Consider the following 61,919-nt stretch of genomic DNA (forward strand, 5'->3'; position numbering starts at 1 on the left):
CTCCAAGGAAGGTGAATCAACCACCTCCCTGGGCAGCCTCTGCCAGAGCCCAATGACCCTTATTGTGAAATTGTGAAAGGAGATGGAGCTGTTGGGATGGGTCCAGAGGAGGCTACAAGGATGATCCGAGGGCTGGAGCACCTTCTATATGAGGACAGACTGAGAGAGTTGGGGTTGTTCAGCCTGGAGAAGAGGCAGCTTTGAGGAGAACTTAAAGTGACCTTCCAGAACCTGAAGGGGCTACAAGCAACCAGGGGAGGGACTTTCTACGAAGGCTTATAGTGATAGGATGAGGGTGAATGGGTATAAACTGGAGAGGGGCGGATTTAGACTGGAAATAAGGCGGAATTGCTTCATGATGAGGGGTGAGGCGCTGAACAGGTTGCCCAGGGAAGTTGTGGCTGCCCCATCCCTGGAGGTGTTCCAGGCCAGGTTGGATGGGGCTTGGAGCAACCTGATCCAGCGGGAGGTGTCGCTGCCCATGGCGGGGGGGTGGGACTGGGTGGGCTTTGAGGTCCCTTCCAACCCAACCCATTCCCCGATTCCATAACCCCCCCTCACCCCGGGCCGCTCCCTGCACCGCGCGGCGCTGCCGGCAGGGGGCGCTGGGGGGTGGGGGGGGGGCGTCTCCCAGCCCGGCCCCTCCCGCGCCGGATGTGATTGGGGGTATCGGGACGGGGGGGAGGAGAGCGGGGCAGGCAGGGCCGGAGCAGCCCCCGCCGCCCTTCAGCGTCCCCCCCCAGCCCCGCTCCCACCCCTCCGTGCACCCCCACCTCCCTGTGCAACCCCCGGCTCCGCCCTAACCCAGCTCTCACCCTTCCGTGCGCCCCCCACGGTTCTCCGAGCGCTCCCACCCCTCCGTGCGCCGCCCCCCAGCTCCCCCTGCAACCCTCCCAGCTCCCCCCCCAGCTCCCCGTGCCCGCCCCTTCCCCCCCGGCCCGCTGCCGGTGTGTCCCCCCCCCCGGCTCCCCCCGCCGTGCCCCGGGTGCCGTAGCGGGCGGGGAGCGGCCCCGATGCGGAGCAGCCGCCGCCGCTGGGCGCCATGCAGCCGCCGCCGCCGCCCTACGAGTTCTTCGGCGAGGAGAACGGACCGAAATGGCGGGGGCTCTTCGTGCCCGCCCTGCGCAAGGTCAGTGGCCGCCGGGGAACGGGGAGGGGGGGGCGGCACCTGCCCCGCGGGGACCGGGGGCTGCGGCGGGACACCCGCCCTCCTACCCCCTCCTGCCTTCCCCCTTTCCCCCCTCCTGCCTTCCCCCTTTCCCCCCTCCTGCCTTCCCCCTTTCTCCCCTCCTGCCTTCCCCCTTTCCCCCTCCTTTCCTCCTCCTGTCACCCGCTTTTCCTCCCCCTTTCCCCCCTCCTGTGCTCTTCAGTCCCTCACTTGTCTTCCTCCTCTCTCCCTTGTCTTCTTCCTTTCCCTTCTTTCTTCCTCCTTTCCCCTTCTTGTCCCCTCCTCTCTCCTCTGTCTCCCCTCATACTCATCTTGTCCCCCACCCCGTTCCCTCCTATCTCCTGTCCCCCTCCTTTCCATCTCTTGTCCCCTCCAGTCTCTTTCTTGTCCTCCTCTTTTTCCCCCCTTGTCCTCCTCTCTTCCCCTTCTTGTCCCCTCCGATCTCCGTCTCCCCTTGTCCCCATCTTGTGCTCCCTATTCCCTCCTATCTTCTCCTGTCCCCCACCTTTCCACCTCTTGTTCCCATCCCTCTCTTGTTCCCCCATCCCCTCTTGTCCCCGCCTTTCCCTCCTATCTCCTCCTGTCTTCCTTCTTGTACCACTTCTGTCCCCATCTCTTTTCTCCTAGTCTGCTCTGGTTCACTCCGGTCCACCTTCAGTTCCCCTCCTTGTCCCCTCCTTGTCCCCTCCAGTCCCCCTGCCCAGGTGTGAGGTGTCCCCTGCCACCCCCCAGCTCCAGCAGTGGCACCACAGGACCTGAGAGCAGCGTGGGGCACGGGCCTGGCTGTGGGTCCCCCTGTCTCAGGGGCCACTGGCCACAGGGGCTGGTGGCCCCCCTGTCTCGGGGGCGGCTGGTGGCCCTCTTGTCGTAGGGGCTGCTGAGATTCGTGTCCTGGTGTCTGCTGGCCCTCATGTTCAGGGACTGCTTCTCCCACTTCCCTCTCCCACGAGCGCTTGCCAGAAGTCCCATCCCTGTCGTCTTCATCAGCTTCTGGCTCTGCGGCTGCTGATACCGTTACTGCTTCTGTCTGAGGGAAGCTGTGGAAGGGCATCCTCTCATCCCTTCCTTGCAGCATCTCCCTAGATGTCTCCTCCGGGTCCTGTCCTGAGCCAGACTCCAGCTAACTGCCCAGTGAGGAGCTCCAGCCACTCTGGCTGTGGTGACACCCGGCATCTGTGAAAGGGTGAATAGCTCTGGTGTGGGGCAGAGTCACCCTGTGTTCTTCAAAAAGCCAGAGGAGCAACTGCCTGCTGCATAACTGAGATAAAATTGGTGGGAAACCGCTTAGCTTGTCATGAGGGAAGAATTTATCTTTTTGCAATGCGTTTGGCATAGCAGGGTGGTCCCTAACCCATCACCCGTGGGTCGGACCCCCCAATAGCGGAGTGTGGGTTAAAATAGAGAGCGGTGGGGTGCGGTGTGCTGGGCTTTGTTGCCCTTCCTGGTGGATTAGCACAGGTTGAGGACTATTATATAGTTCTTCAAGTACTACCTGGCTGATCCGGATCGGGGATGCTGGTCAGTGCTGTGGCACAAGTAACACAGGCGCTCACGTGAGTGGTGGTTTGCCTTTTGTTCCAAGAATAGATTTAGTGATGGTATAGGGTAATGATTCTCTTTTTTTCTTATTATTATTTAAAAAAAAAAAATCTGCATTTGTCTTGGGTCTCTGTGTCATGTGTATTAAAAGCCACCAAAGGCAGCTAAGTGGTCTTGTGGCTGGCATAAAAACCACTAATCGCCTGTCTGAAGAGTCCTGGATTTTCTACTCCTTACCCTTCAATCTCCTTCTCCTCATCGTGTTGTTTTCCACTGTGTCTGGGGAAGCTCAGAGGATGCCGTGCTGCTCTTCTGGACTCTGGATCTTGGCACGTACCAGCCCCTAACACCAACCAGCATCTCCCCAGACATGAGGTGGAGATGTGCCGCTCTGACCCAAAGCGTTCCTGTAAAACCTTAACAGTGTTTTCATCATTCTCAATACAAATAGTGCAAGGGGGCGTGGGTTAATGCTGCCGTTGCCAAGTGCAGAATCTTGGAACGGTTTGGGTTGGAAGGGATCTCAAAGCCCATCCAGTTCCATCCCTGCCATGGGCAGGGACACCTCCCACTGGATGAGGTGGCTCCAAGCCCCATCCAACCTGGCCTTGAACACCTCCAGGGATGAGGCAGCCTCCCCACCCTCACAGGAAGACATTTTTTCCTAATGTCTGATCTAAATCCCCCCTCTTTCAGCTTAAAACCACCAGTTCTTACTGTTTGTGCATTTGGTTTCAGTGAAAAGAAATAGTGCAGGGACTTTGGCTTTCTAAACCAGAGGAAATCGAGTCTTGGTACCAGTGACTGCTTGTTAGTTGCTTATAGCCAAGTTTTTCTTTACTGGGAAAGTTTCTTGCCTGCAGTACCCGCCCTGTAGCTTGAAGTGACCCCTCTGTAACCTGCTTTTCTGTTACGAATATGTGATATCAGGGCATCAAAACAAAACTGTACCTATGTCCCAGTCACCACAGCCAGGCTCTTAGAATCGTAGAATTGTTTGGTTGGAAAAGATCTTTGAGATCATCGAGTCCAACCATCCCTGTCCACTACTAAACCAGATCCCTGTGCACCTTGTCTACCTGTCCTTTAAACATCTCAAGGGATGGGGACTCCACCACCTCCCTGGGCAGCCTCTGCCAGTGCTGAGAACCCTTTCAGTAAAGACATTTTTCCTGATGTCCAATCTGAACCTGCCCTGGTGCAGTTTTATACCATCTCCTCTTGTCCTATCACCTGTCACTTGGGAGAAGATGTCTTGGGGAGACGCTCTCAGTTTTAGTGTGTTCATCAAAAGATCAAATGCCCTCATATGAGCAGAGGAGATTTTTGAGCCAGAGAAAAAAGACTTGTGGTGTTTACATCACCAGGATGATGAGGTGAGTGCGCTTCTGTTATTTACAGGAGAGCTGGCAAGCGTGGCAGTGCAGCCCAGGCTGCCAGCGCATCAGGTTTGATCTTCCTTTTGGAATTCATAGAACGTCGCCACAGCTGTCAGACGGTTTGCCATTTCTCTCTCAACAGGCTTAAAAACCAGCTCGCCGTCCCGTTCAGATCCAATCTTTCCAGGTAGGAGGCTTGTGTGATGGAAGTTTTTGGGACAGTGTGAGCTTCAGGAACTCTTGTAAACGTTGAGAATAGCAGTTGTTGAACTGAGCTTTTTGGGTTTTTTTGCAGCAGCCTGTGCTGCAAGCGCAGAAAGTTTTTTGTTCCCCTTTCCTGAAAGCATTTCAATTTAATGAATGCTTCTTCAAGTAGAGAAAGTGGTGGTGGGGTTTTTGGGGTTTCCTTGTGCATGTTAAGGTGTGAGAAATCTTAATTCTAAACCACAGACAGAAGTGGAGCTGGATAAGAAGCCAGTGCAGTTCTCTGACAGCAGGGAGTGTTTCCTTGCTGCTTCAACTGCTTTGAAGAGCTCCAGGCTCTTTCATTGTGCATTCAGCAAGTTTAGGGTCATGTTTTTTAATCAAAACACTTCTAAACCCTTGTGTTTACTTGAATTCTTTGCAGTTGGCACTTGACAAATCCTGAGGGGGAACAAAAGATAAAATACATCAGTTCTTACTTTAATATGTAAGAAAAGGGTGGGAATCTGTCTTTGGAACAATATTCTGTGTGCATTTGGAATCATAGAATGGTTTGGGTTGGAAGAGACCTCAAAGCCCATCCAGTTCCACCCCCTGCCATGGGCAGGGTCACCTTCCGCTGGATCAGGTTGCTCCAAGTCCCATCCAACATGGTCTTGAAGCATTGTACATCCTTAGATTAGTAAAGAGTGCTAAATCCTAACATTGTCTGTCTTTTCTGGGGAAAAAACAAAGCTAAACTAAGATTAATGCAGATTTTTTTTCAAACAGTTCTTTCTAATATTTAAATCACCATCTCCTTACCTTTGGCACCTTGGGATCATGTATACTGAAGATTTTTAAAGTAGTTTCATGTGTTACCCCTCTTCCAGCTGGTAGATAGACTGGCACGTCCTGACTCTGGAACATGGTGTTTCTCCTGTTGTTGTGCTGGAATCCTGCTAAATAGGTAGTGAACAGAATGGAACTCCTTATAAAGTCCTGTCAAAGAAAATGAGTTGGAAGACAGCAGTGTTTTTATCTGGTCAGTGGGTTATGGTTACTCGAGCTGCTCTTTGCTGTGAGTAAACTGCTTCAAACAGCCTACGACCTAAGCCTTGTACAGACATTTAATCCGGGCACTGACTTCAGTTCCTAGTGGTTCACCTTGTCTCCCTGAATAACCCTCGCAGCACACGGGCAGCTGTTCCAGCAGGGATCACATGCATTTTGCACGCCCTGCTGGCGGGGCTGGGTAGGCTGAGTCCTCGGGATCTTTCCTGGATGCAGGTCTGCTCCCTGCCACGGCCAGCCGAGCCTTTGCCGACGGAACCAGGACCCTCTGTCTTTGCTGGGTTGGAAGGTGCTGCTGGGAGCCCGCTCTCTCCTCTCTTTCCATTTCTCTGGGTGTCTACTGTTTGGATTTGTTTGGATTTTAGCTGTTCCTGGCCCACTGGCCTTTGAGGGGAAAGGTGGAATTAGGAAAGCTGTTTCTAAAGCTGGCATCTCGGTTTTGTAACCGAGTTTCCTCACACAGGTCTGGTGCCAAAGCTTATTCTTGCTGACTGTCAGCTTTCTTCCCAATGAGACTTTCCAGGGCTGGATTGATTTTACACGTTGATATTGGTGCTCTGATGTCGTGTCTGTTAATCTTAGGCTGGGATCACAGCGGGGCCCAAGGGAATTGTGTATGGATCTTGGTGGCACCAGGCAGGTGTCGCTCCCACCAAAGGTTCTAGGTCTTACGTACCAGGCATATGCAGTGCAAAAGTTTTTTCAGATTTATAACTGAAAGCATTACTAATGCCAGACGTCTTCCACTGCTGCCTGGAATAAGCCTCTATCCCAGTGATTGGGAACAGATTTCCAAAATGAAACGGGTGGCTGCGCAGAACTAGTCTGTGATTCTGAAACTGAAACTGGTATGTAATGGGTTGTTGGGCATGTATATATGGATTTGTTAAGCACTGGAACAGGCTGCGCGGGGAGGTGATTGAGTCACCGTCCCTGGAGAGGTTTAAAAGACAGGTAGATATCTTACCTGGGGACATGGTCTGGTGGTGGACTTAGCAGGGCAGAATTGATGGTTGGACTCAATGATCTCAAAGGTCTTTTCAACCAAAACCATTCTGTGATTCTATTAATTGTCCTAAAATATGCTTTTGTGTTCTTAGCACGTGTAACAGTTTGTGTATGCTCTTACGAGTGCACTGGCAAATTAAAAATGTATTTCTGTAGACGAGAGCTGTGTATTCCATTGCTTTATTGTTTGATTGTTCCAAATTAAATTCCTAAGCATCTCCCAGATATTCTTGTTTGGATTTTCCTCATTTTTTACAGACAGGTGCTGTCAGACAGGTAACACTGACAACTCCTGTAGGTACTACATGTCAGTGTCATCACGGCTCTGTACACTGTTTGCATTCCCTAAACCAATTCTACCATGCTCTGGCCACTCATCGGATTTCTAGAGCATGACTAAAGGGCTTATTCATAGAAAATGTTGCTTACAGAAATATAAAGGACCATTCTGAGGATGTTTTTGAAGTTTAAGTTAATTCCGTGCTTCTCTATAATTTACAACATGTATAGTGATGCAGGTCTTGAGTAAGGTGGTGGTGGGTCCTGGTGGATAGAGGGGTTAGTGCAGGTGCTGTCCCACTCTCCTCACTGCTCTGCCAAGGGCAGATACATGGCAGGATCAGGCCCCTCGGGTCAGAATGATTTGATGCCTTACAGTGTCATTAGTATTTAATGCGTTCTAATTTCATTAGCATACATTATCATTGAATGCATTATAATTCCAACTCTAAAGATGCTCGTTTTGATGGTTTAAAATAGCAGTGATACTTAATTTTGAAATCTGTTAGGTGATTTAGCTTCGAATAGATATGTTTATTTGAGCTCTGAAGCCAGAACCCTTGCAGATTTGCAGTTGCTGGAAGTCCGAATGTCCCTCTGCAGTTCGGCTTGGGAGATGAGGGGTCAGGGAAGTGCTGGTGAACCATTGTTACCTCTGAAGTACTCAGACCATACAAATTTGAAGCTCCAGTGGCTGCATCGCAAAGCCATGCTCACGATGAAGAGATGGCTGAAGGTGTTAAAGTGGAAGATGGACATGAGGGGTTGCCTTGGCTTAAAGATTTGGCAGGCTGACCGGTTGAGGGAGGAGACCCAGTGACCCGCTGGCTGCGGTGGCTCCCCTCGCTCCAGTGCCGGTGGTCATTATGCCTCTTGCTCCTACGGAGAGCCTGGCACCACGTCCCTCGGTTTCCTTCTCTCCTCTCCATCACATTTCTCTGTGCCATGGCGTTTGGCCTCCCTCCGCCTCTTTGCACAGTGCAGCATGATCAGATTTCCTTGGGAGAAGTTATCCAGTCTGTTATTTGCTTTTATAATTACCTCATAGAATGATGGAATGGTTTGGATTGGAAGGGACCTTAAAGCCTGTCCAGATGAGATGTCTGCTGCCATTCCTTGCGTTCAGCACATCAGTCGTGTCAGAAAACATACAGAGGGCATCTTTCTCCCACATACAGCTTCTTCATTCTCCTGATTCTTCCCCCGATTCTTTAATGCAGCTTTCGCCTGAATTAGTGGTTCCTCTTAGGAAAGGTGTGATGTGAAAATTGGGAGAGGAGCCCGCGGGCACCGGGTCTGGAGCCCAGAGGACCCCTTGGCTCTGGGAAACAATGTCTTGAAGAGCTGAGGAAGAAGTGGAAGCTGTCACATTAAAGTGAGATGTGTGCACAGTCATCAAGGCACTGGCCATGGTGTTTTCCTTCCGTATCGCAGGGCAGAGGCTGTGCCTGGCTCGTTCAGGGTTTATCTCGGCTTAAACAGCAATTTATATGGATGGATGAAATCCAAATATGTAATTTTCCACCCATTTTTAAGATTAAAGTACGTGTGTTTCTGTACATATAAACACACGCGCGCTTTGGTTTCTCCTTGACTCTCTCCAAGGCCACAGTCAGCTGGAGGAAGGAGATGTTGTATGTTTGGGTGGAAAAGCAGAGACCATGAAGATGTTGAGAGAAATAAAATCCGCAACATAGATGAGAGCAGGCAGGGAAGTGAGGCAGGGCAGGGAGGGGCCGACGGGAAATGCTGCGGGCAGGCGGCTCTTGGGGAAGCCCATCGGTCCCACCATGGGTAGCAGCCCGATGTGACCCCCCATCCCTTGCACCACCTGCCAGCATGGTGTTGCCTACAGCTTAGCGTGGAAAGAGATGGAAAGGATGGTTCTCTGCCTTTCATTTACAATGTGCATTGTCTCTTGTGCCGTTATCAGTGTGCGTTTTCTGGCTAAGTCAAGGACACTTGCCAGCAGACCTCAGGACTGACACTGTTTCAGAATACAGTTCCCTATCTGCACCACCCATCATCTTTCTCCTTTAATTCGCCCTCCCTCAACTGAAAAATACTAGAGAACAGTAGTCAAATAGCTAGAGATGGAGAAGGCTCCTGAGGAGGAGCTCTGTGTCAAGGAGTGCAGGGGTAGGATGTGGGGGATCAATTTTAAACTGCAAAAGGGGAGATTGAGATGAGATCTTAGGAAGAAATGTTTTCCTGTGAGGGTGGGGAGGCCCTGGCCCAGGTTGCCCAGCGAACTGGTGGCTGCCCCATCCCTGGAGGGGTTCCAGGCCGGGTTGGATGGGGCTTGGAGCAACCTGATCCAGTGGGAAAAGAGGAATGAGAAGTTGCTCTTACCAGCAGTTTAGAAATTTAGCATGCAATTTCTTAAGCCATCCTGTTCCCATTGGAAGCTTTGAAGTGTTACGTTATCATTCTAACAGATTTTCATAGAATCACAGAATGGTTTGGGTTGGAAGGGACCTTAAAGCCCATCCAGTTCCATATGGCAGGGACACCTCCCACTGGGTCAGGTTGCTCCAAGCCCCATCCAGCCTGGCCTTGGACACCTCCAGGGATGGGACATCCACGACTTCCCTGGGCAACCTTGGCCAGGGCCTCACCACCCTCAGTATAAACAATTTTGTCCTTATATCCAGCCCAAATCTCCCCTCCCTTAGTTTAAAATTGTTACTCCTTGTCCTGTTACAACAGGCCTTGTGGTGGCTTTTTTTAGCTTAGAAACTTCTCACTCTGAAATCTCAGCTTATGTTGGAATTTTGTGTTCTGAAAATGTAGTTGCCTTGAAAATAAGTAGGGAAGTGGGATGTTGTCTTTGAGAAATACAGATTCATATATTTGGTGTAAGCTGTCCAGAGACTCAATGTGCAAGGCATGGGTTTGGGGTTTTTCTGTTGTTTTTTGTATGAACAGTCCATTGCTTTGCTTGTGTGCTTAATGCAGAGTGACTGGAGCTTTCTGAGTGTGTTTTTACTACTAGAATACTTGTATTATGTAAAAATCTATTTAGGCAGATTATCCAAACTGCTGGTTTGTCTCAGTAGTACTGGTTAAAGAGAAGTTACTTGCATTTTGGACTCTCCTCAGCTTGTTATTGTCTCAGGTACAACCCTTGGACTGTTGCTCTTACACTCAGGACAGCTGAATCTCCCCAAGTCCAGATGTTATTGAGATTCTGACTTGACGCCAGATCTTCTGTGGTTCAAAATTAAGCCTGCCATTGTATTAGTTCTAAAAATAAGACCAGCTTGTTTGTAGTCCTTATACTGTTTATCTCCTTGAGAAGTTTTCATCCTCATCTTTTCTTAACAGGCTTTTTCCCAGGGGCCTGTAAGGACCATGAACATCTCACTGAGGAGGAATTTGGAGCTTCACTTCATCTCTGCAGCTGCTTGTTTGCTTTAGAAGCATTTGTGCTGTGGTGCAGGACCTGACTCTTGGAAGGAACTGAGGGAAAGATCTCAGTTTGCCTTTAAGGGATATTTCAGTCTCCTCTTGAGCCACTGCTTGTACAGAGGCAATCATGCTCTCAGAGAGCCCTGCCCCATCAGCTGAGGGCTGCGGAGGCCCCTGTGAAGCTGCCACTGGGTTTTCATCAAATACACACGTGTTGGAGGAGTGGAAGAGTAGGGAGCAGTAAAGACGAGGAGCAAGGGAAGGAACGGTTTAGGAACACTCATCTATAATAAAGTCCATCCCCCAGAAAGGCTTCAAGACACATTTAAATGCCACACTTATAGGACTTGTACCTGTTATTTCATTTCTGTTCCTTGAACAGTGTGTGAAGGAATAAAGCTGAGTGTGAATGACGTGGTAAAAAAATAGTCCTGCTAATCTTAATCTCCCTCTTCAGTGACTTCAAGCACTCTGCTTGGGTTGTGTGTGAGAGAAAATAGGTAAAGAAGTCTTGTTTCTCTGACACCTTCTGTTCAGAATTCTTGTAGCAGAGCCCTTGCTGGTTAGTGTAATACGTGTGGGTTGAAGTATTTTGACCCTGGAAGGAAGCAGTTACACGTCAGACCAAAAATTCAGCCCTCTGCTAGCTGTGGTGTGTTATTTCTTTGTCAGCTGATACAATGGACTCACATATTGCAGTCTGAACCTGAAATCAGGGAATGTGCTCTCTCTAAGAAATGTTCTCAGTATTTCCTCCTGCTTTTTGCCATACATTTGGTGTTTTGTCAGTCTCTCTTTGCTTTTCAAGTCCTTTCAGTCAGGCTTTAGGTGAATGCTGTAAAGACTTAAGTATTCCCTCCTTGATACTGAGGTGTCTGATGTGATAAACCACTGTACAGCTTTTATAACCATCTTTCTGTTTGGCTACAAGAAACAGTGTCTTGCTGCGGAATCGCTTTCTCTCAGTAGCAGTCTGTATGTCAAAATAACTTTTCTGAAAGCCAGAGAGAGCGTGAGTACCTCTAGGACCTTCCTGTGATGCTGCAGGCAGTGGAAGCCAATCTGTAAATCCTCTGGGAAGAACTGTCTCAACCAAGGAATGTGGGGTTTTGTTGTCAGTTGACTCCGGTGCTTTTGTTTGTGTTCACTGTACAAAGCTGAGTTTCTCTGCCAGCGTTTGAAGAGGGCTGCGTGCTGCTCTGCTTGTCCTCCACATTGTTAGGTACCCACGTGCTCTTGAGAAAGCCGAGGGAAGTTCGACATGAGCTGTTAGGAGCTCTGAAGTGAAGCTGGCTACCAGGGAAGCTGTTTTGTTTGTGGCAGTGACGTCTGTTTACTGGAATGAGTGACCCTGGGAGAGGAGAATGGCTGCGAGCTGTTCCAGTGAAGGGGAGTTCCCCATCCTAAGGGGAGCAGAGCATCCCTTCCTTCTCTTCTTCCAGCTCCTGCTCTTGTCAGTGCTGTGGAACATCGTTAAGGGTTCACTGTCAGGGAAATAGAATGTCATCCTATTTCCTAATTAACTCGCTGGTGCTTCTGCTGTAGTAGTGCTCGTGTAAGAGATGCGTGGCAGGGCCTGAACTCCATGCTTCCTGGTTTTCCATTGTTTTGTGACTTAAGCTCTCATGTTCAGGAAGAACACGCAGTGCACTGGCTATTGTTGAAAACCTGCAATCGTAAGTAAGTGCTTTCACGGAGCGTGTTTGGTTTTCTTGAGGGTTTTTGCTTGTTGTTCCTTTCAGTAGGGCACGCTCTCGTGTACGCATCAGCTGTGGAACAGTTCAGTGAAGCAGAGATTCATGCTTGAGGTGCGGAAAACTAAATCGAGGCTCTACAAACTCTGTAATGAAACTGGACAGCCAGATTAGATGCAGAATGTGTATTCCCTTCTCTCAGTGTACAACTGCCTCGATAACATGTTCCTTCACCTCTGCTTTTTAAGGGAGGATCCCAGTGCAGAATTAAGCACTGGGAGTGTGTGTTGTTGCCTGGGAGGGCATCGCTTCCCAAGATATCGCATAGCAGCCCCCAGGACGGACAGTCTCTCTTCACCACCATCGTGTGATACCTTAATTACTGACTTCAGTACAAACAGCACCAGCGTATGTTTTCAGTGCAAGTCGCTTCCTGCTCCCCCAGGACATTCAGATTCCAGTTGTTGGTACGTGTGGTTCCTGCCTGTGCTCCCTCATCTTGAAGCATTGCGTTGGTAGACTTCTCCATCCAACTCCTTGTCTCTGGTTTTGGGATGTTGCAGGTGTACAGCAGCAGTCCCTTCCTGTGGTCTGCTCTGTAGATCTTCAGTTTCTCATAGAATCCTGGAATCGTTAAGGTTGGAAAAGTTCTCTAAGATCATCCACTGCACCTGCTAAACCGTGTCCCCAAGTGCTTTTTGAACTCCTCCAGGGATGGTAACTCCACCACTTTTCTGGGCAGCCTCTTCCAGTGCTTCACCACTCTTTCAGTAAAGAAATTTTTCCTAGTATCCAATCTAAACCTTCCCTGACACAACTTGACACCATCTCCTCTCATCCTATCACTTCTTACTTGGGAGAAGAGCCCAGCACCCGTCTCACCACAACCTCCTTTCTGGGAGCTGCAGAGTGATGAGGTCTCCCCGTAGCCTCCTTTTCTCCAGGCTAAACAGCCCCAGGTCTCTCAGCTGCTCCTAGAACCCCTGGGCTCCAGCTCCTTCCCCAGCTCCATTCCCCTTCTCCGGACACATTCCAGCCCCTCAATGTCTTTCTTGAAGTGAGGGACCCAAAACTGAACTCAGGATTTGAGGTGCAGCCTCACCAGTGCCGAAGGTAGGGGCTGCGTACCTGTTGGTGTTGTCCTGGCTCTTCCTCTCTTCTCATGTGGAGGGGTGGGGGCAAAGCACAGTCCTGTTGCCCAGTTCTTTCAGGCTGTGGCACAACAAGACGTGGAGTAAGAGTTCCTCGTGGTGGCTCTGCCTCTTGGGCAGCTCTGCCCACCTTCCTCTGTGGCCAGCAGGGAAGGAAACCGGCCAGACACCTTACTTCCTTGTTGGTCTTGGTTTTGCATGATTTACAAAAGCCTGTGGGGCTGCAAATTGAATTCCCCCAAGGTATTGCTATGCAATTTTACTGACTTAGTTTGGAGGAAGCCCTCGGAGACCCCATTGTTTTTGGGCTCATCCGTTGGCTTTGGAGGGATCTGGATTTTATGCGAAGCTGTTGCTGTCTTCACCCAAGAAACTACCAATCGTTTTGTCTTGTATTTGAAATCACGGACAGAATACCAGTGTAAGTACGTGAGATTACTTTTTTGAGGTGATTAACATGTCATTTGTATTGGGAGGGGAGGGAATTTCCCCGGATTGTCTTACTTGCGAATCCTTTGGCCATGGTTTAAGATCTGGTTAGCGCTTTCCTGGTTGAGAGGCTGCCAGGGAAAACTGAGTATATAGACTGACTCCTGAGTGCCTTTTGTTTTCAAGGTGGGGTTGTGTCTTGGTTGGGGGGAGGGGGGGGTTAGTGGGAAACCAGCCACGCTGGACCAGGACGACTTAGTCGTGGCCCTCTAGTTCGTGCGGGCACTTGCTGAGGTTGCTGTTTCAGGCTGTCTCATCTGGCTTAGCCTTGGAGATGACAGCAGTGATTAATCATGGTAAAGAGCAGTAAAAGGCATCATTCTGCCTTGCGTTAGAGGGAGGTGGATGTTGGCTTTTTGCACAGTGCATTTCTTCATGCTCTTGTATTTGGATTCCTCCTTTTCCTCGCAGTTGCAAGCATCCTGTATCTCTTTCTCATGCATCAGACAGCCTTCTGTGTTCTAGTATTCTGGTTCTGCGGCATCTTGAAGCGTTGTTCTACCCTCCTCCCGAGTCATGGCTGTGGCTTTTTATTGCCACAGGTTCAACAGCGCGTTAACTTAGTTCCCTGTCCAACTGGTTAGTTCTCTTCTCCCGGTGTCCTCCAGTGGGTCCGTGCTCCTCCTCTGCTCACAGTCACCCCGTACTCATTAGCAGGGTTAGTAACGAACCATTTGTTACTCATTCTGTGGGTGCAGGATTACGCACAGTGATTGTTTTTGCTGCGTTGTTGGCAGAAATCTCCTTTGGCTTGGAGTTTCTTCCCTGCCATAAAGGGGAAACTTCATTTTTGATTGAAGAGAGATGCCAGCTTTGCAGGAGTAGGAGTTGTGATCTTCACCACATGGGAAAACTTGTAGGAAATTACTGGAAGTGTGTGAACTTGAAGCGTGTGAACTCAAAGCAGTACAATTCTTCCCAATTCTTCCTTCTGTACAGATTTAAATGGCAAAAAAATCCCCTAATTCTTCTAATTCTTTTGGACAGGTTCAGCAGCAGGTTCACCCAAACCTTTCAGCAAAAGAAGATTCCCTCTATTACATTGAGGAGTTGATCCTTCAGCTGCTGAACAAACTGTGCATTGCTCAGCCACGGACTGTCCAAGATGTAGAGGTAAGGCTCGATACTGGAAAATAAGGATCGCTGAGGGGGAGTGAAGATATTTTGAGCAGTGCAGGTTGAAGTCTCCATCCCTGGAGGCATTCAGAAAGCGTGTGGTTGTGCCAGGGGAGGTTTAGATCGCATGTTAGGAAAAATGTCTTCACTGGAAGAGTGGTAAAGCCCTGGCAGAGGCTGCCCAGGGCAGTGGTGGATTCTTCATCCCTGGAGGGGTGCAAAAAGATTGTGGCCTTGGCAGTTAGGGACATGGTTTAGTAGGCACGGTGTGGTTGGACTGATGGTTGGACTGTATGATCTTAGAGGTCTTTTCCAACCTTTATGATTCTATGCAGTTAAATCAGGGTGAATCTGAAGATCAGGGCCTGTTAATACGAAAAGATGATATAGTATTCAGATTTCACAAAGCAACCTTAATGGGTAAAATCATTTTCCTACATAGGGATTCAGAATAGAAGCAGTGGGGATTTTTCTTCCAGTGTTGTTATTATAAATGCAGAACACTATGAAGGATTTACTGCTGCTTGAATGCATCTTGTGCTTAATGTAAGGATGTTGTAGTTCTTCCTACTCTTTGACATAATCATGCAGAAAATAGCAAATATTGGCATGAAAGGTTCCTGTTGAGAGGCCTGGATTGTGCAGCTGAGGGAATAGAGTTGTGTGTTCCTGGAACTTTATCGAACTCGCCAAGGCTCTTCTATTATTGCAGCTGTCTGCTTTTGTGTCATCGGTTACAAACTGAGGGCTTTAATGGAGTGCGCTTTGGTCTAGAGGGAGAAAGTGCTTTCATGTACTGCGACCCATTACGGCTTTGCAGAGTATTAATTTTGCATCAATCTGTCTGTCTAGGATTTTCAGCCTGAACCAAAATGAAGTTCTCATCTCATATTCTGTATGTGTGTCATGGAAATTATATATATATACACACACTCACACACAAAATAATTGCCTGTGGGGTTCTAGATTCTTACTAGGTGCAGCAACGGCCTTTTATTCAACATTGAGTTAATTCATTAATTATTAATTTTGGTTGAAGATTAATGTCTTTTGTAATACTGCTGCATAAAGATTATAGTATGACTAAATAAAAGCAAAACTTAATAGTTCCTAAATAACTCTCAGAATCGTTACTACCTCAAATCTGGGTTTGAAATTCAGGTGTGGAGCTGAGAAACGCCACATTCCCATTCCCAGCTGATGGAGCCCTTTGGCACGCAGGGCACTTTGAGGTAGTACTGATTGTTCTCCACTCCGACTCCATGGTTTTCTGCATCTGAGTCGCAAGAGGATATAATCACACTGTGTCCTTACGATTTAGTAATTTTCACTGGACGCGTGTGTGCTCCACAAATGATTGTGTGCAAAGCTGCACGCGGCACAACCGGGCTCGAAGTAACAGCAGCTCCAAACCGTGATGACAAGGATCACGGCAAACCCCAAACTGTGTGTGTTGTATTTTAAATGTACCTGGCGTTTTAAAGCTGCGGAGAATAAAACATCATTGTGCTTGGCGATGTAACAGTTACTTAGTTTGAAACACAAGAGCTAGGTCGAGAAGTGGTGAGAGGTTCCCCAAAACGTACACTCAAACTCTTCCAGGGCGGGGAAAGCAGAATTGAGTGTTGTGTAGTGGGTTGTTGGTGAAATTGTGCTGCCAAAGAGCGTCCAAGATCCACAAGTGAAGGCTTTTGGCTCTGCTCCTCTTCTGTTTTTAGCTTTTGAGGGAAAACGTGAGAGCTGCTGTCTCTGAAATTTAGGTTGAAGATACCTACCTGTAGCCTGGAGTTAATAGAGCTGCTCAAGTATATTATTATCGTGGAATCATGGAATGGTTTGGGTTGGAAGGGACCTCAAAGCCCGTCCAGTTCCACCCCCTGCCATGGGCAGGGACACCTCCCACTGGATCAGGTTGCTCAGAGCCCCATCCAACCTGGCCTTGAACACCTCCAGGGATGGGGCAACCATGTCTACTCTGGGCAACCTGGGCCAAGGTCTCTCCACCCACAGCATGAAGAATTCCATCCTAATATCCCATTTAAATCTCCCCTCTTTCAGCTTAAAACCATTCTCCCTTGTCCTATCCCTGCAATTCCTGATCAAGAGCTCTCCCCCACTTTCCTGTAGGTCCCATATACTGACGTGTTTGCAAGATCAAGGTCTAAAATCTCAAGTTATAAAGGTTTTATAAATAGGAAAAGCCCTTCAAATTGTTCCCACGAGGACGCTGGGAGGCAGGGAAGTGGAAGCACACACAGCCTGTGCTGCTCGTGGAGCACACTGTTAATGATGAAGGACGGTGGAATGCCACGTTCTGTCCTTTTTGTGGGCAATCTCTTGGTAGGATCTCAAGGGAAGTTCGCCGTGGTGAACTGGCCCAGAGCTGTGGGCTGTGGTCCAAGAGGAAAGGTCACCAAGTGTTTACCTGGCACGGAGAGCTGATATGGAAAGCTCAGCGCTAAACAGCCACTTGTGAATATTTAAAAGACCCCGAGACTCCTTTTAACTTTCAGAATGTGTGCAAGGATCTTTTCATCCGAGGGACACGCTGTTTTTCTTCAGCTCACCTATGAAATCTCTCAGCGTTACCAGCTGGGCAGCAGGAAGATCACAGAATCACAGAATGGCTTCCCTTAGAAAAGACCTTAAAGATTATTGAGTCCAACCATCGATCCAGCCCTGCTAAGTCTACTACCAGAATGTGTCCTCATCTACTCATCTTTTGAACCCCTCCAGAGGTGGTGACTCAACCACCTCCCTGGGCAGCCTCTTTCAATACTTGACAACCCTTTCAGTAAAGAAATTTCTCCTGATGTCCAACCTAAACCTCCCGTGGCATCTTGAGGCCGTTTCCCCTTGTCCTGTCACTGGCTACCAGGGAGAAAAGACCAACCCCCAGCTCACTACAACCCCAGTTCAGGCATTTGTAGAGAGCAATAAAGTCTCCCCTCGGTCTCCTTTTCTCCATGTTAAACAACCTCAACTCCCTCAACCACTCCTCATAAGGTTTGTGCTCTAAACCTTTCACCAGCTTTTTTCCCCTTCTCTGGACATGCTCTAGCCCCTCAATGTCCTTCTTGGAGTGAGGGGCCCAGAACTGAACCCAGGATTTGAGGTGCAGCCTCAGCAGCATCGAGTACAGGGGAAACACTCCTGTGTGGACTTGTGGAGCCCGAAGTGTTCCAGCCAGCCTTGCTCATCAGTCACAGCCCTCCTCCTAGGCAGATGATCCTGCTCTTGTCTTTTCATTCCTGCCATAAACCTGATCAGAAATAGGACAGGTTATGCTCCAGACTGCTATGAAACAGGAACAATAGCTACCTTTTAATTTTTTCTTCATTTAGACTGTAAACTCTTCAGTACTTCCTGATGTTGTTTATGTTTTGGGCTTCTGCTCACATCTGAGGTTTCTTGCAGCTCTTGTGATGAAAAGATCATAGAGCAGGAGGTGTTTGAGGAGATCTGAAGGAGTTCTACGTGCTTGAGGAAGGGAGGTTGTTTGGCATTATTGAAAAGAGCAAAGCTGAGTTGGATAAGGAGGAGAGAACAGTTAGGAAGATGTGTTGCAAACACTGGGGGGGAGGATAATTGTCTACTGCAGGAGAAGCAATTTGCCTCTTTGTTTTTTTTAAACTTCTCTCTGATTGCTGCGGTTAATCTAAGTGCAATCCTTATGTTTGGACAGGAACGCGTTCAAAAGACATTTCCTCATCCGATAGACAAGTGGGCGATCGCTGATGCACAGTCTGCTATAGAGAAACGGAAAAGAAGAAACCCTCTCCTGCTACCTGTGGACAAAATACATCCTTTATTAAAGGTACTTAAACCGACAACCTGACAGCTGCTGCTTCTGCCCATCGCACCCCTCCAACGTCACCGTTTGTTTCTTTAATACATGTGGAATTAGAGCTAATTTTCTCTTATTGGCTGAAGGTGTAGAGTCACCGTAGAACTGGATGAATATATTGTAGGTGTAATAGATGTAGATCCTTAAATTCATCATATTCTGGACAATAGTGTGTTAGTGTATTACTCTACTTTGAATTATGATGTTAGTTTTTAACATAAATAAAATCCAAACAAACTCAGATTGTTTTCTACCTACTTCAGTAGCGCTGTTTTGACGCCTTTATTTGTTTCAAAATGCTGCAGAAGCCAAAATAGAAGACGAGAGAACAAAGCAGATCCTGTTCCTTGTATACTGTCAACTAAGATGGGTATCAGTGTCCTTTTGGTTACAGCTGAAGGTCACTGGTGCCTTGGCTTTACAATCAGTGCATCTGCAAAGGTGTAAGAAAAGACCATGAACAGGCTTTGTTGTCAATGGGTTTTGAGGACAAGAGTGGCCGTCTCGGTTCTTGGACGTCATGTTTCTTATAGCAGGTTTCGAGTTTCTTGCTTACAGTCAAGTTTTAGTGTCACACAATTAACGTGTTCATACCGTGCCCCTGGCGAGGGTTTTTTAATGATAAAATAGTTCTCTGATTTTTAGGTCAGTGTTTAATCACTTTTAGATTTCATGCTGAGTCAGAGGATCCAGGCTGATTCAAAAATGGCTCTTTTATACTATTTCTTTTTACTACTGATTCTGGTTTTTTGTTCATAGCTTGAAAAATGTTTTTATCTAGTGGTGGCATTGTTGCACCAGAGTTTCCAGCTGCATTGAGAAAACATTGCCCAAGCATAAGCAGAAATTAAAGCACTTTTCAGGTGTAGTCACTGTGTTCTTACGTACAGCATCTCAGTTTGTGATGGTTAATGAGAGGCGAGTAGATACCAGGAAAGAAAACAGCATTAAATAAGATTTTCCTAAACAGCATTGGCTTTTGATATGAAATGTGGTTAGCAGTGTGTGAATATAGGCACAGAATCTGGGTTTTAATTTGCTAAACACAACTGCCTTATTCAAACGCATCATCATCGTATCTGTACTTATTCCTGATGGTCCTAGCAGAAATAAGAGGCTGTGTGGGGTGTGTGTGTATCACAAGAAGAACCTGCACGTTTATCCTAGGGGTTTTTATTTAGTTCAGACTTAATTATTAAAGTTCAGTTATTTCATATACTGGAAGGATCTAGATAGTTTAGTTCAGCTAGTTCAGCCATATGTAAGCGCTGGACTAAAATGCATCACAAGGTGTTGAAAATAGAATCTGTAGTTTCATGAGAGACAACTTTTTCCATCAAGAATGATTCAGAACGAAGCATGCTCTTTCCTGAGGAATCCAGATTAGGACTGGAGGCTTGCGCTAAGCACAGATACAGACAAAAACTAAAGTACAAGAGTGGTTCCAGTGAAGTCCCTTCCTTGATGGAACTCTATTTTTAGAGGAAGGATTGCTGCAAGTCCTGTAGCTTTTCGTCCATCAGTCTATGGCCAAATAGCACAGGGAAGTATTTGCAAGCATTTCCTTTGAGGTGCCTGATCAGATTTCCATTTGGTGTCCTTTGCCCTGCCTATTACATCACTAACTTATCAACAGAGACAAGATCGATTTCAGTAGAAAACTCACTGTGCTAACTGCCATTCTAAATGAATTTCTGGAATAAATACCTTTTTTTCCCTCTCATTTTCCATTTGCAGGAGGTCCTAGGCTATAAGGTAGATTACCATGTCTCTCTGTACATTGTGGCTGTCCTAGAATACATCTCAGCTGACATTTTAAAGCTGGCTGGAAACTATGTTTTCAATATACGGCACTTTGAGATCTCCCAGCAGGACATTAAAGTATCGATGTGTGCTGATAAGGTAAGGAGTTGGATTAAAGTAGTCTTTTGAACAGTTACACAGGTAAATACTGGAGGAGATTTGGTTTTTTGATCCCTAGAAGGTATATCCGAAGCAGGATAGGAGGGAGAGACGGGTCTTACTCAGATGCATAAACTTCTCTCTTTATTCATACTGGACTTAAGTTCAACTTGAGCCTGTTAAGTTTTTGAATAGTAATAGCACTTGTGGAACAACTTAAGGACAGAAAGTTATAGAATGGACCTCAAAGCCCATTTAATTCCACCCCCCCTGCCATGCACAGGGACTCTTCCCACTCAGTCTGGTTGCTCCAAGCCGCATCCAACCTGACCTTGGACACCTCCAGGGATGGGGCAGCCAAGACTTCTCTGGGCAGCCTGGGCCAGGACGTCCCCACCTTCAGCGTGTAGAATGTCTTCCTAATGTCTAATCTAAATCTTATCCTTTCCGATTTAAAGCCATTCCACCTCGTCCTATCACTCCAGGCCCTTGTAAAAAGCACCTACCCAGTATTCTTGGAGCCCCTTTCAGTACTCAAAGCTGGTTTAAGCTCTCCCTGGAGCCTTCTCTTCTCCAAGCTGAACAACCCCAATTCTATCAGCCTGTCCTCATAGCAGAGGTGCTCCTGCCCTCAGATCATCTTCGTGGCCTCTTCTGGACCCCTTCCAACAGCTCCATCTCTTTCTTATGTTGGAGATTCCACAGGACTCCAGGTGGGGTCTCACCAGAGCAGAGTAGAGGGGTAGAATATGATGTTGCCCTTTATTTCTTAGCTGTGTTGCTGTCCTTCTGATGTTGCTTTGCCATGACAGCTCTGTCCTCCTTTATAATACCAAAAAGACATTTGGTTTTCATCCTCATAAAAATGAGAAACATTTTTTTTATCAGGAGAGCCTTGTCAAAGGCTTATGCAAGATGCCTTGTTTTCAAAGTTGCTTCTGCATGAATTGTAACTTGTTTTCTAGGTCGTACTAGCTTGTAAAGAGGAAGATGGCTTTGGCAACCGATCCAGCCTGCTGCTGCCAAAGTTTAAATATTACTCCCCTGTGAAAGTGATCACAGAAAGTATTGTATTAAAAACTCAAAGGATTTCTCTGAACACATTGAAATAGCAGAGCGTTGGCCAAGCGTAAAATCAGGCTTGCGTATAATTCTTTAAATGTCTTTGCTAGGTTCTGATGGATATGTTTGATCAGGATGAGATCGGTTTGGTTTCCCTGTGTGAAGACGAGCCCTCTTCTTCTGGGGAGCTCAACTACTACGACCTAGTGAGAAATGAAATCGCAGAAGAAAGGCAGTATCTGCGGGAGCTGAATCTGATCATAAAAGTCTTTCGGGAAGCTTTCCTATCAAACAGAAAACTGTTCACACCCAATGTAAGTCCTTTAATAGGTTATTGATGTGTAATGCCGGTTGCTCCATTAGCAGCCATAACATATCAATTTTACATTAACGGTGTTGGAAGTAAAATTAAATTTGATTTGTTTTATGTCAGTGAATAATGAGCGTTGTTAGTTTATGGAATAAATGGAGGGATCACCATTGATAGTATGAAGAGTGCTGCTCTCGGAGTGAAGCTTAATGGACACGATGCCGTGTCAGATGCCAACAGTCATGTTCAGATTGGACATCAGGAGAAACTTCTTCACCGAAAGGGTTCTCAAGCACTGGCAGAGGCTGCCCAGGGAGGTGACTGAGTCCCCATCCCTGGAGGTGTTTGAAAGACAGGTAGATGAAGTGCTTGGGGATATGATTTAGTAGTGGACAGGTACGGTTGGACTTGGTGATCTCAAAGGTCTTTTCCAACCAAGTAATTCTGTGATTCACTACAGCTGGGTAGGAGGTTCCTCAGGAGCCAATAGGATAGTGGAGAGTTTTGCCAATATGGACACAGAATTCAAACGAAGGTGATGAGGGGGAGGAGGGAACGATATTCTGGAGCTAAGGAACATTCTTCTGTTATATAGGAATGGATATGAGAAATGCTGAGGCTACTTGTTCCCACACGGAGGTTGCCCTAGTCTCAGCGCTGGCAAGAGCTCGGGCAAGCTCTGCAGTGCTGGGTTGGGGCAGGGAAGGCTGCTGAGCAGTTTCAGAGGGGCCAGAAGAAGAGTGCAGGTCGTTGAAAAGGGCTGCCCAGTTGGGTTTCAGAGATGGAGAGGTAGCGTTTGGAAAAGGACACTGCTCTTTCCTTCTCTGTGCCCAGGTAGAATTCTGTTAAAATAGCCAAGTGGCTGCTTTAGTTTTAGCTGTGGTTTAGAGGATGTGATCTAGGAGCTGCTTTAAATTGCCTCCTTCCTGCTGTGTCCTGAGAGACAAGAATCAGCAGAGGGGGAAAGAACAGCTGGGAGTTGTGGCCGAAAAGGCCAAGTGTTTCTGTCCGAGTCCTGCACGGCCTGTGCTGGTGCTGCTGCTGCTCTGCCTGGGAAGGACGGGGTGCTTGGTTTCACTGGGCTGAGAATTGTGCAAGGCTGGATGTGCCCAGGCATGCCTGCAGGGCTGGGAAGACCACGGAATTTAGCTTTCTTCCTAGGTTTTTGTTGGCTGTTCTCCATTTACCTCTTGGTTCAGTCTTTGCAAAAAGTGCTCTGGTACTTACATAAGCAAAATAAATTATTCTCATTATGTCTAAGATACAATTTATGTTTGCAGGACATCGATGTGATATTTAGCAACATTTCAGATATTCATGAGCTGACGGTGAAGCTGTTAGGATTGATCGAGGACACTGTTGAAATGACTGATGAGAGCAGTCCTCATCCCCTGGCCGGCAGCTGCTTTGAGGATCTCGCAGAGGTAATCACCGATTGTTTTGTTTTCTTAGTGAACTTTTGGTCATGACTGATATCTCTGATAAATTTGTAGTTGTAAAATGTCCTTTTGATAAGATCTGCACAGAGATCTTCCCTACCCAATCTCTAGTAGGCAAGCTAAGGTGTGTTTTCTGCATGTCACAGAAATGATATCAAGTAGTTAAGCACAGAACTAAAATCTTATTTTGGAGTGGGAATTAATTGCTGTGATCCTGTAGGGATGTGGATTGGAAAAAAAAGCTGGAAAGCTGCCTGGCAGAAAAGGCCCTGGGGGCGTTGGTTGACAGCAGCTGAACACGAGCCAGCAGTGGCCCAGGTGGCCAAGGAGGCCAACAGCATCCTGGCTTGGATCAGAAATGATGTGGCCAGCAGGAGCAGGGAGAAAGGATTGTGGCCCTGGACTCGGCACTGGCAAGGCCACACCTGGAATCCTGGGTTCAGTTTTGGGCCCCTCACTCCAAGAAGGGCATTGAGGGGCTGGAGCGTGTCCAGAGAAGGGAGCGGAGCTGGGGAAGGGGCTGGAGCCCAGGGATACTGGGAGCGGCTGAGGATCCTGGGGTTGTTTACCCTGGAGAAGAGGAGGCTGAGGGGAGACCTCATTGCTCTCTGCAGCTCCCTGAGAAGAGGTTGTGGTGAAGTGAGTGCAGGTCTTTTCTCCCAAGTAACAAGTGACAGGGTGAAAGGGAATGGCCTCAAGTTGCGCCAGGGCTGGTTTAGATTGGATATCAGGAAATATACCTTTACTGGAAGAGTGGTGAAGCCCTTGCAGAGGCTTCCCAAGACAGTGGTGGAGTCGCCATTCCTGGACAGGTTTATAAAGCCTGTTGATCATAGAATCATAGAATAGTTTGGGTTGGAAGGGACCCTGAAGATCATCTAGTTCTAAACCCCCTGTGCTAGTCAGGAACCCAGGGGGTCGCGTAACTGTGGTACTTGGGGACATGGTTTAGCAGGCACGGTGGTGTTGGGCTGATAGTTGGACTGGATGATCTTAGAGGTCTTTTCCAACCTTACTCATTCTTTGATTCTGTGGAAAGCAACTACGTGGGAATGCTTACAGAAAGAAAGCAGTGCTTTGATTTTTTTATAGGCATTGGTGTCAGGCCAGGGACTACCCAAAAATCATAGATATTGAATGCAGATCTGCAAGATGACACTACTCTGGCCTGAGCTAACTTGGACAAAACGTGTGCTTGATTCAGGCACGTGCATTGTCAACCATCTGGAAGGGGAAATGTTTCTGCATGACAGTGACCCTGGAAAGGAATGAAGAATGGAAACAGAAGCTTACTGTTGAGTTTTATAGCAAAAGTGCTATTGCTACCCGTTGACCTATGAAATAGATATTAAAGAGAGGGAATAAGGGAAAACACTGCATATGGATTTGGTGGGACTCGTGCTGGAATGTGATTAACTGTTATTTTGTTGGTCTTTTTAAATGGGCATTGAAATACTGGAAGGACTACAGGAGAGAGTCACAAAAGTACAGCATTTGAGAAGGTGCTTTACGGTGAGATAGAGCTCACTTTAAGCAAAATAGGACTGGTATATAGCTCAGTATATGACTGGAAAATAGAGTACAGAATGACTCTGGACTTGAGGAGAGAGGTGCACAGCAAAAAAAGCCGTACCTGAAAGGCACCAGGGCAGCCTTGCTGAGGAGTACACCACTACTTTGTCAGGGAAGCCAACTCTAGAACAAAGCAAAGCAAAACCACCCTTTCCCTGGCGGTGTTCAAGGCCAGTCTGGATGGGACTTTGAGCAACCTAATCCAATGGGAGGCATCCCTTCCCCACGGCAGGAGGCTGAAATCAAATGATATTTAAGGTCCCTTCCAACCCAAGCCATTCTATGATACTAAATCACCAAGGTTTTGCTGTCTCTGGACGTGTTTTAGTCCAGTCCGCTGTTTCTTAGGAGTTGTACTGACCCCAGGTTTGAACCAAAATATACGGGTATCCGTGCAAATAGTATGGATAGTGTGACAGAGGAAGTCAAATGAAGTGTTCAAATCTCACTAGGTTTTCATTCTCTGGAAAACTTAAATAGGAGATGAAGAAGAGATGATTCTTCAAACCTTTTTCTGGAGTTAGTAAGCTTGAATTTAATAATTCAGTTAATACGGAGCAAAACCTACTTAACTCAGCTATTCGTTTGATTATCTGACGTGTTGAGATCATCTTTCTATGCCTATTTGCAAAAGGGATCATTAAATAGAGATAAAGTGAAGTGTTTGTTTGCTCTGTCTATCTCACTGCCAGGCTCGTTGCGTTAGTGTTTCCATTATAAAGGTCCTTCAACTTATTTGGAAGGGTAATTAAAAACAAATAATGCTGGCAAGCTGGAATCTTCCTGCTTTGTCTGTTTTTCTGCATGGGTTCTCTGGAAGGTTTGAACATAAATCTTGTGCTGGGTTCGAGATAAGGAAGCATGGGGAAAATAAAGCGTGTTTTTCCTGGTTTGGAGGGAATGGAAACACTTGATGCCTGACACATGAGTGGTACAGAGGTAGTGGTTAATATGCTGGTAAAATATTGTACTTGGTCTAATGTTTACAGTCCTAACTACTATGGTGAGGCTTACGGTGAGGTTTAATGGGTGCCCTGGAGAATTCCTGTACGGATGTTCAGCTTGTGGCTGGAGAACCTCAGAAACAGGGCAGGGTGTCTTTGTGCTGAGTTGGAAGTGGTCTTCAGAAGGCAGCTAGGAAAGGGAGGTTGATATCAGCAGCTTGTACCTTTGTTATGCGGGTATTTGCCTTCCAGAGGAGGAGGTTTAAGTATCCACAAAGCCAAAAGGATGCAAACCAGTGCACTATACAGCAAAAGGGCCACGTACAAGTGTACGAACTCCGATCCAACACTATGTGCTGCACTGAGAGAACCTACCATAGAATCATAGAATGGTATGGGTTAGAAGGGACCTCAAAGCCCATCCAGTTCCAACCCCTGCCATGGGCAGGGACACCTCCCACTGGATCAGGGGCTCCAAGCCCCATCTAGCCTGGCCTTGAACACCTCCAGGGATGGGGCAGCCACCACTGCTCTGGGCAACCTGGGCCAGGGCCTCCCCACGCTCACAGGAAAACATTTCTTCCTGAGATCTCCTCTCAATCTCCCCTCTTTCAGCTGAAAACCATTCCCCCTCATCCTATCTTCCTCTGCTCCCTATCAAGAGCCCCCTCTCCGGCTTTCCTGGAGCCTCTTTCAGCACCGGAAGCTGCTCTAAGGTCTCCCCAGTGCCTTCTGTTCTCCAGGCTGAACAACCCCAACTCTCTCAGCCAGTCGGTGGCAGGCTCTATATTTCAATGACTTTTGCAACACTGGCAGTGAAAAATGCTTTTTTTTAATTGATCTCTTGGTTAAGATAGCTCATGCTGTTTGTTTCAATGTTGTGTTCAAAACGCAAACCCAAAACCTCAAAATACTGATTGATAGAAACTGAAAACACTTCTAAAATGCAGTAAAAAGCTAAAAAAGCCAGCACTGAATAACTGTGTTCCCCAGGAGATTTGTGTGCAGGGTTACATGTTGAGTGGTAGCTGCAGCTCTGCTCCCTGTGGAGCGGAGAACCGGCTGGTGGAGTAATGGTAGCATCCCTCCACACCCGCTCTCCAGCTCTGGATGCAGCTGCACCCACTCCACAGAATTGTGTTCATCCTTTCTTGGCTGGTATGGCAAGGGGAAGGTGTGTATGTTACTGTCCCCGTCTGGGGGACATTTCATTTAGTTGCTGTTAAATCAGACCACCCCCTGTTGTGTTCTTGCAGGTAGTGGGCACACGTAGGGGAGAACACAAATGCCAGGCTGTAAACTGGGCTCAGATTTCACTTAGGAAAACAACTCTGGTCAGTTAGAGAGCGTCTCCTGTTTCTCTTCAGCTGCTGAAGTGCCAAACCTTCCCTCTTCCCAGCTACAATCTGATGCAAAAGGACAGCATGATTAGAAGTTGATGAGGGGAGCTGAGAGCCAGACAATGTGAAAAGAGAGAGCATTCTGTGCCTCTCTTCCCCACAAAGAGTTTAATTGCAGCTTCCTCATGAGTAAGGTAGGAAATCCCCTGGACCCTCTGCTAATAGAAGACATCAGGCTTGACCTGAATGTTCCAATGAGCCTTTGTGGTGTTCGGTGCTCCCAGATTCAGAGTAGCAGTTCTGCTCTGAGGTGAAAAGGAGTATGTGCTTATCCTGGGCACTGTGCCACCAGCACTAGATAACCTGGTGATTCATGCGTGATTCAGCCCCAGGAATCTGCAGAGGCTTCGGAACAGTCTGACAGACTTTGGAGCAGGTGATCTACGGGCAGTCAGAAATTATTCCTGCAGGGATTTGTGTACGGTCAGGTTTTCATTCTGTTCTGACAGAACCTCAGCTGGACGCCACATCCATGGCCATGGTTTTGCACCCAAAACCCTTGCTGTAGGTGGCACTGCTGTGCCCCAGAGGGAGATCATAGGATCATAGAATAGGTCAGTTCAGTCCTACCCCCCTGCCATGGGCAGAGACACCTTCCACTAGATCAGGTTGCTCAGAGCCTCATCCAAACTGGCCTTGAACATCTCCAGGGATGGGACAACCACCATTTCCCCGACCAACCTGTGCCAGGGCCTCAGCACTCTCATCATGAAGGAATTCCACCTTATGTCTAGTCCAAATCTGCCCCTCTCCAGTTTATACCTATTGCCCCTCGTCCTGTCACTCCAGGCCTTTGTGAGCAGTCCCTCCCCAGCTTTCTTATAACCTGTTTCAGGTACTGGAAGATTGCTATAAGATTTCCTTGGAGGACATACTTTCCCAGGATATGAGGGGATGGCAGGAAGATTTGCCAGGGGAGAGATGGACATTAGGAAAAGGTTCCTCACCTGGAGGGTGTTGGAGCAGTGGAACAGCTCCCCAGGGAAGCAGTCACAGTCTGACAATATTCCAAGTGCTTGGACAACACCCTCAGCCCCGTGGAGTGAATATTGGGATTGTCCTGTGCAGGGGCAGGAGTTGGACACGATGACCCTTCTGGGTTCCTCCCAACTCAGGACATTCTGTGATCGTATGAGTCTTACCACATGGCCAGAAAAACATGCTGAACCTTCTGACTGACTATTCTTTATGAAATGTTGGTGGACTGCAAGCAAGATCTTCTCCTGGTTCCCTCTGCTTCAGTAAAACAAAGTTTGTGGTAGTGATAAGTATAGTGAGATTGAGGAATACAGAGAAAATGTGTGCTTTTAAAATCTGGAAGTGAAAAAGGTTTGTGGTTTACTATTTGTTTTGCCAAACTGATCTTTTCTTGAGAAGTTACACTTGGTTGTCAGCCTATTAAAGGCGTTAAGATACCAGCTGTAACAGAACTGTCGTGCATCTTTCATGTATGTATGTAATTCTCTGGTTTTATTTAGGAACAAGCCTTTGATCCGTATGAAACCTTGTCCCAGGATATTCTCTCTCCGCAGTTTCATGAACATTTTAATAACTTAATGGCAAAGCCTGCTGTTGCTCTCCACTTCCAGGTGAGTGCAGATGAGCAGTGCTGCATCGCTTTGGTTCTCGTATTTCAAAGGTTTGATTCGTTACTTCCTGCTGGGAAGAAATCCTCTGGATTCTGACCTTTATGCGGTGTGAGGTACTTGGACTTTGCCTGTTCCTGGACAGAGTTCTGTCATCCAGAACAGGATGGTTCACCCATCCAAGAGCCTTTTGCAGTGGTTTTTATCATCTCCTCAGACTTTTCCGGGAAAAGAGAGGGTGACTTCTCATACCTGCTACTTCTGTTTCTGTTTTGCCATTTAATGCCAGACACAGGCAGCCAGGCACAACAGTTTCATTTTATTCCTTACATATCCCAGACCCCCTTGTTTGGCATTGAGGCTGGGACTGGCGTGTTTTATTGAATTATTTCTTTAATAGGACTATCCAGAAGGATTATCTGTGATATTTCTTATTGTTATTAGCTTTCCCTCCCTCCCACCAGTGTGGTTGATCTGTTAAAGAGCCCAAAAGACTGAGTTTGCGTTGAGAAACGTAGTCAGAGCAGCTGCAGAGCAAATGTTGGGTTAGTGGTGCTCCCAGCATAACCCTGTAGAGCAGAGTTTAGTTTGTACGTTTGACTGGGACCTGGATCTCTGCAAACTGGGCCATTCCTGCAGCGTCGTTGTTCCCTCCTCAGCTCGGAGCGCTTGGTAAGGTGGATCATCTCACTCATAAGTATTCCTTGGTGAACCTATTAAGGCTTTTCTCCCACCTCCCTAGCAAATGTGAAGCCCAAAGCCATGTTCCAGCCGAAATTGGTAACGGAGTCATTTGGCAGTGAATCTGGCCTCCCTCCTGACTGTCCTCACCGTAGGAAGCTCTGGGCTTTCCTAGAGATGTTCCTCCACACTTTTTCTCCAGGCTGTGGAGGGAAGGGGCAGGTCTGGGCTCTGGGCCATGGATGGACATGAGCTGTCTTTGGAACTGCAGAGATGCAGCCAGAAGTCTTAAACATTTCCAAACGGAGATCAGGTTCAGATCCAGTTAAGTAGTTCCCTTGGTGTGGAAGACGGCAGGGATTTCACTACCCTTTCATCAACCTCTCCTTGTCATATTGGTTCATTCTTTTAGTTAACGCTTGGGAATGGGAACAGATTTCTAATTAATTTTTTAAGTCATAAACTGGTGGATTTTGAGGAAGAGCAGATACTGCTATTAATTTGTGCAGTGCTTGATGAGACCCCGTATTTGTGTGGTCTCTTGGGTGTGACCTGGAGCGCAGCATGAGTAACTGATAGGAGAGGACATTACAGGGAGGCTGGGGACAAGTTTATCGGGTGGTAGAGGAGTCCTGACTGGTCTTTAACATTCGGTGTTGTCTTTAAATTCTGCTGTAACCTGTGGCCCACAAAAAACCACGATGTATATTTCAAAATATACTCAAGTGTTTTCTGCATCCTGGGATGCGGTGTTGACTGGGGATGAAGGTGTGCGGCTTAGCAGAGGCAGAGCATTCTTTTCAGATGTTGTCATGTTGAACTAACGCTATTAATTGAGTTCTGCAGACAGTGCCGGAACACAAAGATGCTGGGGGTCGCGATGTGAATGAAAGGATGCTTATAAGTGATTTGTGGGTAACACGGTCCTCCAGTCCAGTCCCATTTTGAGTATTTCACTGTGAGTAATCCTGTTCATTTTTCCTTTTCAGTCTACTGCGGAAGGGTTTAAGGAAGCTGTCCAATATGTCCTCCCACGACTCATGCTCATCCCAGTTTATCACTGTTTGCACTACTTTGAGTTACTCCAGGTAAATGAAGCCCAACTCTTGTTTCCTGCTAGAAACGTTTCTTCAAGTAGAGAATCTGAGCTTTTAAATAGGGGATTAGATTTTCCTTCCTGCTGCTAGAAATTGAAAGATATGGAACCATTAACTGAACACCAGTAAGTTTTTGTCTGAAAGGTAAAATCATGTAAAAAAAAATCTTTGAAAACATCTGGTGCTCTAATATGAGCATTTGAAATAACTACATTTCATATATTTATTAAATATACATTATATATTTATTGACCAACCTAGTGGCTTTCTACGAGGTGTATGACCAAGTGCAAGGTCCTACACCTGAGTCAGGGTAATGTACAGTTTTAGTACAGGCTGGGGATGATGTGATTGAGAGCAGCCCTGAGGAGAAGGACTTGGGGTGCTGATTGAGAAGCTCGATGTGAGCCAGCAATGTGTGCGCTCACAGGCCAGAAATCAACCGTGTCCTGGGCTGCATCCAAAGCAGCGTGGCCAGCAGGGAGAGGGAGGGGATTCTGCCCCTCTGCTCTGCTCTGGTGAGACCTCATCTGGAGTCCCGTGTCCAGTTCTGGAATCCTCAACATAAGAAGGAGATGGATCTGTTGGAAGGGGTCCAGAGGAGGCCACGGAGATGATGCAAGGGCTGGAGCACCTCTGCTCTGAGGCCAGGCTGAGAGAGTTGGGGTTGTTCAGCCTGGAGAAGAGAAGGCTCCAGGGAGACCTTAGAGCAGCTTCAAGTACTGAAAGGGGCTCAAGGAAAGCTGGGGAGGGGCTTTTTATAAGGGTCTGGAGTGACAGAACAGGGGGGAATGGCTTTAAATTGGAAGAGAAAAGATTGAGATGAGACGTTAGGAAGAAATCCTTCATGCTGAGGATGGGGAGGCCCTGGCCCAGGTTGCTCGGGGAAGTGGTGGCTGCCCTGTCCCTGGAGATGTTCAAAGCCAGGTTGGATGAGGCTCTGAGCAACCTGATCCAGTGGGAGGTGTTGGAACTGGATGATCTTTGAGGTCTCTTCCAACTCAAACCATTCTATGATTCTACGATTAACAAACTTTTATTGCACTTGAGTTCTAATGCAGTTTAAAATGTCATATGCAGATCCGCTTTCTTCTTTCCCGGAGTTGTGAATTTTTTGTCTGTTGAGAAACAGCCAAGCCTAATTCAGATCAGTATTCTCAGTCTCAAGTCACACTCCAGCTGAGCTGATCTCATTTTGGGGGCCAGGGAGGTCCTTGCTTTCAGTGGAATCAGAAAAATTTGTGCTTCATATTCAACTCTTCGTCCCGATTCCTAAATGGAAGAGATAGAGCAAAGAATACCATTTTTTATAGCATACCTCGCTTTCTTCTTATTGAGGAGGAATAAAGATAAGCAGTGTTATTTTCATATTTTCTGTCTTCTAGGAAATGGCATTGATGAAATGTTAGGCTTTATGGAATTCTGACTCTGATGATTAAACGTTATCCCTGTAGGATGTATTTCAGGGGCCTTACCATACAAGTTGTTTAGGTTGGCTTCTAGTCCATATTTATGAGCAGTTCTGCCAACTGAGACATTACTTATTTTAGCCTCGCTTGGTTTGACCACAGATCGCTTTACCCATATTTTATCCTGATGTACACTAGCAAGGTGCTTCCCATCAGGAGATATTTCACTTGGGTATAACAGCTAAAAGCCAAAAAGTAACCAAGCGTGTCTCTTTTTGCTTACAAGCAAATGTTTTTGCTGTGAGTTATGAGAATAGAGGCCAGCAGTCAGCAGAAATTTAACAGCCGAGATCTATAATAATCCTTCTTGAGTAAGTAAAAATGACGTTGCTGTAGAAAATTCGATATCTTGAAAAATACTGAGATTGGAGCTTTTTTTGAGTAGCTGAGGATAATGTAAAAACAGTTCCTGTTTGCCCCATTGTGTTGGGAAAGTTTGTAATGTTCAGAAAGGTAAGTGAATTATTAACTAACCAGGATATTCGGAAATGAATCAGGTGAAATATCCTGTGGCTATTGACCTGGACACGCTGGAGAATTGGGGCTGTGTGAACCATGAGGTGATACCGCTTGTGAAATTTCTATTTAGTTCTTTGATGCATTTCTTAGAATCATAGAATTATGGAATGGTTTGGGTTGGAAAGGACCTCAAAGCCCATCCAGTTCCATCCCCTGCCATGGGCAGGGACACCTTCCACTAGATCAGGGGCTCCAAGCCCCATCCAACCTGGTCTTGAACATCTCCAGGGATGGGGCGGCCATGACCTCTCTGGGCAACTTGGGCCAGGGCCTCCCCACCCTCACAAGGAATATTGCACAGTTACATAAACCAGCATTTAATTCTTGGCTAACTATTCCAAAGTATTTAGTAAAGCTAGTTGTGAACCAGGACATTGTTGAAAAGAGGAAAAGCAGTATCTGATGGTCAGCATTGGCTCCTGGTAGATGGATAAAGGGTTCTCTTTCTAAACTCTGTCCTGCGTTCTCATGTTGAGTGTCTTCTGCCTTTTCCTGAGTATCCAACAGAATTTTTCTCAGGACGTGCATAGTTTTGAGCATGCTTCTTATAATAAAATACCGTTCTCATTGACTTGGAAGTCCCTGACTTCATCAGATCCTTCAGGTATCGCTGTGTAAGAATATTTCTCAGTCTTCCTACCCTTCTGTAAATTAGACAAATCTGAAAGAAACGTGTTTGTTATGTCCAGCAATTGCAGGAATGCAGCGAGGATGAAGAGGATCGGGAGTGCTTGAAACAAGCCATCACTGCTCTCCTGAACCTGCGGTGCAGCATGGAGCGCATCTACAGCAAACACTCCCCGAGACGGCGGCCTGGGTAATGATCTGCAGAACCGCCCTGCTTTCCCACAGATGGCAGAGATGGAGCGTAGTTTTTGTTAGATAGTGTGTGTGCTTCCTCCTCGAGGCATGTCTTTCTGCCAGTTTTCATTGCAAATGGAGTAGCAGCCCAAAACCTTCATGATCCACTTCAGTGAACAGTATCAGCATCCTGGGCTGCATCCAAGGCAGCACGTTTAGCAGGTCGAGGGAGAGGATTCTGCCCCTCTGTTCCTCTCTTGTGAGACCTCGCCTGGAGTATTGTGTCCAGTTCTGAAATCCTCAACGTAAGAAGGAGAGGGTGCTGTTAGGACGGGTCCAGAGGAGGCTACAAGGATGATCAGAGGGCTGGAGCACCTCGCATACAAGGACAAGCTGAGAGAGTTGGGGTTGTTCAGCCAGGAGAAGAGAAGGCTGCAGGGGGTACAAGAAGGCTGAGGAGGGACTGTTCACAAAGGCCTGCAGTGACAGGACGAGAGGCAATGGGTATAAACTGGAGAGGAGCAGATTTAGACTAGAGATGAGGAATTTTTTCATGATGAGAGTGGTGAGGCCTTGGCCCAGGTTGTCCAGGGAAGCTGTGGCTGCCCCATCCCTGGAGGTGTTCAAGGCCAGGTTGGATGGGGCTTGGAGCAGCCTGATCTAGTGGGAGGTGTCCCTGCCCATGGCAGGGGGTGGAACTGGATGGGCTTTGAGGTCCCTTCCAACCCAAACTATTCTGTGATTCTATGAATATCATACTCTTTCTCTAGCCAAAGCAGCGTGCGTGGTTTGTTTGGAACAGGAAACTAGGTCAGGGCAAAGAAATAATGATATAAACAATAAATTTAATTGCTTTTCTTTTGGTCTCGGGATGGCAGATGTAGAATGTGCCCATGGTGACTTTTTCTTTTATTTATTCAAGGGAGCCCATCTGTCGCTTCTACAACCGGCAAATACGAAGCAAGCACTTGGCCATCAAGAAGATGAATGAAATCCAGAAAAATATTGATGGCTGGGAAGGCAAAGATATTGGGCAGTGCTGCAATGAGTTCATAATGGAAGGTGCCCTGACAAAAATAGGAGCCAAACACGAGCGCCACATTTTTCTCTTTGACGGATTGATGATCAGCTGTAAAACTAATCATGGTCAGTCACGGCTTCCTGGTTACAGCAACGCGGAGTATAGACTGAAGGAAAAAATCGTCATGAGGAAAATACAGGTGATTGATAAAGATGACACATCTGAATACAAACATGCCTTTGAACTGGTGTCTAAAGATGAAAACAGTATCGTGTTTGCTGCCAAGTCCGCTGAAGAGAAGAGCAACTGGATGGCTGCTCTGATTTCCCTCCAGTATCGCAGTATGCTGGATAGGATGCTCGATTCCGTGTTGCTGAAAGAGGAAAACGAGCAGCCCCTGAGGCTGCCCAGCCCAAGCGTGTATCGGTTTGTAGTGGAAGACTCAGAGGAGAACATTGTTTTTGAGGACAACTTGCAAAGTAGGAATGGAATTCCCATCATCAAAGGAGGAACGGTTGTGAAGTTAATCGAGAGGTTAACGTACCACATGTATGCAGGTACTCCAAACTTTTTTTTTATACGTGGTTTTTCAGGTCATGATGTATGGGTGATGAAATTCATAGAATCATGGAATGGTTTGGGTTGGAAGGGACTTGAAAGACCATCCAGTTCCACCCCTACCATGGGCAGGGACACCTCCCACTGGGTCAGGGGCTCCAAGCCCCATCCAGCCTGGCCTTGAACACCTCCAGGGATGGGGCAGCCACCACTGCTCTGAGCAACCTGGGCCAGGGCTTCCCCACCCTCATTGTGAACAAATTGCTCCTAATGTCTCATCTAAATTGTCCCACTTCATCTTTTGTTTGGTTGGGGTTTTCCTGTGTATAGTTAATAGCAAAGCAAGATTTGCAGGGGAAAAAAACCCATCGATATCCATTATTAAATCAACTGGCTTTGCTGGCAAAGCTGTGTGAAAATTGTGGGTATGCAAGCTCCCCACACGGCAAAAAAAAAGGGGTTGAGGAGCCACCAGTGAATTTCCAGAGTCTGTCATGGCTAAAGTAGCGGTGCCATTACCGACTGTGGAGGAGGAAAAGGTTGGAGGTTGTTGTGGTTATTATACTCAACCTGCTCCTTTATAAAGTCTCTCGGTAGAAAAGGATGCAAATTGCAATCAGTATTCTGCAGCCTTTCCTGCAAAATGCTATCTGAAAGCCACAGAAATGAAACCTTGAAATACTTACATGGAGTGTGAATGTTGAAACCCTTAGACCTTGGGTTAGAGGTGAAAAGAGAGCTTGGGGTGGTTCAGCCTGGAGAAGAGAAGGCTCCAGGGAGACCTTAGAGCAGCTTCCAGTACTGAAAGGGGCTCCAGGAGAGCTGGGGAGGGGCTCTTGATCAGGGAGGGCAGGGATAGGATGAGTGAGAACGTATTTAAGTTGGAAGGGAGAAGATTTATATGTGACACTGGGGAGAAATTCTTCATGCTGAGGGTGGACAGGCCCTGGCCCGGGTTGCCCAGAGCAGTGGTGGCTGCCCCATCCCTAGAGGTGTTCAAGGCCAGGCTGGATGGGGCTTGGAGCCCCTGATCCAGTGGGTGGTGTCCCTGCCCATGGCAGGGGGGCTGGAACTGGATGGGCTTTGAGGTCCCTTCCAACCCAAACCATTCCATAATTCTATGATTCTTAGAAATGCATCAAAGAACTAAATGGAAATTTCACAAGCGGTATCACATCTGGTATTTTTCAAATGGCAGTGCTTGCCTTAAAACCTCAGTTTATTTTCTTCACTTTAACCTTTTCCTGTGAGTATGTGTGTATTTTATTTCTGACATTTTACAATTGAATAAAAGAAATTCTCTGTCGTTTTCTTATTCTGTCCTTACAGATCCTAATTTTGTCCGTACTTTCCTGACCACATACCGCTCCTTTTGCAAGCCCCAGGAACTGCTGAGTTTACTGATTGAAAGGTGAGCAGTGGGCATCCTTTCTGAAGGCATCGCAAGGCATTGTGTGTGTTTACCTGCTCCTTCTCTGCTTGGGATCTCAGTGCTGTGTTGGACATGTTCATCCAACACATTCAAGGCCAGGTTGGATGGGGCTTGGAGCAACCTGATCAAATGGGAGGTGTCCCTGCCCATGGCGGGGAGTGGAACTGGATGGGCTTGAGGTCCCTTCCAACCCAAACCATTCCATGACTCTGTTTTAGTGAAGCCCATAAAGCAGTGATTTTAAAACACGATGTAGCGATGCTCGTTTGTAACGCAAGCTTTCTTTTCCTGGTTTATTAAATGAGCTACCTGAGTTGTTAGCTAGAGTGCTTGATGTCCCACGGCTTCAGGGTGATCGTGTTTTGAACACCTTACCTTGATCATGAGAACGTATCTGAGTAAGCCTAAGTCTCGATGCAAATAAAAGCGGAAGTGTTCTAAGCAGTTTGTTTGGAAGGCCCAGACTCTTCATGTAAACAGCACTTTAATACAGTGTGATAAAGCCGCTCTTAAGCTTTCTTCTAATCTTCACTTAATCAAGCCAGCAGGTAGTTAAACCTTCTATCCTAGTCTAGACATCTCGTGATGACCAGAGAACTGGCAAATTATCATGCCGAGGGCTGGGCGGGTCAGCAGTGGAGCCAGGGGAGGAGGGAATTCCAGGCAAACTGGATGTCAGGGGAGTGCTTGAGTTCCGCAGCACTGAGGCTTTTGTAAACGTAATTTTTTTTTTCCATGTGCTACGTAATGGGTTTGTGTTTTATCTTAATTGCCATCAGTTTTTTGGTGCTTTTGTTCCTAGATTTGAGATCCCGGAGCCTGAGCCTACCGAAGCGGACCGGCTGGCCATCGAGAAGGGAGAGCAGCCCATCAGCGCGGACCTCAAACGGTTTCGCAAGGAATACGTCCAGCCAGTACAGCTCAGGTTTATTCCCTTTTAAATGTGTTCTGTTAAAGCCAGATTTCAATTCCCTTATTACAGGGTGATCCTGGTGACGGTAATCTCTTTTGGAGACTGCTGTGCTGTCAGGCAGGGACTTATCACTGTCTGCAACCAGGCTAATATCCCAAACCTTGTTCCAATTAGTCACGCTGGCTTCTGCTGTTGTTGCAATTGTGCTTGGGTTCTCTGCCGCTCACAGCTGCGATCACCACCCACAAGAACGCTGCACAGCTGCTATGTAAGGCGGGTTTGGGTGAGAGATACGTAACTGAAAGTGGCCCTGACTGCAGTTTGAATGGGTTCCTTGTTAACCAGCCCTGGGAAGATAGTTTCCCTGTCCCTGTTTTTTACAGTCCGGTTGGTATTTTAGTCCCTTTCCCAGCACCGCTGATGTATTTGTACACAGACAGCGAGACTCTTGTCTGTGCCGCACATTGCAGCGGGCTGCAGGGCATCTTCAAGGTCTTGCTGACCAAGCTAACTTGGAGAACAATCAAGCATTTCTAGCATAAATGAGGCTAATTGTTTCCCTGGTAGGGGATCACATCAAGAGACAACACAGATCACAACCAGTATTTGCTAGAACAACCTTGATTCATCCAACTGTTTTTATTGCTAGCACAAAGATGCTACTATTACGGCAGATAATTACGCACAGTGCGCTTAGTGGTTGCCTCGCCACACACAGTCCGTCAGTCGCACTTACCTACGTGGAGCAGCAGCTGTTAGCTCCAAGTGAGGGGTCATACTGGCATGCCAGTACCTTCAGGTGTTCAGAACATCACTGAGGAGCCCCATTGGAGGGGGACATTGGGGCACTGGGTGATGAGAAGCTTGATAGGAGCTGGCAATGTGCGCTCGCAGCCCAGAAGGCCAACCGTGTCCTGGGCTGCATCCAAAGCAGCGTGGCCAGCAGGGCGAGGGAGGGGATTCTGCCCTTCTACTCTGTTCTGGTGAGATCCCACCTGGAGCCCCGTGTCCAGTTCTGGAATCTCCAACATAAGAAGGAAATGGATCTTTTGGAATGGGCCCAGAGGAGGCCACGAAGATGATCTAAGGGCTGAAGCTGACAGGCTGAGAGAGTTGGGGTTGTTCATTCTGGAGAAGAGAAGGCTCCAGGGAGAGCTCAGAGCAGCTTCCAGTACCAAAAGAGGCTCCAGGAGGGCTGGGGAGAGACTTTTTACAAGGGCCTGCAGCAATAGGATGAGGGAGAATGGCTTTTGATTGGAAGGGGTAAGATTTAGATGAGACATTAGGAATAAATTCTTCACAGTGATGGCAGTGGGGCCCTGGCCCAGGTTGCCCAGAGCAGTGGTGGCTGCCCCATCCCTGGAGGTGTTCAGGGCCAGGTTGGATGGGGCTTGGAGCCCCTGATCCAGTGGGAGGTGTCCCTGCCTGTGGGGGGGCGGGGTGGAACTGGAGGGGCTTTTGAGGTCCCTTCCTACCCAAATCTTTCTATGATTCTATGATTTCCGTCAGCTACCTGCGTTCATATATCTAAAAAAAATGTGTGTAACACCATAGCGTTTGTCGATCCATGGCTGCCACCGCCTTCTTGGATGTAATCCAGGTTATACAGCCTTGGTGTAACCTTCATCCTTGTGTGTTCTCGTGGCCTTATACAGATCAGTCAAGTCCTTGGCGTTCCCGGTTTATCAGCTCCTGTGGGTTCAGCAGGACTTCTTGTCTCCAGAGTTATCAACGCTTGGGAGAGCTGCACACACATATAGTCAGTCGCAGACTCTCAGCACACTTCTGATTTCAGCCTGCTGGTTTCTAGTAGCTGTTTCTAGTAGCTGGAAGGGGTAAGATTTAGATGAGACATTAGGAATAAATTCTTCACAGTGATGGCAGTGGGGCCCTGGCCCAGGCTGCCCAGAGCAGTGGTGGCTGCCCCATCCCTGGAGATGTTCAAGGCCAGCCTGGATGGGACTTGGAGCAACCTGATAACAAACATAATGGGTTTGGTTTTTTTCTTTCCCTCCTCAGAATATTGAATGTTTTCCGGCACTGGGTAGAACACCACTTTTATGATTTTGAAAGAGACCTGGAGTTACTGGAAAGATTAGAGACGTTTATCTCCAGCGTAAGAGGTATGGCAATGGGTGGTCCTGGTGTTCTTCCATGTTTTGGTAGGCCCTGCTGGCCTAATCCTGACAGGTTTTAGGCAAGGGAGTATCTTTACGCACATGGGTAATTTTAATACCTTTAACTGAGCTGTTTGTGAAGCTCTCCTTGACATCAGCACCCTTTGACCAAAAATCACTTCAAGCATTGTATTTACCCAAAGCTTATTTCCTTCTGGACAGTGATGTTCACCTTTGCCTGACTCTACATTGGACTTGTTAGGATTCAGACTGTCCCCTTCCTCCTCAACGTGTTGTGTTTGTAGAGAATTCCTCCCCTATGGGTTACCGAGATGTATTTTTCCATCTTATTCTTCTCCTATTTATTGAAAGCGCCGGCTGAAAACCATTGTCTTTTTAAGAGTAAATACTTGACCCCTTTGGTGTTGCTTCCTCTGGAGCAGATGGGTTTGGCAGCCCCTGTGGAGGGCAGCAAGTGACATCATGTCAGTTTTAATCCTTATCTTGGCAGTTCTAGACTTTACTTTTCAGTTTGCCAGACAATACGCTGAGCAACCTAATTTTAAGAAAAAACAAGAAGGCAGTAGTTGATCTTTTGCAGAGGTCTCCATGCTGACTGTCGCTGCCCAGAGAGAAATAGCTCAGTTTTGCTAGTCTTTTTAAAGGTATTTTCTTAAGCTGCTGCAGGTACTTCCCATCTCATTCACTGTTTCTTGGACTGACGTTGTGAACGTGTATTCCTCATGTCTTTTCGTTCTGTGGTGCAGTAGTACAGAGCGTTGCAAAGATCTCACTTGATGCTTGTTGTTTACTTTTTAGTTCTTCTCCTCTAAGGACGTGAAGCTTTCAGTCAAGGTTGTAGCTGAGGGGGAAAAAGTAAAACACAGCCTCTACAGAATCACTTTTTTCCACTCAAAACCTGTCAATAAATGGGGTTAAACACAACTGGGCACCCAATAATTCATTCACGTGTGTCTGTATGTGCCAGATTGTATGGGTGCAAGAGCCTGTAAGAAAAGAAATTGGGAACTACAAACCTAATTGATTTGCATGTAGAAATGCAGAATTTGGAGAGCATGTACAATTTTGGGGGATATTGGTTTTATTAAATGATCAAAAATCATTTAAGATGGTATTAAAAAAGAAAGATTTTTAATGGCTTCTGCTTTGCAGGAAAATCCATGAAGAAGTGGGTGGAATCAATTGCTAAAATCATCAAGAGGAAGAAAGCTCAAGCGAACGGGGTTAGTCACAACATCACCTTTGAGAGCCCACCTCCCCCTATCGAGTGGCACATCTGGCGCGTTGGCCACAGCGAAGCGCTGGACCTTATGACTCTGCATCCCATAGAGATCGCTCGACAGCTGACGTTGCTCGAGTCCGACCTTTATAGGTAGGGATTGAACCAAGATACTTCTTTTTGATATTGTCAGAGCAAGAATCAGTCAGATTTACAACCCTGTGACTTGCAGAGTTTATGAAAAGAGGTTTCCTTGCTCTCTGTTTGATACCGGAATAGATGAGGCAGGGGGGAAAGGTTTTTATCTCCATATCAGACTTGTGACAACATAAAGAAGTACAGGAAGGACACTGAGAGGTTGGAGTTGGTAATAGTAACTTGTATTGCCTCCTTAAAGCAAATTTAGTGTTCCATTAATAAGAAATGTTTGTTACATCCTAGAAAGAGAACATGTTTGTCTCTGCTCCCTTCCTCTATTGCTGCATAGCAAAGGCCAAGGGATTACACACGTATAACCCTAGCACTGGTGCATCAAGGTCCTCTCGTCTAATTCTGGAGAGGTTTCTGTCTGTACCACAAGTACTGCGCTGTTCGCTGGCTCTGTTGTTGTGATAAGAAGCACCAGCCTTGATGGGAGAGCTGGGTTTTGCAGAGTAGAAATTCCTTAAGGTCTGACAAAATCCAAAGACAAAGCATTGTTTCACGCGTCAACAACAGCAGGTTTCTGTAGAAATGGGCTGCTTTTCCAGCAGGTTGCTCAAAGTATTTCACTTTCTTGATTTAAAACAAATTGGAACTGTCTTTAAGGTGCTTTCTTGTGCTTTCAGGAAATTAAACTTACCCTTTTGTAATTTTCTTATCTGAAAACACTTATTCAAAAATGCCAATTTCCATTAAGATAAAAATGTATTTCCTTCTATAACCAAATACTCGTCAAAAAGTTCCTTCAAGTAGCTGTTTTGCAGTCGATTGGATTGGATTTGCGAATTAGCAAGTCGTGATTAGAGGAAGAAATAATCTTTAAATGCAAACACAGAACATATGTTATTATTTGTGTTGAGCATTCTTGTGCATCTTGCTGTGTCGTTATCAGGGCCGTGCAGCCTTCTGAACTCGTTGGGAGCGTGTGGACTAAAGAAGATAAGGAAATTAACTCCCCAAACCTATTGAAGATGATTCGTCACACCACCAACCTCACTCTCTGGTTTGAAAAGTAAGTACCGGTGGGGATGGCGCAGCGGTGTTTGCTCCTGATGGAATTCAGGGAGAAATTATTTTTTGGTGTTTGAATTCTGTTCCCTTGAACGTTGGGATGCCTGTAGAGTTCCAGCGATTCCCAAGTTCGGCGAACTCCATGCTGATCACATGTGCTCCCTCTTCCTGAGTCTGGGAGGTGTCCACTTTCCAGTCATGTCCCCATGGTCAGCGTGGGCCATACTTACATTTCCACAGTGCATGAAAAGGTTCTGAAGGCAACGCAGGACTCAGTACCGCTTTCCTACGTCTCCTGTGCAAGCACCTCCTCATAGTCTCTCTCCCTTCTCCTATGGGTTGATGAGCACTGCTGAGGAGATGGCCATGCGGCGGTCGGAAGGATGTGGCAGCTTGTGTGGACACCATGGCACGTGAACCTCATGAGGTTCAACAAGGCCAGGGGCAAAGTCCTGCACCTGGGTCGGGGCAGTCCCTAATTTCAGTACAGGCTGGGAATGATGTGACTGTGAGCAGCCCTGAGGAGGAGGACTTGGGGTGCTGGGGGGTAAGAAGCTCGACATGAGCCAGCAACGTGCGCTCGCAGCCCAGAAACCAACCGTGTCCTGGGCTGCATCCAGAGCAGCGTGGCCAGCAGGGAGGGAGGGGATTCTGCCCCTCTGTTCCTCTCTTGTGAGACCCCATCTGGAGTCCTGTGTCCAGTTCTGGAATCCTCACTGTAAGAAGGAGATGGAACTGTTGGAACGGGTCCAGAGGAGGCTACAAAGGTGATCACAGGGCTGGAGCACCTCCCATATGAGGACAGGCTGAGAGAGTTGGGGTTGTTCAGCCTGGAGAAGAGAAGGCTCCGAGGAGACCTTATAGCAACCTTCCAGTACCTGAAGCAGCTACAAGAAAGCTGGGGAGGAACTATTCACAAAGGCCTGTGGTGATAGGACAAGGGGCAATGGGTATAAACTGGAGAGGGTCAGATTTAGACTGAATATAAGGAGGAATTTCTTCATGATGAGGGTGGACAGGCCCTGGCCCAGGTTGCCCAGAGCAGTGGTGGCTGCCCCATCCCTAGAGGTGTTCAAGGCCAGGCTGGATGGGGCTTGGAGCAACCTGATCCAGTGGGAGGTGTCCCTGCCCATGGCAGTGGGGTTGGAATTAGATGATTTTTGAGGTCCCTTCCAACCCAAGCTATTCTATGATTCTATGAGATTCACCCTGCTTAGCCTGGATCTTGCTCGAGCGTCACCTTATTATTTTACAGAAGGTGCCAAAACCTTTCTTGGCTTTCCAACTTGAACATAGGTAAGGTATGATCACTTTGAGCTTGGGATTCTTGAGAGTGAGCCAGAATGTCTATACTGGATGTACTTTTACTTGGAGAATTTTGATTCAGTAGCTAGAAAAATGTCAGGTTTTATTTATCAGCGGTTTTACACATGGTGTAAATTTTGGGGTTGTCCTATACAGGCATAGGCATTGGACTTGATGATCTTTGTGGGTCCTTTCCAACTCAGGTCATTCTGTGATTCTCTTTTGATTAGGTGCATCGTGGAAACCGAGAACTTTGAAGAGCGTGTGGCCGTGCTGAGTAGGATCATAGAAATCCTGCAGGTTTTCCAGGATCTGAATAATTTCAATGGTGTTTTGGAGATCGTCAGCGCCATGAACTCCGTGTCGGTGTACAGACTTGATCACACGTTTGAGGTATGCTTTGGGCATTGCTCTTCAAAACCAAATAATCAGAACCCAGAAATATATCTCTCACACTTCTGAAGTGAAGTCCATAGTGCCCTATCTCCTGAGACCCCACCCAGTGGGAGGTGTCCCTGCCCGTGGCAGCGGGTGGAACTGGGTGGGCTTTGAGGTCCCTTCCAACCCAAACCATACCAGGATTCTATGATTCTGTTGCCCTTGCTTCCGTGGAAGAAAACAAGTGTGAAACGTTCAAAGTTCTTTGTGAGAAAATATTCGAGGTGAGCTGGGAGTCTCTGAGGGTTTCTAACGGGGAGCAGAGCTTTTCAGCAGATGTTCTTTGTCATGTGTCTTCGGCCTGAAAAGGGGAAACGCTGTGGCCGTTCCATTGTTTGTTAACCTTTCTGAAATTAACCTGATGCTTCAGCCCAGCATTTTATGGATATGAGAGAGGAGGATCCCAGTGTGGAGAACCTGGGATTAGAACGCTTTAGCAGCAGCGTTTCCTACGTGGGAATAGAAGGGCATGGGGAGGGGACAGCTAGAATGTAAGTTTAGGTTGACCACAACAACTTTTGTTGGATGGAGCCCACCTCTCATACTAGGACAGGCTGAGAGAGTTGGGGTGGTTTATCCTGGAGAAGAGAAGGCTCCAGGGAGAGCTTAGAGCAGCTTCCAGTACTGAGAGAGGCTCCAGGAGATCTGGGGAGAGCCTTTTTACAAGGGCCTAGAGCAATAGAATGAGGGGGAATGGCTTTAGATTGGAAAGGGGAAGATCTAGAGTAGACATTAGGAAGAAATTCTTCACAGTGGTGGCAGCAAGGCCCTGGCCCAGGTTGCCCAGAGCAGTGGTGGCTACCCCATCCCTGGAGATGTTCAAGGCCAAGCTGGATGGGGCTTGGAGCAACCTGATCCAGTGGGATGTGTCTCTGCCCGTGGCAGGGGGGTTGGAACTGGATGGGCTTTGAGATCCCTTCCAACCCAAACTATTCTATGATTCTGTGAGAGAGTCTTGGAAAATCAGAGGCAGAAACAAACCCCTGGTGCAGCACTTTAGATGTTCAGTAGGAGGAAAGGCTGCTACACGAGTAGCAATTCCATTTTTCACTTGGCGAGGAAAAGCAGTGCCTAAGGTTTGGCAGCAAAGCCTCCCTTGACTAAAAGAGAGAAGAAAGCATGAATAAAACCTTTTGAGTTGTGTGTATCTTTGAAAGGCAATTTGGGGCCTTTAAGTTAAATTGAAAACTAAGTGTTTAATCTTTATTAAATGTAAAGACCAGGATTATGCTTGTAAGTTGATAGACAGCATAATGCTCTGTTTGCAGTAGCCTCATGATTCATGACTCAGTTGTTGCAAACCCTTTACAAAAGAGCTGCTTTCAAACCTGCATTTCAGTCCCCAGTTTCGCTCAGAGCGCTAGACAATTGCCTTGGCTTTGCTAACCATGCTCTTAGAAGATTTGCATCCCTCTTTTTTCTCTTTGACAATTCAGGCACTACAGGAAAGGAAAAAAAGGGTTTTGGATGAAGCAGTAGAATTAAGTCAAGATCATTTTAAGAAGTACCTGGCCAAGCTCAAGTCGATCAATCCGCCCTGTGTGCCTTTCTTTGGTGAGTGCCAGGGCAGGCCGGCGTCGTGTGCGGTGTCGGCCTTCAGCAGAGATGTGTCACAGGGCTTTAAGTGTTCAGGGTTGGGTTTAAAATGTTAAAATGAAAATGAAAAATGTTAACTGTGATGCATGACTTTGATTGCACACATTTGTACTGTTTTAAATTTAGTGTCTTTTATGTAAAATCTAGGTTTCTAGTTTAGTACGCAGATGTCTGGAATTGTATTGGTGTGAATGTTTCCTTAATTAAACACTGCCGCCCTATTAGTGATCCAGGTGTGGCAAAGAACTGAAGAGGGTTTTCCTAAACAGGATCTCACATTAAATCGTAGGGCCTCCTGGGCTAGGACGAAGGGTTTTAAGCTGAAAGAAGGGAGATGGAAATGAGATCTTAGGAAGAAATGTTCTCCTGTGAGGGTGGGGAGGCCCTGGCCCAGGTTGCCCAGAGCCGTGGTGGCTGCCCCATCCCTGGAGGTGTTCAAGGCCAGATTGGATGGAGCTTGGAGCCCCTGGTCCAATGGGAGGTGTCCCTGCCTGTGGCAGGGGGGGTTGGAACTAGATGATCTTTAAGGTCCATTCCAACCCTAACTGTTCTATGATTTTATGAAATCAGGGCTTGGAATGAAAATGAACTTTAAAAAACCCTTCTCTCTTTGTCAGGAATATACCTAACAAATATTTTGAAGACGGAAGAAGGGAACCCTGACTTTCTTAAAAGACAAGGGAAAGAATTAATTAACTTCAGTAAGAGGAGGAAAGTGGCTGAAATTACAGGAGAAATCCAGCAGTATCAGAACCAGCCTTACTGTTTACGGATAGAGCCGGAAATTCGGGTAACCAAACATTAAATGTCTTTTTGGGGGAGGGTAAGAGAGGAGAGAGGAATGTACACAGCAGGGAATTATCCTAACATGTGTGAACAGCGACCATCACCTCGATGCTGAAACAACAGTGAGCTAGGAGATGGTAGGTGTTTTATATGAAAGGAATAATGATGGAATAACCTGGCTTTACCCAGCCGTGTTTCCTAAGCACGTGGATAAAGGTAACCTTGCCAAACCAGCTGTGTGGACAGCGCCTCAGCTAGGGAATAGAAGCAGGCAGGAGCAACAGTGTTTCTTACAGGAAGAATGAAATGAGTAGCAATGCTGCTGCTTAAAATGTTACTGGCACTGCGTGTTTAATGGCTGTGGATGTGGTGTCACAGCTTAACCCCGTCCTGGCCAATTTTGGCAGCTAAAACTGAGAATTTGGGCTCCCAAATCCCTTCCCCCCATCACCAGGGAAAGGGGAATGAAAGGAAAAAGACCTGTGGGTTGGAAACTAGAACTACAGCTTTAATGAAATAATAATAATGATGATGGTGGAAGTAATTAGAAAGTAATAAAATCTATACAAATATATGAAATAACACCCCTCCCCATCCCTTGATGACCGTACGTCCCCACAAACGCTGCAGAGCAGACACAAGGGGAAGGGTCTGAGGCTGGGAGGGAGCTGGGCTCAGGGGCTGGGTTCAGGAACACATAGATCTGAGATCAGGGGCAAACACACAGACTCGGTCCTTGCTGGACATTGGCCATCTGGTTTTCCCTCAGGCTAGACATTAGGAAGAAATTCTTCACAGTGGTGGCAGCGAGGCCCTAGCCCAGGTTGCCCAGAGCAGTGGTGGCTGCCCCATCCCTGGAGGTGTTCAAGGCCAGGTTGGATGGAGCTTGGAGCCCCTGATCCAGTGGGAGGTGTCCCTGCCCATGGCAGGGGGGTTGGAAACAGATGATCTTCAAGGTCATTCCTTCATATCTGCAAACTCACCATGGGCTTGATTGTTTCTCACATTGGGTTGGTTTGTATTTATTTCAAGGCACTTTTTACTTTGTTTTACCCGGAAATAAGTCTCACAATACTGAAAAGCTGTTTTTTTTAATAGTGAATTACAAGCATTTCATTAAAATTTGATGTGTAATCTTATTTTTGAAATATTATTGATGCTTGTTTCATTTAGAAATTCTTCGAAAATCTCAACCCTATGGGGAAGATACCAGAAAAAGAGTTTACAGATTATCTGTTCAACAAATCGTTAGAAATTGAACCTCGAAACTGCAAGCAACCACCTAGATTTGTAAGTCATATCCTGCAAATTAAGGAGCTAAAACCCACTAGCCGCTATGAAAAGAATGTGTAGTGAACTCAGTAAGCCATGTGTATTTTCTTTAGAAATCTGTATCATGAGTTGAATTTAAAATACTTTTATTGTATATGAATTGACGCATGGATTTTTTGCGTGCTGGATGTGTTACGTTTTCTTAAGCAGATGTTAACTTCTATTTTTCTGAATGTTCTGCTGTGTAGCAGAAGTTGAGGTACAACCACAGAACTAATACGGTGCAGCCTTCTTGCTGAACAAAATGTAGCTGTGTTGAAAGGAGAAGCAATTTTGTTCTTTAAGAAAACAGCTGCTGGGGCCAAGAGCTCTTTTTTTAAATAGAATTATTCTGCTCTAGAATGCTTGGGGTTTCATACGTCGTAATTGTACTTCTGAGTAGCTGGAGACTTCTCTTTCTGGGAGAGCAATAAATCATTTGAGGAATCTCCTGTTAAGAGGAATGAGTGAGGTGTTGTTACAAATACAGCAAGGGGAGGACAGAAATTGCTGTTGCAAAAACACTGCCTGCAGTGATTTCCTTAGTATATTTACCAGAAATAGATGCCCACGCTGCTGCTCTCAGTCGTCTGGGCATGAATGCTTTACAATTCTTCCTTCCCAAACAGCCATTCCCATTGGAAGCTGCATCAGAGGAAGTTTAGATTGGATATTAGGAAAAATTTCTTCACAGAAATGGGTTCTCAGGCCCTGGCAGAGGCTGCCCAGGGAGGTGGTGGAGTCACCTTCCCTGGAGGTGTTTAAAAGACAGATGGATGAGGTGCTGAGGGGCATGGTTTAGTGGTTGATACGAACAATTGGACTTGATGATCCAGTGGGTCTTTTCCAACCTTGTGATTCTGTGACAGCGTGCGTCTAAGCATGTCCTTGATCTGGGATGTGTGGAAGGGCCTGGTGATCTGCAGCACAAGCGCAGAGCGTGTCTTGGGGTGCTGTTAGGAGGCTCTTCTGCAGGCCTAGGGGTCACTTGAAGTAACTCGCTCTTCTCCAACGTGAGCTGGCAATGTGCACTCGCCGTGTCCCGGGCTGCATCCAAAGCAGTGTGGGCAGCAGGAAGGGAGGGGATTCTGCCCCTCTGTTCCTCTCTTGCGGAACACCACCAGGAGTCCTGTGTCCAGTTCTGGAATCCTCAACATAAGAAGGACATGGAACTGCTGGAATGGGTCCAGAGGAGACCACAAGGATGATCCAAGGGCTGGAGCACCTCCAATATGAGGCCAGGCTGAGAGAGTTGAGATTGTTCATCCTGGAGAAGAGGAGGCTCCAGGGAGACTTTAGAGCAGCTTCCAGCACTGAAAGGGGCTCCAAGAAAGCTGGAGAGGGACTTTTTACAAGACCCTAGAGTGACAGGACAAGGGGGAATGGCTTTAAATTGGAAGGAGGAAGATTTAGATGTGACATGAGGAAGAAATTCTTCTCACTGAGGGTGGGGAGACGTGGGCCCAGGTTGCCTGGGGAAGTTGTGGCTGCCCCATCCCTGGAAGTGTTCAAGGCCAGGTTGGATGAGAGGGGTGGAACTGGATGGGCTTTGAGATCCCTTCCAACCCAAACTATTTCATGATTCATAACTTCAGAAAACTCTTGCTGTGTGGGTAACAACGGGCTATACCTCAAGGCTGTCCTGTTCTTGAAAGTATGTTTCATAAGTGCTTTTAAAGCACCTCACAGAGCCTTGACAGTTCTGCTGTGGAAATGTCAGCAGTACTAAGCAGCTTCCCTTTCTCCAGCCTAGAAAAACAACCTACCCCCTGAAATCTCCTGGGATAAGGCCCAATACCGGCAGGCACGGCTCTACCTCCGGCACCTTGAGAAGCCACCCATTGCCACTTGAAAAGGAACCAAGCAAGATAAGTTTCAGTAGAATCACTGAGGCAGAGCATGAAACAACGGTATCGGCACCAACGTCTCCAAACACGCCATCTACGCCGCCTGTGTCCGCTTCCTCGGAGTTCAGCGTGTTTTTAGACATTGATCTCAACAGCTCTTATGGTAAATGTATAATAGGTTTTAATAATTGTTGTTACTGTCCCTTGGGCTTACAAAATGTGTTGGTTCGTAGGCCAGCAAAGCTGCAAAAGTTGTGGACTGAAGTCCCTGTGTGAGTGTTGTGTGTGCTGGGGTTTGGGAATCCCGTCTGTAAGGAGTAAAATAAAAAGAGGGGCTTGAGAAGGGTCTAGAGGGGAAGTCGTATGAGGAGTGGCTGAAGTCACTTGGTCTGTTCAGCCTGGAGAAGAGGAGGCTGAGGGGAGACCTCATCACGCTCTACAACTTTCTCACAAGGGAAGGAGGAGGCGCTGAGCTCTTCTCACTGGTGACCATTGACAGGACCTGAGGGAATGGCAGCAAGATGTTCTGGGGAGGGTTAGGTTGGGCATCAGGAGAAGGTTCTTCCCCCAGAGGGTAGTGGGGCACTGGAACAGCTCCCGGGGAAGCAGTCATAGCTGGACAATAGTCCAGAAGCATTTGGACAATGCCCTCAGCCTCAGGGTGTGAATGTTGGGGTGCCCTGTGCAGGGCCAGGAGTTGAACTTGATGAGCCTTGTGAGTCCCTTCCAACTCGGGTCATTCTGTGATTCTTTAAAGCAACATTCCCAGTCTTTGTGCCTGCCTGAGGGAATCTGTTACGGTTCCGGGGCTGTGGTATCACCTATGGCACATCTGTAGAGAGACGCTGTTCTGTGGGCCTGGCACCCACACCGGTGTGTGTTCTGGGAGCGATCCTGCGGACTGATCACACTCTAGGGATTCTGCTTTAGTTTCCTTTAAAGGGAATCCCATCTGTGTGTGGTGAGATGTGAACCAGCAGGGATGGTCAGGGCACTCCCCTTTATTAAGAAGATGACTCTCATAGCACAGCTGCATCAGGAACGCTCCCAAGCTCTGCATGTACCTGTGAGCAGCTCCTGAGTCTTGAAAGAAGCGCTTTGCAGGTCTTGGCTCCATTTGGAGGGGCCACGGGCTTGGTGGGTGGGTTAGAAGTGGTGGGGGCAAAACCGACAAACAATTCCAATATGAAAATGCTTGGGGATGTTCGGGCTGCAGGGAAAGTGAGCAACAACGTGGCAGTGCCAGAAAGGAGTAGAATAACAAAGTGTAATTCCTGTCATGACTTCAGTTCAGCAGTATTTCACACAGGAAAGTTTAATTCCTTCTAGATGTGGATAAACCTGGGAGTTGTGGGCACCTTTGAGGTCATTTGCAAGCAGACGTTGTGTGCCGTAGTGCAGTTGTTCTACTTGGAAAGTCTTTAATCGATTTTTCCTTTAACAGGTAACAACAGCATCTTCGCTCCTGTCAGTTTGCCACAGTCAAGTGAGTACCGTAACTCTATCAAACGTTTCCTTTAACCCTGCTTTGCCTGCCTTTGTGGGTGCAGAACGGGAATTAAAATGTGAAATCTGGGGTGAAAATGCCATTGCATTCGTTAGAGTTCTGAGAGGATTTTGCGCACAGGTCTGAGATCATGCTCAGTAAAGAAGTCTGTAAAGCCTAAAATCTGTCCAGTTTGGGTTTGGTTGATTCCCCCAGGCTCCAGCATGATTTTGGTTCTATTTTGAATGTCCTTGATGATTGTTTTGCTTGACTAAAGCTACAAATGAAGTAACCTGATAATTTTGTATCACCACTTAGTGATAATAATCGTTCTGGTGCTGGGAAAGAAGGACTTTTTATACCACAGCTGGGAGGGGTACCCTGTATTTATCTGTGTTTTCAGTTTCTCTTTTTACTCCCTGATTACACAGGCATTTATACTTTTTCATAACATGATTAAAATTTCTAAAGTAAAAATGTGAAGAAACTCCCAAACACAGGCTGGGGGGAGGTTTCCTCTCTTAACTTCAAAGATCTTTTTCCCCCTGTAAAAAGGAAGGACTAGAAATGTCCCGAGTTAATATGGGCTGTGCTGTTCAGTGTAGAATTCTCCTGCCTTAAGGGTGTTGCAGACCTGTTAACAAAGCCTCTAAATTTCTGGATTTGAACCCATATGGCTGAGAGAACAAACTTCTAACTGCAACACGTGGGCAAACAGGCCCTGTGGTGAGTGAGGTGAATCCTGGAGGTACGTAGGATTCCAGAGAAGTTTGTACAGGTGCTCACTGGGAGTTTGCTCTCTTTATTTTTCTGTCCTTTGGCGTTGCCCGTTAACTGCTGATGCCTGTCTTTGACGCTGGAAATAGGAGACCACTTTGTGAGGAGTACATCTGGTTAAAGAAATGGATGGGAGTTCCATACAGCTGAAGTTATTGGCTCGCGTTGCTGTGGAGCACAAAGATCTGTGTATTTGGATTCCTTCTGGTTTGGCTTTATGTTCTGGTGTGTGTTGCTCGGGTGTTGCACAAGCAGTAAGATGCCTGCTTCTCTCTCTCCAGAGACTTTCTTCAGCTCATGGGGTAGCTTTCCTAAACTGAGTGATGAGCCTCAAAACCCTCCTCCGCTTCCTCCACGAAAAAAGATGGATCAGGATGCTTCTAATGCAAAGGTATTTCTGCCTATACTGAATAACTTTGCTAATAAATCAGGGAACAATCAGCCAAGCAAGACTTTTTGAGTTTAAGAAGACTTTCAGAGTGCCATACTCCTTTCTTAAATTTTGGGTTCCCCATGTCCAGACTGTGGTAGCTCCTCCAGGAACGCAGTGGCCAGGTTCGGATCGAAGGCTTGGCCAGGCCAGGATTGTGTTTCTGACAGCAGCAACCTGGAGATGTTCAAGGCCAGGCTGGATGGGGTGTTGGGCAGACTGATCTAGTGGGATGTCCCTGCTCGTGGCAGAGAGTTGGAACTGGATGATCTTTAAGGTCCCTTCCAACCCAAACTGTTCTATGATTCTATGTTAGGAGAGTTCTTTGACAGAAGAAACATTTTTTATCTCAACATCTGCATTTCTTACAATGTCGTCTTCTCTGTAACTTTGTAGGGAAGCTTAAAGTCAGATGACGACCCTCCAGCTATTCCACCTCGGCAGCCGCCTCCTCCAAAGATTCAGCCTCGTGCTCCTGCTTACACGAATCCCTTCGACCAGCACAGCCCTCCTCCTCCACCCCCCCGGGACCCTCTTCCCGACACCCCACCTCCGGTACCGCTCCGGCCGCCCGAACACTTCATCAACTGCCCCTTAAACCTCCAGCCGCCTCCGGTTGGACGCTTGCACAGAGATCCCGACCGGTTCCGGGAGGCGAGCACCGGCCCCAGCTCTCCCGGCACTCCTCCCAGCACGCCTTCGCCCAGGGTGCTTCGCCGCTGCTGCCTGCTCAGCGCCAGCCACAACAACCTGGCGCACCCACCCGCGCCTCCCGTCCCTCCCCGGCACAATTCCAGCCCTCAGTTACCAAAACTGCCACCAAAGACTTACAAAAGGGAGCTCTCCCACCCGCCTTTGCACAGACTGTCTTTGCTAGAGAACGCAGAAACTCCTCAATGACCTTAGCCATAGTAGTCATTGACACTGGAATAGTATTTGTAAAGTTCCTTTTTCTTATTTATTCAAGAAAAGGCAGTGTATTTTAGTACTTTCACAAATTATGCTCTTAAAGTGCTGCTGATCGAACGAGAAAAAAAAAAAAAGGTTTAAATTGGGAAGATCAGCCTGCATCTGGCTGACAGCGTTGCCCTCCGGTGAGCAGCAGTGTTGCCTTGTTTCACCTCCTCAGTGCCAGTACCCAAAAAAAAGTCTCTTTTGCACTGTAAACTACACTAAGTGAATTCAAACTGACATCCTTTAATTGCACTGAGCCAGAAAAGGTGCATCTGTGGAATTGTTTTTTTCAAATTTGAGCACTAGTGGCCTTTTTTAAATTATTGTTATTATTTAAAACAATGGGATGATGACACAACGAGGATACACGGCATGACTGGTGTTCCACCTCTGGCCACTCACCTCCTAACTTGGAGGCGCGTGAGCGACAGCTACTGTTGTGGAATATTTTAAGGCCGTGTCTTAATTGCCATTGATTTGCTGCTGGAGACAAAAAAAAAAAAAAAAAAAAACAACAAACCAAACAGGTTGAAATCTAAATACCAAAATAGTCTCGTTTACTTGGAGAAAGGACGAACAAGGACTGCCCGTCTCAGATACCGAGAAGGATCCCTAATACTTAGCATGCATCTTGTTCAGATGTGCCTTTTTGTTGTGGTAGACAAAGGTGTCTTAAGCTAAAGAGTTGTCGTGGAGAATGGAGCTCTGCGCCGTGCCTGTACAATTGTTCATATTGTATATTTACAGATAATGCTAATAACCTGTACAAATGTAACGACTCGAGGCCTGTAACCCAGTCTGCTGCTCTGGCAGTCCCACACGGCCAGAAGCCATCCCTCCGCCTTCCAAACCCAATAACTTCCTTTAGCTCTCACTTAACTTCATTGTGAATCCATTTTGGGAATTGGTAACATTTAAACCAGCAAACACTTCAAAGCTTTATTAAACTTTTTAAACTGATAAGCGAATGGAACTGTTCTTTGCCAGACAAACCCGTTTGGACTGGTGTAAGAGTGGGTCTGTGTTACTGGTAGCACTGTAGCAGCATTTATAAAGTGGCCAGAAGCCACATTTTATTTACTGGTCTGTGGCCTTTTACTGTGCTTTGTATCAGAGTTCTTAACAAGATTAATAAATCACCCCAGTCTTAATTTGTAAGAGCTTGAGCAGTGCGTGTTCCTTGGAAGGACAAGGTTGGGAGTTGCATTTAGTCTTTGGCGACACACAATGCCCCAGTTTTCCATGCTGCCATTCTCCGCTTTGGGTGTCCTTCGGCTGCAGCCGGGCCCATCCCGTGCTGGGAGCAAAGCCTCAAGAAAGCTGAACCCCACACATGCCAGGTCCCTGGGAGTTTAACCTTCTCCACCACTTCCTAACCCACCAGATGCCTCAGCAGAAGCATCCCCCATTTTGTCATGCTCCTGGCTGAAGGAAGAGCACTGGGGTGGGGTTTGCAGCAGGGATGGGATGAGAGGAAACAGCCTCAAGTTGCACCAGAGGAGGTTTAGATTGGGTATTAGGAAAAATTTCTTTAGTGAAAGAGTGATGAAGCCCTGGCGGAGGCTGCCTGGGGCAGTGGTGGAGTCTCCATCCCTGGAGGGGTTCAGAATGTGCGTAGATGTGGCACTTTAGGACACACAGCATGGTGATCTTAGAGCCCTTTTCCTGCTGTCACAGTTCCATGATCCTATTTTATGATTCTCTTACATTAGATCACCCAACAGGGGGGTGGAGTGGTGATGAAAATGCAGATACTAGCAGGCAGAAGCTAAATGACATTCCTAGCCGTGCTTCCCATGGGTGAAATGTGACTCTTGCCTTTGCAGGAGATAACCTGAAGTGCATAAATCGCAGGGGGATTCTGCAAAGGGACCTTTTGAATAACCTACCGCACAATTAACCTGTCCTCTGCATGTAACAGGAGCTGGGAAATCCACAAAGCAAGCAGCATTCCCAGCCAGGGTGGCAGCGGCAATGCCGGCAGCGTGAAGTACGGCCAGTTCAGCAGCACGTGTTCCCAATGTGACTGTTTGGCCATGGAAGTGGTCGAAGGCAGCCGAATTCCCACTAGTGAGGTTGGAGAGAATGCCAAGAGAGCAAGAAATTAACATTTTGGGTACTTCATAATTAGAGGAATAGATAAAAAGAGAGAAAACCAAAACGCTAGAGAGGAAAAATGGGAAATTGCCGAGTTTGAAGTTGGCTTGTGTGGGAAAAGGCAGCGCCCTCAGAGAGGTGCAGATAAACAGATGGAATGGGAAGGCAGTGATCAGCAAAGGGAATGTCTTTCTGGTTGTTCCCAACAATCCTACTTTGAGTTACGGAGTTTTATCATCTCTCCCTGCTCTGAAGCTGGAATAACATCTCTGGGTGCCGATAAAACCCAAGAAGGGATAAAAAGAACCATCTTTTCTTTCTTTTCTTTTCCCAGATTTACTTCAGTTTTCAGAAACAAACTGCAAATCTGAATACACCTTGAACACCTCCAGGGATGGGGCAGACACCACTTCACTGGGCAACCTCTACCAGGGCCTCACAACTCTCGTAGTGAAGAAATTCCTCCTTATGTCCAGTCTAAATCTGCCCCTCTCCAGTTTATACCCACTGCCCCTCATCCTATTGCTCCAGGCCTTTGTGAACAGTCCCTCCCCAGCTTTCTCGTAGCCCCTTCAGGTACTGGAGCACAAAAAATTGTCTTCCACACATCCAAGGAAAAATGAAAAGCCTTTGCACTGCAAACTCAAATTCAGCTTCTTTTTTTAAGACGTTTTACAAGTTTAAATGTTGGACAAGGGTGTACAACTCCCAGGATTTCTATCTTGTGCCTTTAAGTGGGACCTCCCATATGAGGACAGGCTGAGAGTTTGGGTTATTCAGTGTGGAGGGGAGAAGGCTCCAGGGAGACCTTGGAGCAGCTTCCAGCACTGAAAGGGGCTCCAGGAAAGCTGGGGAGGGACTCCTGATTAGGGGGTGCAGGGATACGATATAGGGGAATGGTTTTAGGCTGAAAAGAAGGGAGATTTAGCTTAGATATGAAGAAGAAAAGTTTTCCCATGAGGTGGGGAGGCCCTGGCCCAGGTTGCCCAGAGCAGGGGTGGCTGCCCCACCCCTGGAGGTGTTCAAGGCCAGGTTGGATGGGGCTGGGAGCCCCTGATCCAGTGGGAGGTGTCCCTGCCCATGGCAGGGGATGGAACTGGGTGGGCTTGAGGTCCCTTCCAGCCCAAACCATTCTGTGATTCTATGGTTCTGTGGACCCAGCACTGAGACCTGGGGAGCACCACTTGTAACTGTAAGGAACTTGTGGAGAAGATGGTGCTGGCCTCTTCTCCCAGGTGTCAGGGGACAGGACAGGAGGGAATGGCCTCAAGCTCCGCCAGGGGAGGTTCAGGCTGGACATTAGGAAAAAATTTTTCACAGAAAGGGTCATTGGGCACTGGCAGAGGCTGCCCAGGGAGGGGGTTGAGTCACCTTCCCTGGAGGTGTTTAAGGCACAGGTGGACGAGGCGCTGAGGGACATGGTTTAGTGTTTGATGGGAATGGTTGGGCTCGATGATCCGGTGGGTCCTTTCCAAGCTGGTGCGTCTGTGATTCTGTGACCCTCCGGTACGTTGTTGGGGTCCCTCCGGCCCCGTGAGGCGGCTGCCGGGGCCCACGCTGGGGGCGGTGTCGGGGCGGTCCGGGGGCGGTGCCGGGCGGGGCGGGGGATGCAGGGGCTGGTGCGGGAGCTGGGGCTGCGGGCCGGGCCGGCGCTGCGGTTTGGGCAGCGGGCGGCGGGCGGCGAGGGCGGCGTCGTGTGGGACGCGGCTCTGGTGCTCGCCAAGTTCCTGGAGCGGGGGGCGCCGCCGCTCGCCCGCCGCCGCGTCCTCGAGCTGGGGGCGGGCACCGGCGCCGTGGGCATCATGGCCGCGGCCCTGGGGTGAGGACAACCCTTTCCCCCTCCCGCCTTCCCTGTCCCCCCTCGCCTTCCCTGTCCCTCCTCCCGCATTCCCTTCTCCCCCCTCCCGCCTTCCCTCTCCCCCCTCCCGCCTTCCCTCTCCCCCCATCCCGCCTTCCCTCTCCCCCTCCCGCCTTCCCTTCCCTTTTCCACCCCCTGAATTTTCCCCCTGAATGTTCCCCCTGCCACCCCGCTCCACTCCCTTCCTCCCTGCTGCCGACCCCTGTCCCCCTGCAGCCTCCCCGACACCTGCTCTGTCTCCTGCCACCCTGATGCCTTCCCTTTCCACCCTGTTTCATCCCCTTTCACCCTTCTGCATCCCCTGCTGCTGCCCTTGCCACCCTGAGTCTTCCCCCTGCCCCCCATGATGCTTTTCCCTTCCCCGCTGCCATGTCCCCTTCCCCCCCTCCACTCCCTTTCCTTCTGTTCCAGCCCCTTCCCCCCTGCTGCCTCCCCTGCCCCTCTGCCATGTCCCCTTCCACCCTGCTCCATCCCCTTCCACCCTGCTGTGTCCCCTTCCCCCTGTTCCGTCCCCTGCCACCCTGATGCTCCATCCTCTTCCTCCCTGCTCTATCCCTTTCCACCCTGCTGTGTCCCCTGCCCCTCTGCCATGTCCCCTTCCACCCTGCTGCGTCCCCTGCCACCCTGATGCTTCCTCCTTCCACCCTGCTCTGTCCTCTTATCCATGCGAAACCTTTTAGCTTCTGGCACCGGGGAGGCCCGGGCTGGGGCTGAGCCGTGACCCCCTGCGTGTCTTGCAGGGCGAACGTGACGCTCACCGACCTCGAGGAGCTGCAGGAGCTGCTGGCGGTCAACATCGAGATGAACCGGCACCTGCTGACTGGGTCCATCCAAGCCAAGGTACTGAAATGGTTTGTATGAGCCTTTTTTGCTTCTCTTTGGCTCTCGCGGGGTGCTGGTGCCGTTCCCAAAATTCCCTCGCTCTTCCCATAATGCCCTCTTAGATCCCAAAGCTCCCTCTTGCTTTGTGTAATTCCCCGATGCGCTCAGGAGCGCGGCTTTAAAAAGAGCACCTTGGTATCAGAGAACAGCCCTTCACTTCGTCGTAGAATCATAGAATCATTTGGTTGGAAAGGATTCCCGTAGTTCGCTCTTGCTTTGTGTAATTCCCGAATTTTCTTGGGAGCACGGCTTTAAAAAGGAAGCTCAGCGTCAGAAGTCAGCCCTTCGCGTTATCATAGAATCGTTAGGTTGGAAAGGACCTTGGACATCATCAAGTCCAACCATACCTGCCCACTACCAAACCAGATCCCTGAGCGCCTCATCTACCTGGCTTTTAAGCCCCTCTGGGGACAAGGGGGAATGGTTTTAAATTAAAAGAGGAGAGGTTAAACTAGATCTTAGGAAGGTTTTTTTCTTTGCTGAGGGTGGGGAGGCCCTGGCCCAGGTTGCCCAGGGAAGTTGTGACTGCTCAGTCCCTGGAGGTGTTCGAGGCCAGGTTGGATGGGGCTTGGAGCCCCTGATCCAGTGGAAGGTGTCCCTGCTCACTGCAGGATTTTGGGCTGGATGACCTTCATGGTCCTTTCCAACCCAAACCATCCTGTGATTCTATGACTCCACAATTCCGCCACCCTTCTGGGCAGCCTCTGCCACTGCCTGAGAACCCTTTCCAGGGAAGAGATTTTTCCTGATATTTAATTTAAGCCTCTCCTGGTGCAACTTGAGGCCATTTCCTCTCGTGTAGTTCTTCTCTACTCAGTCCTTGAGTAGTTTGGATGTTTTTTGTTGTTTGTTTTATTACTGAAGCCTGTTCTCACTTCTTTTTGCTTCTTTTTAGGGGTGAAGATGTAACAGAGTTTCAGCCTCCCCCCGATTACATCCTGATGGCTGATTGCATTTACTACGAGGAGGTAAATGAGGACTTTGCAAAGCCTGTATGGAAAGCTTCCCTGGGAAGGGCATGGGTTTAACGTGAGAAGCATTCAAATAAATACCGTGCTTGCATCTTGGTCCCTGTAGTTTAGAGGAACATGTAGAACAATCACAGAGTCACGGAATGGTTTGGGTTGGAAGGGACCTCAAAGCCCATCCAGTTCCACCCCCTGCCATGGGCAGGGACACCTCCCACTGGATCAGGTTGCTCAGAGCCCCATCCAACCTGGCCTTGAACACCTCCAGGGATGGGGCAGCCACCACTGCTCTGGGCAAACAGTTACAAGACTGGAAAAGAAAACAGGACTGGAAAAGGTGTTTTTAACAGACCCGGGGCCATTTGAGATACAACCAGAGACTTTTTTAATGTTTAAAACCCCCTCAGACGTCATATTTGTGCCCCCTCCCCCCTTTTTATTTTATGTTGGGAATGAAGTGTGAAGCAAAACATTGTGGCTGATAGTTGTGGACTGCCTGGTGAGTGAAGTTTAACAGTGCCCTGGCTGCGCTGTTTGGGTCCTCATCTCTCTTTGGGAAGGTAAAAGGAGAAATGATGCTCCAGTGACGTGGGTGTTGCTGTCTGCCCCATCTCCGGAGCTGTGGCGCTGTCGGATGAGCACAGAAACCTGATAGAAAGTGTTAGGAAAGGGAAATGACTGGAAGAACCCTGTGTCCCGATGCCCTTTGGGTGGTCTTCCAGCATCGGCTCCCTGCGTGTTGGTCCTGTTCCCGTACGTAGTGGTCTGGATCTGAGCCATATTCCAAGAATGGTTGAGAAAACTCTCGCTTTTGAAACACGTCAAGAACCAGGCATCCTTGTGTGCCTCAAGGGAATGCCCGCTCAGCAGCGTGGGATGTTTTGGTTTTGATAGTTTGGTTTCCTTGATCAGTCTCTGAAACTTCTCCAACGCAGCCTCACTTTCTCCTCTGCTTCCCAGCTTGCCCCCATGTTCGTTTTGTCCTAGATAGAGTACTAAAAATAACTTCCTAAAGAGCAAAATGGGAAATATCTCTCTTGGGTGAAGACTTTCTCTAGTTAGAGGGTATTGTGTCAGTAAAATGAACTTGAAATCTAGGTGGGAAACGCTTACCCTCTTTTGGGCAGTCTTTAGAACCGCTCCTGAAGACGCTGAAAGACCTCACCGGCCCCGATACGTGCGTCTTGTGCTGTTACGAACAGAGGACTATGGGAAAGAATCCTGAAATTGAGAGGAAGTACTTTGAGGTAAGTGTTTTTTAATGCGTGCTTTTGGAACACTAAGAAAATACCTTCGATACTGGAGGCCTTTGTACTGGCTCAGGTGAACATCGGTGGCAGTCACTACATGTGCAAATTCAGGTTGCCTGCACAATGTAGAGGAGAAGCTTTTGACCTTAGACGGGGCAGAAAACCTGGATGGTAACTCTTGAAGTTATCATCCAATTCATCAGCAGAGACTTTCTGGGTACTTACTGAGGTTTCCTTCCTTCCAAAGGTCAACCTAACCTTTCTTGCCTTACTCAACTGTATTGATGGGCCTGTTAAGCCTGGAGAAGAGAAGGCTCTCGGGAGACCTTAGAACAGCTTCCAGCACTGAAAGGAGCTCCAGGAAAGCTGGAGAGGGACTTTTTACAAGGGTCTGGAGTGACAGGACGGGGCGGGAATGGCTTTAGATCAGAAGGAGGAAGATTTAGATTAGACATTAGAAAGAAGTTCTTCACAGTGAGGGTGGGGAGGCCCTGGCCCAGGTTGTCCAGGCCAGTGGTGGGGAGGTGTTCAAGGCCAGGCTGGACGGGGCTTGGAGCAACCAGATCCAGTGGCAAGTGTCCCTGCCCATCACAGGGGGGTTGGAACTGGATGGGCTTCGAGATTCCTTCCAACCCAAACCATCCCATGATTCTATGATCTCTCCTGAGGTTGTGGGGCTGTGCAGGATTTAATGCTGCACGTCCAAGGGCTGCCAAAAAGCGTCCCTTGTGCATGAGTGCTGGATTATCCATAACACTACTACTACAAGAAAGGGGAAGGGCAGGAATTGTATGTGTTAATAACAGCACTTCTTTGATAATAAGCCGTGCGTCAAACTCTTGTGGGGCCCTGGCTGCGAGGAAGGCTGCTATAGTTGACATCAGCTCTGCCAAGGTGCCGCTCCCACAATCCACACATTAAGTGTGAGGTGTTTCTGGATGATTTCTGCTTGCTTGTGATTTATTTCCCTCCTTAGCTTGCCGGGTTCAGCCAAGTTTATCTCCTGAGCGCTCTGCAGAGTTGATGCTGGGATTTTTTAGCCTGTTTTCCCTCTTTCCCTCTGGCTGAGATGCTAGCAGACAGAGGCAGGTGCTGTGGTTTGGCTTAGCTCTTTGAGGATGGGAGGAAGCACAGTGTCTTATCACAAGCTTTTAGGTTCTTCTTAAATGCTGCAAGACATCTGTTGCTTTGAACTGGCCCTGGAGTAGATAAAATGAGAGAAAATGTGCTGCATGGGGAAGGAAATGGCTTGCAGGTTGGTCAAAGCCTTTAGAGGAGTGGTGGGAGCGTGGTGGTTCGGTCCTCCTCAGGTTTTTTGCCCTCGTGCAGTGCATTCTGGGACCACTTTAAGGGAACGTGCTCGGTTCAGAAGGGCAGCCAGTCTGATTTGAATTTCTTTGTGTGTTCTCTGATAACCAGCTGCTGCAGGTGGACTTTGAGCTGGAAAAAATTCCTCTGGATAAGCACGATGAGGAGTACCGCAGCGCAGACATTCACATCCTGAACATCCACAGGAAACCAACGGTAGGTTGATTTAACCGGCACGACAAACGCTGCCAGGAATTCCCAGAGCTGCTGTTTTCTTGGCACACCACGAGCGTTCCAGGGGTGACGCTGAAACAGTGTGTGAAATGCCATTAGGGACCCTGGAGAACTGCGAGGTGAAACTCTGCTTGCACAAAGCAGCCCCTTTGTCCCGGTGCCCAGCACTCTGCCAGGAGGTGGCCTTTGTCCCCAGCTGGGCCATCCTGGAGCTGCGTGCCGACTTCCTCCTCTGTTTCCCACTCCAGAGTGCGTCAGGATCTCAAAACTGGAGTTCTGAGGTGCACCAAAGGAATAGAAACAATATACCTAGTGCTGATTTTAGTACCGTGTGCTGGGCTGGACAGCCCTCTCTGCAAAACTGGTCTCCCCAGAACCAGTCTTGGCGCCTACAGGGCTGGTTAAATCATTATTTGGTTAATTGATGAAGCAGGCAGTTTTATGTGTAGAAAGTCTTTCGCTGACACGACATGTGGGCCCAGTGCTTAAACAGGAATGGGCCACTTAAAAATCTGTGCTGTTCTTCAAAATCTCTTTGCAGAGTTTTCCATCTTGAGATCTCTGACCACATCATCCGTCCTCTGGCCACTGGGAGAGCTGTGGAAAAGAGGGAGAGGGTATAGAATAACACCGCAAAGGGACTGTCTCCAGCGTGGTTTGTGACTCATCTGCGGAAAATGGCTTCTTGGTGGTTAGCTTAGCACGGGGCACTGGCTGAAACAGGCTCATTGGATTCAATCCACCAGTAGCGCCTTCCAGGACAGACGTGAGCTGTCGAT

At 47.8% G+C, this 61,919-nt stretch overlaps 2 protein-coding genes across 2 annotated transcripts in view; both read left to right on the plus strand.

Annotated features, from left to right (window-relative positions):
• Positions 1-948: 948 nt before the first annotated feature.
• Positions 949-53,701, plus strand: SOS2 (SOS Ras/Rho guanine nucleotide exchange factor 2). Its single transcript, XM_069856769.1, has 23 exons — positions 949-1,129; positions 14,363-14,488; positions 18,177-18,308; positions 20,076-20,240; positions 21,413-21,616; positions 22,893-23,036; positions 28,446-28,556; positions 30,224-30,322; positions 33,009-33,136; positions 34,043-34,698; positions 36,029-36,110; positions 36,934-37,056; positions 39,064-39,167; positions 40,335-40,554; positions 41,495-41,614; positions 43,149-43,311; positions 44,793-44,910; positions 45,570-45,742; positions 46,912-47,028; positions 48,798-49,059; positions 50,341-50,382; positions 51,441-51,550; positions 51,986-53,701. The coding sequence occupies exons 1-23, from the start codon at positions 1,043-1,045 to the stop codon at positions 52,487-52,489; spliced, it is 3,990 nt and encodes a 1,329-aa protein (XP_069712870.1). The 5' UTR covers positions 949-1,042; the 3' UTR covers positions 52,490-53,701.
• A 2,539-nt stretch (positions 53,702-56,240) lies between these two features.
• VCPKMT (valosin containing protein lysine methyltransferase) overlaps positions 56,241-61,919 on the plus strand; it is a 6,071-nt gene continuing 392 nt past the window's right edge. Inside the window, exons 1-6 of the mRNA XM_069856920.1 lie at positions 56,241-56,459; positions 57,239-57,349; positions 58,276-58,348; positions 59,476-59,595; positions 61,018-61,122; positions 61,682-61,919. The exon at positions 61,682-61,919 is cut by the window's right edge and continues 392 nt beyond it. Coding sequence (XP_069713021.1) covers positions 56,248-56,459; positions 57,239-57,349; positions 58,276-58,348; positions 59,476-59,595; positions 61,018-61,122; positions 61,682-61,696 — 636 coding nt within the window. The 5' untranslated portion in view covers positions 56,241-56,247 and the 3' untranslated portion in view covers positions 61,697-61,919. The remainder of the gene's footprint in view (positions 56,460-57,238; positions 57,350-58,275; positions 58,349-59,475; positions 59,596-61,017; positions 61,123-61,681) is intronic.

This window comes from Phaenicophaeus curvirostris, chromosome 5, assembly GCF_032191515.1.
Source record: "Phaenicophaeus curvirostris isolate KB17595 chromosome 5, BPBGC_Pcur_1.0, whole genome shotgun sequence".
In the NCBI taxonomy this organism is placed as follows: domain Eukaryota; kingdom Metazoa; phylum Chordata; class Aves; order Cuculiformes; family Cuculidae; genus Phaenicophaeus; species Phaenicophaeus curvirostris.

Excerpts from the sequence above, each read along its gene's own strand:
- SOS2 (XM_069856769.1), top strand. The coding sequence starts at position 1,043 with ATGCAGCCGCCGCCGCCGCCCTACGAGTTCTTCGGCGAGGAGAACGGA. Across the intron at positions 21,617-22,892 it reads GAAAACTGTTCACACCCAAT|GACATCGATGTGATATTTAG; the intron begins GTAAGTCCTTTA and ends TTATGTTTGCAG. Across the intron at positions 28,557-30,223 it reads CTGTTGCTCTCCACTTCCAG|TCTACTGCGGAAGGGTTTAA; the intron begins GTGAGTGCAGAT and ends TTTCCTTTTCAG.